At 42.9% G+C, this 60948-nt stretch overlaps 1 protein-coding gene and 1 long non-coding RNA gene across 6 annotated transcripts; both read left to right on the top strand.

Annotated features, from left to right (window-relative positions):
• Positions 1 to 3356: 3356 nt before the first annotated feature.
• Positions 3357 to 33795, top strand: LOC310796728 (uncharacterized protein; the record flags this gene model as incomplete). Its single annotated transcript, XM_083658965.1, has 4 exons — positions 3357 to 3426; positions 9726 to 9918; positions 18723 to 19016; positions 32170 to 33795. The coding sequence occupies 4 exons, from the start codon at positions 3357 to 3359 to the stop codon at positions 32375 to 32377; spliced, it is 765 nt and encodes a 254-aa protein (XP_083515091.1). The 3' UTR covers positions 32378 to 33795.
• A 10854-nt stretch (positions 33796 to 44649) lies between these two features.
• LOC310796650 lies at positions 44650 to 59414 on the top strand. 5 transcript variants are annotated; one of them, XR_014553686.1, is made up of 8 exons: positions 44650 to 44756; positions 46239 to 46403; positions 49086 to 49258; positions 51915 to 52113; positions 52236 to 52436; positions 52858 to 52975; positions 56671 to 56721; positions 59373 to 59414. It is a non-coding gene; the product is annotated as an uncharacterized lncRNA (long non-coding RNA). The 5 variants fall into 5 exon arrangements; XR_014553687.1 differs by having other exon boundaries at positions 59336 to 59414; XR_014553688.1 differs by having other exon boundaries at positions 49074 to 49258.
• Positions 59415 to 60948: the final 1534 nt, after the last annotated feature.

Below are 60948 nucleotides of genomic sequence, written 5' to 3'. Positions count from 1 at the left end.
CAGCCAGCAGATAAAGAGCACATTATTGTTACCGTCAAATCTCTATGGTCCCCCTACCTCACGGGCCCCAGTGCAACCGCACTGTCTGTCTATATCTACGGCCCTGATCTAGACAAAGATGGGTTACAAGCAAATCAATTAGAGGTGGCAACAACAATGAGGCCATTTACACCTGGCGTTAACATGTGGTTTCTGCCATCAGATTGCAATCAGATTGTATTTTATCACTTCAGCCTGATTCCATTTACACCTGGCGTTAACATGCATTTTAATGGTTGTCCTCTCAATCCGCATAAAGTTGGTGTATATAGATTGAGAGGACACATTGCATTTACACTTGTGTTCAATGTGTACACAATGCATCCCTGACCACCTCCGGAGGTGGTTTGGCTGATCAGATTGCAATCCTTCTTCAATGCGTTTTGGGGGTGTTTACACCTGGCATTTCAAGTGATAAAACACAATCTGATTGCAATCTGATCAGAGAAAAAGCATGTTAGGCTTCTATATAATATAATGGCCTCTATATAAGTAAGGCATAAGGCATATATATAAGGCATATATAAGGCCTTATATAAGGCATATATAAGGCATATATATATATAAATATATATTATATATATACCGTATATATATACAGTATATATATATATAGAGAGAGAGAGTATATATATATATATATATAGAGAGAGAGAGGTTCTGGGATGGAGACCAAAGGAAGGCATTCGTATCAGATCCAGCAATAAGTCGGAGAGGGTCGGTCACTGGGGGGGAAGTAGGGAAGAGGAGTGCATGATTAGTAGGATCAGAATGGAACACACTAAGTTAAGATGCATTAGGGCTCATTCATTTTGGAAAATAAAAACTTTGCACAGTTTAATTACTTTACAATATTCAACACAATTCTACATAGAAGAATTATGGGCAGGTAATGTAAAAATAATGTAAAAAATGTTTTAGCTCATGTTGTAGTTCCCACAGAAACCACAAGATGGAAGCACAAAACAAGGAGCCAAAGTCAGGCCTGCTCTCCACCTCTCACTGTTGGCTACTGCATAATTTCAGTACAGATGTCAAATATGAATAATCAAGATCAATATTATACATCTATATTTAATATTAACCTCGTCCTCTAGTAGTGCAATGGAATCTCCTAACTGAAACAGATTACAATTTAGATGAAAAATGACACCCCAGAATTAACCCTCTGACCATCACTGGCAGTATCAACCAGCTTTTTGCGGTAGTCTGCCTCCTATCAAACTATCAAAACAAGCCACTCGTCAAGGCTTGGGCCAAATAACTATGTGTTAACCTACTGAGCCAACCTCTCTGCATACTTGCACACTGAAATCAATATCTAGTAGCCTCGCTACTTGATCGTTTCTTTTTCAATTTAAACAAGAACTGGATTCTCTGATGTTGCAGACTTGATATGTATTCTATAGCTAATTAAAACACTTTACACCACACTTTATGAGCCTAGTTACTGTAGGCTACATTTTTACAGAGGTCTAATACTGTACCCTTTTGCCCTGCCTGTTTTTAACTTGTGCACAGCTTTATTTTTTGTGTATGTGAGTGTGAGTACTATGAGTGCAAAGCAAGCCAGAGTCCAATTCCTTGTATTGTTTGTACATAGGCCTACTTGGCCAATAAAGCTGATTCAGATTCTGACGTGGCTTAATTTTGAAAGTTGTAATAGGAAGTGCTACGTGTTATAAATGTACAATAGCTTTACACTAGTGTAGCGGAAGTGTCACGTGATTTTGGGGGACAGAAGCAGATGGCACACAGCTGTAACACATTTTTCCATGTTTTAACCAAAGGAATGATGGCTATTGTTTACGCAAATTCTTTTAACGTAGATAATTTGCTGAGTCTAAACCGGACAGCTGACGACTAGCCGCCCAACCTGACCCGTTACTTGATTTGCTTTATTCGATCGTTCAGTCGGGTCGTGGTGATGATCCCCGTCAGTGAGAAAACACCAGGTTAGTGGTCGTTGCAGCTGCACACAGAAGACAACATAAAAAAGAAGGTTTGGAATATGAAAATATTAAGAAAACATAAATGATGAAAATTAGACGTAGCCTATATGTTATACACTAACTAGCCTACATTTGGCTACGCCTTGGTTACCCTTGGTTAACGTTACATAGTTTTTTAAACGAGTAATTCATTTTGAAAGATTTATGACAATCCCGTCTCCGTCTTCCCCGTCTACTAGCTCATTAGAAAACCTTGACCACACAAAACACAACTAAGCAGAAAACACAACTGAAACGTTACTGACCCAAACAATTTCTGTCTGACTTGTTTTGAGCCCAAATTTTGGCCTCAATCATACAAGTGAAAATTGAGCATCGTACGAGTTGGGTTCTGAGTTCTGAGGGACAACTTTTTGCGCTTTTACTTTGAAGGCGAAATCTGCCAACCGGAAGGGTGGGTGCCGGTAGCTGCTTGTAGCTCGCCACAGGCAGGAGGACAGAGCGGATTCCATTGGAAAGCTGTAGTGTAGGTAGCTAAAACGGCAGTAAAAAAACGAGGGGAATCGTTCAGCAGCTGTCGAAACGGGAAAGATTTAGACAATATACTGAGGGAATCATTTGAGAAAACTCAGACAAATGCGTCTGGGTGACAGAATGGACAATATTATGATTTGGAGCACTTTGGTTGGACATCGTTTTGCAGTACTGTGAAACGTTCAATTCAGAAGGTGGCGGTAATGCACACAATTATGTTTGCCAACCGCCATTAAACATCAGAAGAAGAAGAAGAAGAAGAGGGGAATCGTTGGCTTGTATGTGTCGGTTAACGATGTCACCTCTGGGATGAATCCACCACGGTATGTCGGTTAAATGCTGGTTAATGTCTGGGTACGTTAATGTAGTCATATGGTAGGAAAACATGCTCCTTTCCTCCTTTCCACTTTTAGCCTCCCTCTCATTCTTCCAGGCAAATTAGCAGGCTAGCCCGTTTGTGTTTTGTCTCAAGATAGCATGTGTGTTTGCTCATTCTAATCCACCAGCTGATGTCATATCTAACCTAGCTAAACCCTCTCCCCTCCAGCTCCCACACCTCTGTGGAGATACATGATTAGCCTGGACGATGAGCAGGAGCAGAGGATAAGAAGAAGAAGCAGCGGCTGGCTGCCTGGCTTCCTGCAGGATTTCCCCAGGCTGTTTGTTTGATTGTGGAAATGGATGGTCTGTGGAGGAGCAGCGGCACTGAGCGCGGAGCTAGCTGGCCGACTGTCCCGGCTAGCAAGGCGACGTTTCCAGGCTTTTGGATGACTGTTGACCCGGGGAGATCAGCACTACTACCTACCTTCCCTCTCTGTTGAAGGAGTCAGGATGGGGGAGCCCAGTCTGGACGACGCCAATGTCAAGGTGGCTGTTCGTGTTCGGCCCATGAACAGGAGAGGTGAGGCTCTCACACTGCTGTCACAACACACTGAGGGGTTTATGGGTCATCAACTGCGTGTCAGATTAGAGATATTATGGATAGATTGTATCTCGGATTAATGAGATTATGGGTAGACTATCTCAGATTAATGAGATTATGGGTAGACTATCTCAGATTAGTGAGATTATGGGTAGACTATCTCAGATTAATGAGATTATGGGTAGACTATCTCAGATTAATGAGATTATGGGTAGACTATCTCGGATTAATGAGATTATGGGTAGACTATCTCAGATTAATGAGATTATGGGTAGACTATCTCAGATTAATGAGATTATGGGTAGACTATCTCGGATTAATGAGATTATGGGTAGACTATCTTCAGGGTAGACTATCTCAGATTAATGAGATTATGGGTAGACTATCTCGGATTAATGAGATTATGGGTAGACTATCTCAGATTAATGAGATTATGGGTAGACTATCTCAGATTAGTGAGATTATGGGTAGACTATCTCAGATTAGTGAGATTATGGATATACTCTCATATAGGTATTACCTATCCATAATCTCACTAATCTATACCTGATCTGAATAGGAATCTCAGATTAGTGAGGTTATAGACTATCTCAGATTATTGATATTATGGATAGACTCAGATTAGTGACATTATGGATAGGCTACTGTATCTCAGATGAGTGATATTATGGATAGATATCTCAGATTAGTGAGGTTATAGACCATCTCAGATGAGTGATATTATGGATAGATATCTCAGATTAGTGAGGTTATAGACTATCTCAGATGAGTGATATTATGGATAGACTAAGGCTGGGCGATATCGACAATCAAATATCACAATCTTTTTTGACCAAAAATACCTCAATATCGACATTGCAACAATTGTAGGGGGACTATAGACCTTATTCGCTAACACCGGACAGCACAGCGCCATATTGTTGACATACCGTCCTGCAGCTGACAACTATAGTAACGGCCTTATTGTCGTTTCTGTTCCATTACAAAATAGCGATAGTGATGACAGCAATAAAAACCCCAGAGTTGTTGTTTGTATGCTGCCGTTAATGCCTGTAATAATAAACAAAAGAAAAAACGAGGTGAACAGACTTTGCTGTGAGGAGCTGTCAGAAAGTTTCACCTGTCTCTCCTAACTATCCACACGTCTCCTGTGCTGCTGACGTATCCTCCGTCTCGCTCCCTTCACGTCTGTGGACGGTAGAGATAGAAACAAACCACGGGGACTTTATTGCTGTCATTACTACAGCCACATGTAACGCAGGTCACCATCCGAACACAATAGGAACGATACAGGTAACGCTAACGGCGGCTAGCTTCCTATAAATGCTGCTCTCACATAGGTTGTCACTTAAGAGCTGCAGCGCTATGTCGAGAACATGGCGGCGGTGGGCGTGGCCGTACGTGAGTGACGTCAATCGTGGTTCCATGGTGGAACATAAGTCAACTTTCAACTGTGCTGTTCTTTCTGTTTGTGTTCTTGAAACTACTTTCTGCATTGTTCAGTGTTTGTATAGCAGGTGAAACTGTTGACCATCATTACAGTTTCATCTGATGTTATATTCCGATTTGGTTAAAAACAGCCTAACTATACGCATTTCTATATAATGCAAAGAATCCAGCCAGGAAAAGTTTATATATCATCATCATATAAAAGGGAGCAAGTGGGCTTTGTCTGTTTGTTTCAATTTTTGTCCCACTGATGATGTCCCATCACCATGATGTCATCGTGGATATCATCTTATCACATCACTGATGATGTCATAGGCATTGTGAAATCATCAGTCACTCGAGCACTTGTGATGTTTTTTTTGTAAAAGGGAGAGGAATTGTTGGCTGCACATGCCAATAGAGCAGGCGAGGCCACGCAGCAGCCGAACTGTTGGCGAGGCCGCGTAGCAGCCGAGCTGTGTATGCGAGCTGCAGGGCGGGCGAGCAGAGAAAGACCTTCACGTCACATGTCACTGTTTGGATCTCACCTCACCTGCAATTACTGCTCATGGCCATATGTGATGTCAGGAGAGCTGCCAGTAGCCTATGTAGGCTACTTGTAGCCTACTTTGTTTGTTCCTTCAGAAGACCAGACCTGATCAAAAGAGAGGTGTGCTTGGCGAGTTCATGTTGATGTGCTGATGATGGTCGAGTCCTGTAATGTGTCTTTGCTAACACAGGAGGTCCCAGTCGGCCAGTTAGATGCTACAGGCCCCCACCAGCCTGAGCAACTGTAGTCCTGTCCCGATCTGCAGGCAGAGTGCTTGGCAGGCACTCTGATTCACAATCTGGATCGCACAGTGACAGCTACGAAAGCTGAGATTTTTTTTTTTTATTGTATTGTAATTGCACATTTTCCCTTAGATTGTTTTTGTCAGTTTGAGACTGAGCCAGTGTTGGTGTAGGCCTATCAATTGACTAGTCATGAAATCCATCAAATTCTTTTTGTGTCCGCTAGATGTAGGCTATTTTTTATATATTTGCGAGTTCACTGTCCTTTTGTCCCTATCTTACATGTAATATATATATGCTTTGTATAGGCTATACTTTTTCTATTCATCTGTGTGATATTTGTAGCTATTTAGTGTTATTTGTATTTCTTGTCAAAATAAATTGACAAATAACCTTGGATACAATATACTCCTATGAGTATGCATGGTTCTAGCTGTGAACTTTAACAATGTCTTTGAAGCTTAAAGCAGCAGTGCTGGACTTGTATGATTAATGATTTCTATGAAACCAAACCATCAGTATCAAAATCATATGCCAAATTATTAGGGTCTACAAAAAAACTGAAAAACAAACAGTATCAAAATAAGTCAGAGTCCTCATCCCCTGCAGTGTGTACAAGAGAGAGAGTCATTGTAATATGCTACAGTAATTATTTTTGTAAATACAGGTGAAGTCATCAGCTTTTGTGGCTTATAATCATGGACTGTATGTATGGTCTGTAGAAGTTTTTATTCCATACATTATAATTCAAGACACTTCTAGCAGTAGCTAAGAAAAATACAGTAGGCCCTATACAAAAATAAAACTATAGCCTACAGAAACTAAAAGAAAGAATGAAAGAAATTAACTCAGAAACACTTTCTCCGTTGTGATTTGTGCATGCGCAAGTGGTGGCAACTATTGAACATGCATAGTCCACTCCAGAGCCGTACTCGAGTCCACTGCGTTTCTTGTTTATTGCTTTTACGACAACAACAACTTGCTTTACGTTCCTCCCTTCTCAGAAGACTTTGCTAGACACTTAAGTCCCCTAATGAAATCCCACAATTGCCGTGGCCTGAGTCTGTTATGTTATATGAAGCTGGCTATCTGAGCAACATAATTATGCTAACAATAGAAGCTACACACCATCAAACCTGTTACAGCATGTTACTGGGTTGTCAGAGGAGAGGAGACTTACAACAGGGAGCGCGTGAGGTAAATGCTGGTTTGAAGTTGTGAACAGTGGAGATTAGTCTCATAACTGTGGGCTTTCGTGACAATTCATTCATGACATGAAACTTGTCTCGCTATGCAGCTGCCTGTCACTGGCTTGTCAAACCTACTGCTGTACAGTAGCTGTTTGTCTATTCACTGTCAATGGAGGCAACAGAACTGCAGCTAGGGGCTACTCAATGGAGGAGGCCTCTGCTAGCTGTTAGCTTGTCTATTCACTGTCAATGGAGGAGGCCTCTGCTAGCTGTTAGCTTGTCTATTCACTGTCAATGGAGGAGGCCTCTGCTAGCTGTTAGCTTGTCTATTCACTGTCAATGGAGGCAATAGAACTGCAGCTCGGGGCTACTCAATGGAGGAGGCCTCTGCTAGCTGTTAGCTTGTCTATTCACTGTCAATGGACGACTGTGCTAGCTGTTAGCTTGACTAGTCGGCTTGAACACTTTATGCACGTTAGCTTTTTATCTTTTTTTGTTTTAATTATTAATGCGAGCGTAATCACAGCTCTCGGAGGTGTTTTGCGTTTGGTCCTGTGCAGTGTTGGGGGTAACTCATTACAAAAGTAACATATTACATGTAATATATTACTTTTAGCAGTAACTCAGTAATATAACTTATATTATATTATCAGCGGGATATATGCCACAACACCACGCAGCTCGAGTGCTATATTGCTTTTATAAAACGGTTTCCAAGTATAATAATATAATAATAATAATACTATAAGTCCGACTGGCATGGTATTCTGATAGAGTCAGTTGAAACACTACTGTAAGGCGGGACCGCAAGAACGTGCAGGTGATTTGATTGGATCGTTCTGGAGACTGAAGTTGACATTGGCCAATCCTGGCGCTTGCTGAGAAGCTGAGAGCTTTCTGGAAAGCCCGACACGCAGCTCGAGCGCAGCGCTGCATTCTCAGCGCTTGCTGAAAAGCTGAGTGCTTTCTGCAAAGCCCGACACCAACTAACGTTACGGGGTTAAATGCGGGGTTAAATGCGGGGTTAACAGCCTTTTTTTTGCAAAGAAGACATTAGCCCGCGTCTATTCTTGTACAAAACATAATTTTCTGCAAAGTATTAGTAAAGTTATAAGCGAAGATCGATGCACAAGGATCTGACAGCTGTCTCCGCCATTTGTTTTTTTTTACATTGTCATTTGAGGTAACCAAAGGCTTTTAGTAAGAGAGTTGCCATGGCAACCAATAACCCATGGCCATGGGTTATTGGCCATGGGTTATTGTGTGGGTTACACACACACACACACACACACACACACACACACACACACACACACACACACACCCCCCTGGTGGCTTTCATCTCCTCCAGCCCCCTATGCAGGATGCCCCATGGAGAGGAGACAACAGACTGTTGTGTGTTTGATCTGTGGGAGTGAAGCAGTGGGGAGGGCCCTGGGAGAGACAAGGTGTTTACAGGGTTTCATCTGATTGGCTGGCTCTGTTACAGAGGTTTACCCATCAAACTCTTTATACAGAGGGGACATGTGGAGGGTTTCTAACTTGCTTTTAAAAGTGTTGATGAGTGTCTATGATCTCTGCAATCAGTCAGTACATTTACATACACTTAAAACATCGAATTATTGCGTTAGTCTAAAACCGGACTTTTGAAATGCATGTTGCATGCTGTAGCCAAGGACTCAACATGGCGCACACACAGACACAGGTAGATGATGCCTCTAGTGCAGTGCTGACCAATTTGGTCAGCTCTGCTTGTTTTTGGATCTGCTTGCCACGTGTGTTCACTCCTGAGATTGCATCCCTGCAAATTGTCATGGCAAATTTTTTACAAAAGATGGACAATAAAGCTGATTTTCAAAGTACCTTGAGGATTTTTCAAGTTGTGAATTAAGTCAAATTTCTCTCTTGATTACAAATGTGGAAAATACAACTGTTTTTAACTGGGTGTTTACTGATTAAATGTTTAAGCTCCCCACAAATTCAGATGCTTTTTTAAATATATATAACCAATTGCAAATTATTACAATTACCAAACAGATCAAAAGTAGATTATTATATTGAAATGTTATTTTAGATTTAGAATGTTAATTTTCTATAAAACACAATACATTTGAATGTAATTCCACAACGTCTATTTTTGGCCCTCGGCCCTCCACCCAGATTGAGTTTTGGCCCTTCATGGGAAAGAATTTGGGCACCCCTGCTCTAGTGTGAGACGCATGCGTCCTCAATGTAAACGATGGCTAGGCTAGTCAGCATAGGAGCTGAGCATCAGAGCTAAGTTACTGTATGTTACAGGCTATGTGATCTCATTTTGATAACTAATGTAATATTTGTTCACTTCCATTCACTGAGCCTCCCCTGAAACTGTTTGGAGCCCCCCTGGGGAGGCCTGCCTCCCACTTATTTAAGACCTTTATGTTTACTCTTGCTTTTAACTGCTACTAAACTACTGCCTCTCTCGGCCTGTAATTTAAAAAAAAGATTCCTGTACATTTCCAACAAATGGACTGTGCATGTAATAATAATACTGAAGAATGCCTTGTAACTTATTTAAAACAGAAATAATGTTTCATGTTTGTTAATTTGAGTATATATTTTAACTAAAACTGTCGGCTGTGTTTTTTATGTGTTTTTTATATGTGCATTGCTTTGCTGCTTGTTTTTTCGATTATTTTTTTGTAAAGCACCTTGAATTGCCTTTGTGTATGAAAGGTGCTATATAAATAAAATTTGACTTGACTTGACTTGACTTTATAAACCTCTTCTCTCCAGAATGTTACCTCTCATCTCCTCTCCTCTCATCTCATCTCCTCTCCTCTCTCATCTCTCCTCTCCTCTTATGTCCTCTCCTCTCTCCTCCCCCAGAGCCTCCCTCTCAGTACAGTCTGTTCACCCTGGTCTCTAACCTGTGGGCTCACCTGTACGTGGCTCTGGAGAAGAACGCCTGGCTGCAGAAACGCATCGAGGAGCTGGAGGAGGAGCACAACTTCCTGCGCTGCCAGCTGGACCACTTCATGGTCAGCATGAGGAGCCAGGAGGGTGAGGCCCACGGACACGCGTCACTCACCCACACTGCACTGACACCAGAGACAGCACTAGAGCCATAATACTAGATATGATTACATTGGAATCAATCCCTGTGGGGGTAATTGGGTTCTTAGAAAAGGATTCAGCAAAAACATACATTAAAAAATAGGGGTGTCTGGGTATTGTAGTGTAGAGGTAAAAGCACTCGCCTAACACCACAGAGACTGGCGTCCAGTTCCCGGCAGCTGTACTTCTGGCTTGGTCAGACGTCCCTACAGACACAATTGGCCGTGTCTGCGGGTGGGAAGCTGGTGGGTTATGAGTCCTGATCGCTGCACTAGTGCCTCCCCTGGTCGATCAGGGCACATGTTCGGGGGGGGAGGGCAACTGTGTGGAATAGTGTCCTGTTAGTGAAACTCCTCGATGTCAGGTGAAAAGAAGCAGCTGGCTTCCTCCAACACATGCACAGTTGCCAGCCGCTTCTTTTCACCTGACAGCGAGGAGGTTCACCGGCAGGACGTAGCACGTGGGAGGATCACACTATTCTCACCAGTTCCATTCTGCCCCAACCAGGCGCCCCAACCGACCAGGGTGCTAGTGCAGCGACCAGGACACAGGCCCTCAATCTTTGCTGCATGTCATCCCCTCTCTCTCTCTGTCTCTCTCTCTCTCCACCTTTCCTGTCTGCCTACTGTCCTATCTATTAAAATGCAAAAAAACAACAAAACAACAACAACAACAATGCCTGCTACAGCCAACAGGCTTGTCAATGCTTTTCCACGCTGGCAATGGCCCTGGTGAGACAGACACACACACACACACACACACACACACACACACACACACACACACACACAACCCGTCATTACGAGATGTATATCTTTGACTCCAAAGTAGAGTTCGGCAATATATCAATATTATTGATATTGTGACATGAGACGATCTTCTTAGATTTTGGATGTCGTAATATCTTGATGTGGCATAAGTGCATTACAGTAAAGTGATGTCATTTTCTGTTCTATTATTTTCCTTTTTTAATACATTTTATTTTGGTTTTTCATTATGTAAAACGTATACAATGACAGTACAAAAGTGTTGTTCACAATACAAGACAAAAAAACGAGTAAATAAGATGATAAAGAGACAAAAATACGTACAAATACATCATCTTCACAGCATTAGATGAGTGAAAATAGAGAGACCATTCACATAGTCATTCAATCCTGTGGGATGTGAGATCTTTTCCAGAGGTATGCAGCTCTTCACCTCTGAGAGCCACATTCACATTGGCAATGGGAGGTCTGACTTCTGTCATACATGTTTTGGCAATGACCAGGAGGATTTCCCTAAGCTTAAAGGAGGACTTACCCCCTAGATATGTATTAGAACAGTGATTTGAAAATACCTATGGAAAAAACCAAGAAATGACATATACTCTTGTCTATACTAGACTCTTTGGCTGTGTTCAAGTCAAGATTTTTTTTCGGAAAACGACGCCATTACAGTTTGCCTACTGCCTCAAAAATAATTTATTTGAGAGGGGCCATATCTTTATAAATATCAACAACTAGCCAACGCTGGTGGCCTGTTTGTGGTTGAAAGTTATATCAATTTGGTAATTCAGTGGCGAACTAGAAATTTAATTATTTTTCTGCATGTATCTCTATGGCAGTGTCTCAAACTACGTTACGAGAGCAAAGTGACGTGGGCTCGTTACAGCAGCACACCACACAATACGACAAACCCCCCGTTCTGGGGTAACACAATGCGAGATTTCTCTACGTCATTCCCTCGTCCAAGTTGCCATATAGTCCCTTTTTCATTTTAGTTTGTGTTTGACGACGTTTGGTTCAGTATTTTAAGAGCAAACTTCAATAGGAATAGGCTTGGAGTTCTGAGGAGCCGAAAGGGTACAGGGGGGGTAGGGGAGTAATTATCTTGAAATCCCATAGTCTTTGGGGACAACCTGACGTCAGGTTGTACCAAATCTCCCATTCATTTGAGGAAAAAAAAAAAAAAAAGCAGTGTTCCACCCTTAGAGGGCGCTTATGCCAGTTATGCTGCTGAAAAATGATACAAATGGCAGAATGGCAACAGTTTGGTGTCAAATGTGGAAATTCTGACCAGAATTCTTCACACATCACCCCCAAAGTCATATATATTGGTTAAAAGCTGAAAAAAAGTGTTTTGGGGGTTAGTTACACTTTAAGTTATGTGAAGTTAGTAATCTGGTAATCACACAAGGGGCTCGTTTTGATGTGGATATTAAGTTAAGTTAGTAATCGGGTAATCACATAAGGGGCTCATTTTGATTTGGATATTAAGTTAAGTTAAGTGAAGTTAGTAATCGGGTAATCACATAAGGGGCTTGTTTTGATGTGGATATTAACACATTAAGTGCCATAGACGACCTAACTCGTCTTACATAATCCAGCGCTTGAGTGCCAAGGACGAGCTAACTCGTCTTACATAAACATTTTTTTTTTTTTGACGGTGGGACATCAATCAACCCCTTTTACATCTTCGAGATAACTATTGGAGCAAGAGAATGTGTATAATCTATTTTACCGACCACTAAGTGGCGACAGAGACAGAGAGAAAGCCACAGCCACGGACCCGTGGACCAAAAGCAGCCGCCTCCCGCGGAAATGGCTTGGCGATTTTACAGTCAGAAACGAAGGAGCCTCATTCTCATACTGTAGGCGGGGACGCTTCGCGCTGCTGCGGTGGGGGGTTCCAGAAATGGACTGGGTGAGCAGCATAAAGCCTAGAGTCGCACGGGGCTTAATCGGGGCTCTCAAACCCAAGAGACAGTGAGACCTATCCACACTCGCTGCCAGGGAGAGGCTGCTCAACTCGCTGGAAACTCCCAGCAGCACAGACGGAGGGAGGAGCCCGGAGACACACACACAGAACGGACAGAGATCCCCTCCCCCCAGAGCCGCGGAGCAACGCGCGAACACACACACACACACACACACACACACACACACACGCACACACACACACACACACACACACACACACACACACACACACACACACACACACACACACAATACAGTATACAGACTCGCCCAAAGGCACCCACAATCACAGGCAGGTGACTATTCTGCTGAATTTCACAAAACTGCGATTATCTCAGCTTGCTGTCTCATACGCTAAAACCATGCTGTACTCAACGGCTAATATCTACATAACTACTAACTCTGCAAACTAACTCTTTTAGACAGAGAAAGCACACATTCTATTAGTTATTTTTAGATGATTGGTGTTCACGAAGTCTTAACAGAAAACAGATCCTCGGCTGTTGTAAAATGAGCCAGAATCCTCAAAAAAAAACCTGGCACAACTTACCTACAGGTTGAAAAAATGGCTGGCACTCAATGTGTTAAGTTTAGTTTAGTTAAGTTAGTAATCGGGTAATCACATAAGGGGCTCGTTTTGATGTGGATATTAAGTTAAGTTAGTAATCTGGTAATCACATAAGGGGCTCGTTTTGATTTGGATATTAAGTTAAGTTAAGTGAAGTTAGTAATCGGGTAATCACATAAGGGGCTTGTTTTGATGTGGATATTAAGTTTAGTTAAGTTAAGTTAGTAATCGGGTAATCACATAAGGGGGCTTGTTTTGATGTGGATATTAAGTTTAGTTAAGTTAAGTGAAGTTGGTAATCAGGTAATCACATAAGGGGCTCGTTTTGATGTGGATATTAAGTTAAAGTCGAACTGAACCTGTTTGTCACGTGCATAATGAGTCCGTTTCAGACTGAAAACATAGTTTGTCTAAGATGACAAGTTGAGAGGCGGGTCATAGTATCATGTCGATGATTTTATTTGACAATTCTGGGGACTGGATTGGGCTTTGGCCAATCCTGGCGTGTTCCGCCTCCAAATCGAGTGGGATTCAGTAGTTGTGGCGCTCCCCTCGGGAAGAGCCGTTTGACGGGAGGAGTGGAGCTCAGCGAGCCGCAGGCAGCCAGCTGCCTTCGTGTTGCCGAGCGGAGAGTGCAGCACGTCGGCCTGGAATCTCCAAAGTGCGACCCCTGACAACCAAGCTCTCGGATGCGCGCGCCATTATCGCTGCTATAACGATACGCTATCCCTGGAATGCGCGTTTTAACGAGCCAGTTACATTTCTTTGCATTCTTAGAGATTATAGTTTTTGTTTTTTATCCATGTTTCTAACAATTGGCCAAGTTAGTAGTTAGTTTATGGGATAGGAATTCTGCCAGATGACAGGCACTAGGCGCCATTTTCGACTTCATTTGGAAGAGAAAATTATCCAGAAATGAAGATTTGATTGACAGCTGCATGTCGTGATATGATTGGTTGAAATGGGGTAGAAATTTGATAGTATTGGGTGACGTCAGCAAACTGTAAATCACTGTTATCAATGAAATCTTGAAAAACGAACTTTTGATGTGAAAAAGTGTGAAAAACTAAAGAAATTAGATTGTTGTGATTTGTTTTGCATACATTATTAAATAGGTGCACTGCATACCCAGGTATTTGAAGTAAAAGAAAAGAAAAGTCATTCTTGGGTTCAGCTCGACTTTAAGTGAAGTTAGTAATCGGGTAATCACATAAGGGGCTTGTTTTGATGTGGATATTAAGTTAAGTTAAGTGAAGTTAGTAATCGGGTAATCACATAAGGGGCTTGTTTTGATGTGGATATTAAGTTAAGTTAAGTGAAGTTAGTAATCGGGTAATCACATAAGGGGCTCGTTTTGATGTGGATATTAAGTTAAGTTAGTAATCGGCTTATCACATAAGGGGCTCGTTTTGATGCGGATATTAAGTTAAGTTACCGTAAATTCCGGACTATAAGCCGCGGCTTTTTTCCCGTTTTTTGGCCTTTTTTGCCCCCTGCGGCTTATATAACGGTGCGTCTTATCTATGGATTTTTTCCAAAAAAAAAAAAAAATCTCTCTTTTTTTAGCACTCTTTCTAACTATAAATCCACTTCTGTTTTAATTTCCTCTCTTGCCCTCTTTTAACAACATAACATAACATAACATAACACAACACAGGTAAGCAGAAAGAAAAAGACGAAGCAATCACGCCATGAATGAGGAAATGACTCACCTGCTGGAGGCTGGAGATACACGGCTTGGGCTAAACTTTTACTCCGTGAAACACTATCGATTAAGTCCGACATCGCTCAGAGGTTTTGAGCAGCTTGAATTTGAAAACGTGCAGAAGTCCATCCACTCACTCACTAAAGAAACTAAGGCAACCGTGAACAGAGTTTATAATGCGGAAAAGCGCATCCGCGCACTGGAGGACAAAAACAACACAGTGAGTCCGAAAATGGATAAAATGCAAAATCGAAACCCTGCACACGCAGGTTGATGACTTAATCAGCAGGAGTAAAAGAAATAACATTCGCCTGATCAATGTAAAAGAGGAGCTGAGATCGGTGACATGGACGCTTTCGTGGCAAAATCCTGTGTTACATCCTGGACCTGAAGGAAGGCGAGAAACCACCAGAGGTGGACAGGGCACACCGGGCGCCTCGGCCACGTCCAGACCCCGGCCTGCCACCGAGGGCCATCTTCATCTGCCTACTCCGCTGGCCCGACCGTCAACTCATCCTCCAGGCTGCGGGGAAGAAGCCCCTCACCTGGGAGGGTACGCGCTTTTTCGTCCGGGCAGGACCTCTCCGCGTTGGTGCAACAGAAACGCGCAACATACAACAGCATCATCGAGTCAATGGATATCGCTTTGGCGTACTGTACCCAGCGAGACTCGTCATAACCAGACCGGACTATCTTTAGCACTCTTTCTAACTATAAATCCACTTCTGTTTTAATTTCCTCTCTTGCCCTCTTTTCACCACACCGCGGACACTGTGTGCCCAGCGGCGGAACAAGAGCTCAAAGTGAAACTGCCGAATATCTTTTGAGTTGGACTGGTCAATAGTACTGTGAGTAACTAAAATAAAAAAATAAAAAACGGAATTCTCTCTTCTTTAGCACTCTTTCTAACTATAAATCCACTTCTGTTTTAATTTCCTCTCTTGCCCTCTTTTCACCACACCGCGGACACTGTGTGCACTGTAAAAAAAACAAAAAATACCACAATGTGTGATTTTGTCTGGGGATTAGTGACCTGACTTTTGTTTTGTTGAAATGTTAATAAATGGGAGCTTCCCCAAACAGCGATCTCTTTCCCGACATTCCTCTCTGTGCACGAACCCTTTCATATGGTAATTAAACATCAAAACACCCGCGGCTTATAGACCGGTGCGGCTTATAGAAGAAAAAAATAGTCACCTTTGAAGGTGCGGCTTATAGACCGGTGCGTCTTATAGTCCGGAATTTACGGTAGTAATCGGCTAATCACATAAGGGGCTCGTTTTGATGTGGATATTAAGTTAAGTTAAGTTAGTAATCGGCTAATCACATAAGGGGCTCGTTTTGATGTGGATATTAAGTTAAGTTAAGTTAGTAAATAGTAATCGGCTAATCACATAAGGGGCTCGTTCTGATGTGGATATTGGTGATCACAGAAGGAAAAATAAATACGCATATCCAGAACGCCGTTGTTTTTCTCCCAGGGGCAGAATCTTTGGTTACAAATATACCAAATATTTTAAATATAATACAGTGGTTCTCAAATATTTTCACGTCAAGGACCCCTAAACTGACCCAAATTAGACCACTGACCCCCATTTGATATGATTTTGTCCCAGGGTCCCCCATCTGATATGATTTTAGCTTTAAGATGATTTACTGTATTGCAGAAAGTGCATGAAACCCATGACCAAAATATTCATGCCTTCTGTGTGTGTGTGTGTGTGTGTGTGTGTGTGTGTGTGTGTGTGTGTGTGTGTGTGTGTGTGTGTGTGTGTGTGTGTGTGTGTGTGTGTGTGTGTGTGTGCGCGCGCGGATCGAATATTCCTCATAGGCTTAATTGATATATAGCAGGCCTCACTGTGCTCGTCGACATGAGTGCACTGAAGCAACAAGACCACCTTGGTTTTGACCACACACCAAAACATATGTGACAATATGTTTCTGCTGGAACAGTTTTGTGGGGATGGTATGTCTGGATGTTTTTGTTGATGATGTCTCTTAGTCAGTCTGCTGTTTTCCTCCATCTAGATTGTACCATAGATACATCAGTTAGGACCTTTACACATCGAGAGTGTTTTTTTTTTTCCGTGCGATTAATTCGCACGTCAATAATATTTTCAGAATCAGTCAATGCAACCGTGCATACCAACGGCGAAGTTTCGCTGAGCGTTTATTTTCTCGGACCAAGGTCGATTTTTCAGAAATTCGCCTCCGACATGTACACGTCTGTTGCTGTGATTGACAGATGGGTCAATATTCGCATCGCAGTTTCGTGCTGTATATTCGCAGCGCTCTCGGTGTGTTAACAACCTTACGTCTGCTGTTTCCCTCCATGTGTAGATTAGATTGTGCCATAGATACATCTGTATATTTCCCATAAGCCACCAGTGACGTGTTGCAGTGCGGCCGAGATAAGGCAGAACTCGTACCTCCAGCTGTGAAGCGTGTAGTGCAGTCTAGCATGGCACGCTGCGTGGGTGGCTATCTCTCTGTCATCTGTGTGTGTGTGTGTGTGTGTGTGTGTGTGTGTGTGTGTGTGTGTGTGTGTGTGTGTGGTGTGCGTGTGTGTGTGTGTGTGTGTGTGCGTGTGGGTGTGTGTGTGCGTGTGTGCGCGCGCACACGCGTGCGATTGGTTCCTGATTGTTAGCGGCCTTGCTAGAGACGGCCAGTAGCTCGTCAAGAAGCGAATGTGTTTTTCATCGAAAAGATGGATTTTGGTTTCGCTCTCATTCTCCCCATTCCTGGACATTATCTTGTTTTCCAGAAAGTCCTGGAGATGTTTTCCATTAGATTGCGTATTGGTTATTGGAACATCCGTGACCATCCCATTCTTATATAACGTCAATTCCCTCTGTTCTTCTTTTGTTCCTCTCTCCTCCACGTCTGGTTTCATCCTCCCCCTATCCTCCTCACACATTTCTATTCTATTCTACTCTGTCATTTTCTATTCTATTCTATTCTATTCTATTCTACTCTGTTATTTTCTATTCTATTCTATTCTACTCTGTTATTTTCTATTCTATTCTATTCTACTCTGTTATTTTCTATTCTATTCTACTCTGTTATTTTCTATTCTATTCTATTCTATTCTATTCTACTCTGTTATTTTCTATTCTATTCTATTCTATTCTATTCTACTCTGTTATTTTCTATTCTATTCTATTCTACTCCACTTCATCTGCAAATAGAGAGGCAAAGTGACCGCCTACTTCCTGCTTCAGCACTGTATCAGAGATTTTCATCCGCCATTTATTTTCCCATACACATTTCCTAAAATGCGTATAAAAATAGTTTTACTGGTTCAAACCAAACGGTACAGATATATTTAGAAACAGGAGAGATCGCATAACCTTTCACTGGGACCAAATCGTTAAAAAAATGCGGGTTTAAAGAACATATTTTTTCGATGTTGTTTTTTTAAGTTTTGGTCCAAGTGAAATGTTCTATGGTCTCTCCCGATTATAGCGTTAGCTGAACCGTTTGGTTCGACCAAGTAAAACTATTTTATAAGCATTTTACGAAATGTCTATGGGAAAATAAATGGCGGATGAAAATCTCTGGTACAGTGCTGAAGCAGGAAGTGATGTTCCACTTTGCCTTTCTATGCCATGACATGCATTTGAGCTAACACTAAAAGACAATTTATCATTTTATATATACTTTTTGCAATTGACCTCAGCCAATGTGGAGTTCTATTCTATTCTATTTAATCTTCAGGTATGACCAAAGCTCTTTTCCTCTTCTCCATCCTCCAGAAGATCGTCGTCCAGACCCGCCTCCCCGCAGGCAGAGGGTCTCCCCTGGGGCGAGGACCGGGGCCACGACGAGTCTCCGCCCCTGGAGCCGTTCCTCCACGAGCTCCCCCACCACGAGGAGGAGCAGGGGCGCCCCCTGGAGGAGGAGCCGCTGCCCCACATGCTGCTGCCGGCGGACAGCCTGGTGCTGCTGGAGAAGGCCGAGAGGAGGATGATGAAGAAGAAGAGGAGGAACAAGCAGAAGAAACAGCGGCACCGGCATTTCAACGACCTGTGGGTCCGCATCGAGGAGAGGTAAGAGGGGGACAGATGATGACCACCAGTGTTGGGCAAGTTAACTGCAAATGTGTAATTAGTTACAGTTACTAGTTATTTGTCTCAAAAAGTAATTTAATTACTTTAGAAATGACTGCATAATAAAAGTAATTATTTACTAGGGAAAGTAACAGTTGCGTTACTTTTAAAAGTCTCCTTCGATTGCCTTATTAATGCACAGATTATTGTAGTGTTGCTGTGGCACAGTGTGGGACAAGACATACTGTCAAAGTTTATCATGGTACCTGCATGAGATACTTGAACATTTGCTTACTGGGGAGGCTTATCCACCTTATTTCTAGCTGCCATGATGCCTGATGGGTGCTTCTTCCTCTTCTGGTGTAATAGACTGTTTTACAGTCTATGGTTTTAACTTGACAAAAAAAACGTCTATGAGGATTTTACAGCAGAGCCATTCTGCTCTACAGCCGTGTCGTTCGGGTGCTGGGATAACGTAATGCATTGTGGGTAGTCGGCTACTGTGGCTAATGCTAGCGGCTAGCGTAATAGTTACTTTACATGGCAGTAAAACGCCACTGAATGACCAAATTGATTTAACTTTTAACCATTTCGAGTAACACTGTTTCCATACGGACCCCCAGCGTTGGTTAGTTGTTTATAACGTGACTATATTTATAACTTTTATAACGTACTCCAGCTTCCGGTTTATAATTTCGGGTCTGCAGCCAAAGAGTATAACAAAGGAAATGGCAAGCTGCAACAATAAGTCACGTTAAACCGGACCTTGTACCCACAATTATTTTTTTACAGTGGGGCATTCAAAGATAAGGTGGATAGACTATACGGCTCAACAAGTACCAAGTACCAACTCTTTTGATGAGGATTTTCCGAAACGTCTGTGGGAAAACGAATGGGGAATGAAATGTCTAGGTCCCATGCCTGAACCAGGAAGATGGCGTGACTTTGTTACAGACTCAAACTGACACTGCCTGGTGTTGTGCTGCAGGCTAAGACAGCCAGCATATCACATCTCACCCTACTCGTCATGCCGTCCGCACACACAGCAACACACAGGCTGTAGGACCCAGCTGGCTGCAGCCTGCAACACACAGGCTTTAGGGCCCAGCTGGCTGCAGCCTGCAACACACAGGCTTTAGGGCCCAGCTGGCTGCAGCCTGCAACACACAGGCTTTAGGGCCCAGCTGGCTGCAGCCTGCAACACACAGGCTTTAGGGCCCAGCTGGCTGCAGCCTGCAACACACAGGCTGTAGGACCCAGCTGGCTGCAGCCTGCAACACACAGGCTTTAGGGCCCAGCTGGCTGCAGCCTGCAACACACAGGCTTTAGGGCCCAGCTGGCTGCAGCCTGCAACACACAGGCTTTAGGGCCCAGCTGGCTGCAGCCTGCACAAACAGCACCACACAGGCTGTAGGACCCAGCTGGCTGCAGCCTGCAACACACAGGCTTTAGGGCCCAGCTGGCTGCAGCCTGCAACACACAGGCTTTAGGGCCCAGCTGGCTGCAGCCTGCAACACACAGGCTTTAGGGCCCAGCTGGCTGCAGCCTGCAACACACACAGGCTGTAGGACCCAGCTGGCTGCAGCCTGCAACACACACAGGCTGTAGGACCCAGCTGGCTGCAGCCTGCAACACACAGGCTTTAGGGCCCAGCTGGCTGCAGCCTGCAACACACAGGCTTTAGGGCCCAGCTGGCTGCAGCCTGCAACACACAGGCTGTAGGGCCCAGCTGGCTGCAGCCTGCAACACACACAGCAACACACAGGCTGTAGGACCCAGCTGGCTGCAGCCTGCAACACACAGGCTTTAGGGCCCAGCTGGCTGCAGCCTGCAACACACACAGCAACACACAGGCTGTAGGACCCAGCTGGCTGCAGCCTGCAACACACACAGGCTTTAGGGCCCAGCTGGCTGCAGCCTGCAACACACACAGCAACACACAGGCTGTAGGACCCAGCTGGCTGCAGCCTGCAACACACACAGGCTTTAGGGCCCAGCTGGCTGCAGCCTGCAACACACACAGGCTGTAGGACCCAGCTGGCTGCAGCCTGCACACAGCAGCACACACAGGCTGTAGGACCCAGCTGGCTGCAGCCTGCACACAGCAACACAGAGGCTGTAGGACCCAGCTGGCTGCAGCCTGCACACAGCAACACACATGCTGTAGGACCCAGCTGGCTGCAGCCTGCACACAGCAACACACAGGCTGTAGGACCCAGCTGGCTGCAGCCTGCAACACACAGGCTGTAGGACCCAGCTGGCTGCAGCCTGCACACAGCAACACACATGCTGTAGGGCCCAAACGGGCTGTAGGACCCAGCTGGCTGCAGCCAGCTGCTATGAGTGTCTTGGATGTGAGAACAGCAGCTGGGAAATCCTGTGAGCATCCGGTTTGGGTTTGGGCCTCCCAGTAGCTCCGGGCAGGGACTAACCGGCTGGCAAAGCAAGCTCACCTTTCAGGCACCTGCTCTCAAGGTGATGTGGTCTGCTGTGCTGAAACCTGCTGTGCTGAAACTGCTCTCTTTTAGTGGGGCAGTTAAGCATAACAATTGTGCATTCTGTGAGAAAAGCGTATCATTTGGTACACCTACAGCCAAAGGCATTCCAAAAAAGTATTAGATATGAGGCGGGGGGTGGGGGTTGTGGATGTTTTTTGCGGCCACAGACTGGCAGCCTATGGAAAGTAGGGATGCACGATATATCGGCAATCATATCGGTATCGGCCAGTATCGGCCGATTTTTTAACATATCGGTCATATCGGTATCGGTCAGATGTTGCAATGTTAATATCGGTTATCATTATCAGCCAAATTCTTCACATTGATATGAAATAATGCAGTAAATCTATGATTTATGGGCTTTTCCAAAGGCTTTGCAAATAAAGAAATGCATAACTTTTCTCAAATTCAGTGTTAACATGTGTTTTTCAGTATGTACAAAATGTGATGATCATAAAAATGTGGTTTTATACAGATCATATCGACATCGGTAAATATCGGTTATCGGCCATAACAGCAATGTTAATATCGGTTATCGGCATCGGCCAAAATTTTCATATCGGTGCATCCCTAATGGAAAGTGTAACTGACACAGACTGGCAGCCTATGGAAAGTGTAACTGACACAGACTGGCAGCCTATGGAAAGTGTAACTGACACAGACTGGCAGCCTATAGAAAGTGTAACTGACACAGACTGGCAGCCTATGGAAAGTGTAACTGACACAGACTGGCAGCCTATGGAAAGTGTAACTGACACAGACTGGCAGCCTATGGAAAGTGTAACTGACACAGACTGGCAGCCTATGGAAAGTGTAACTGACACAGACTGGCAGCCTATGGAAAGTGTAACTGACACAGACTGGCAGCCTATGGAAAGTGTAACTGACACAGACTGGCAGTCTATGGAAAGTGTAACTGACACAGACTGGCAGCCTATGGAAAGTGTAACTGACACAGACTGGCAGTCTATGGAAAGTGTAACTGACACAGACTGGCAGCCTATGGAAAGTGTAACTGACACAGACTGGCAGCCTATGGAAAGTGTAACTGACACAGACTGGCAGCCTATGGAAAGTGTAACTGACACAGACTGGCAGCCTATGGAAAGTGTAACTGACACAGACTGGCAGCCTATGGAAAGTGTAACTGACACAGACTGGCAGCCTATGGAAAGTGTAACTGACACAGACTGGCAGCCTATGGAAAGTGTAACTGACACAGACTGGCAGCCTATGGAAAGTGTAACTGACACAGACTGGCAGCCTATGGAAAGTGTAACTGACACAGACTGGCAGCCTATGGAAAGTGTAACTGACACAGACTGGCAGCCTATGGAAAGTGTAACTGACACAGACTGGCAGCCTATGGAAAGTGTAACTGACACAGACTGGCAGCCTATAGAAAGTGTAACTGACACAGACTGGCAGCCTATGGAAAGTGTAACTGACACAGACTGGCAGCCTATGGAAAGTGTAACTGACACAGACTGGCAGCCTATGGAAAGTGTAACTGACACAGACTGGCAGCCTATGGAAAGTGTAACTGACACAGACTGGCAGCCTATGGAAAGTGTAACTGCAATAAATGTGTGTAGACTAGTCTGATCTGGATGATCTTCTTGTCAATACATGATGAAGCCTCCTGCGTGTTTCGTGTTGGAATAAAACACGGGAGGAAGAACATTATACCTTTTTTACATCAGAAGTCCCACTAGTACACGTGTTTTTGTTACCCAGGAAAGCAGCAGGGGGCAACAGCAGCAGCCTTTTAAACTTTTATATCACACTCTCAACCCACGTTTCTCCACGGCTGCAGGCTGTCTCTTCCCCCTCCCTTTTCCCTTCTCTCACGGCTGCCCTAGGTGCAGTAGTGTCAGGTCAGCTAAAACAAAATGGAAACTTCCGGATAAAAATGTCAAACTAATGTCATTTAAACAAGTAAATAGCCTGACTGATGCACGTTGGAAGAGAAAAAGGTGTTTCAACAAACGAAGCAGAAGGGAGGTACGGTGGTGCAGTGGTAAGCACTATCGCCTCACAGCTCGAAGGTCGTGGGTTCGATTCCCACCTGGACCGATGTGAACACTGAAGGAATGCGTGCCCGTCCGCATGTCCTCGAGTGCCCACCGCCCGGGTGGGGTCGGCAAAAATGGCCTTTCTGTGTGGAGTTTGCATGTTCTCCCCGTGCCTCCCGGGGGTCTCCTTCATATAGGAACCCCCTTCACAAAAACATGCAACATCCTGGTTGCTTATATGGTTCCTCCTCTGATCGTTAAGGGCGCCTGTTCAGAGGGAAGGGAACTGGTTGGAATAGCGTGAACCTCCCACGTGCTATGTCCTACCGGTGAAGCTCCCTCGGGCAGGTGAAAAGAAGCGGCTGACTTGACTGCCCATGTCTCGGAGGATGCATGGAGCCAGTCTCGGCTCTCCCCAGATCGGCAGAGGATGGAGTAGCAACCAGGATTGAGTAATCAAATGAGCACTAAACGGGGGATAAAATGGGATAAAAAATCGGGGGAAAAAAAACATAAAAACAAAAAACAAACGAAGCAGCAAACATTGTATCAAAATACTCATTTTGATGTTAAGATGACATAATAGTGAAGCTGTAAAGCATTACTCAAAATGTGAGGGATTTAACGAGGGATTTATATTTATTTTTCAGGCTTCGCAGTAAAAGTGACTAGGTCAGCAGTATTGTTGCTCTCACCTAAACACATTTCTTCAATCTCTCTCTATTTTAATATTCTGAGTAGGATGGTTTTATGGCTCCAGTCCTCTAGATCAGTGGTTCTCAAATGGGGGTCCGTGTTACTTTGCCAGGGGGTCCGCGAAAAGTTTTCAGTTATTTAATTTTTTTTTTTTTTTTTTTTTTTTTTAATGCTACATGTTACTTATTCCTTCTCAAACTACTTCCTACATGGTGCTAGTCTATCAAAATATCTTGTCTGTCATTGATTGTGTTGCATAGTGGCTTTCTGTACTGTTGACAAATTGTGATATTGTAAGTCGCCTTGGACAAAACAAAAGCGTCTGCTAAATGACGTAATGTAAATGTAATGTAAAAAAAAAATATATATATTTTTTTTTTGCAAAATCTTCATAGTTCAATGAAAAAAGTTTATGCTTTAAATCTAAAATGGTTCATGGATTACATTCTAATAACAAACCTATCAAATTAAAAGTCAAGCACGTTACCGTGGAAACAATTAAGCTTAGCCCAAAATCACAAATCAGAATGAGGGGGTCCCCGGTATATTTTCTATCTTGTAAGGGGTCCTTGGCTGAAAAACATTTGAGAACCTCTGGTCTAGAGAGAGAGTGGCGTCAGTGGAGGACCAAAATGCGAGACTCATTAGCCAATGAACAGCCAGGAATGGGTCTCGCGCTACTTTTGCATGTTAAAATAAAGCTGATAATGTACAATTTGATTCAAGGGATGAAAAACCCTTTCAGAGTACAACACAAACTGTCTATTTTGCTGCAACTCGACAGTGCTGCTTAATCCAGGAGACCAGGACCTTACTTCCTGGAACTCTTGAGAGTAAAAAACTGGTCCATTGGAGTGAATGGAGATGTCGCAAGTCTTCTATATATACGGCTCTGGGATCCACTAGATTATCACACACACACACACACACACACACACACACACACACACACAATCAGGGTTAAAAAGGGTTCAATGTTTGAGAAATCCAAGCATACAGCCTGTTTCCACAGGAACAGATGGGGCTTGTAAGCATGTTTGTATACATTATGTCTGCAAATGTGTTTTATTTTCTTTTCCCCCCATGTGTGTGTGTGTGTGTGTGTGTGTGTGTGTGTGTGTGTGTGTGTGTGTGTGTGTGTGTGTGTGTACATATGCTCCAAAGCGTGCCTGGTGCACGTCTTCGTTTGTATATTTTAATGTCTGACAAGCTATGACTTTAATATTACAGTAATATTCAACATGTTGAAGGAGTTCACTGTAGGGGGAGGTCTCCTCCCAGGCCTACTTCTTTCCACAGCAAAGTGACAGAGAGGAGAGAGAGAGCGTGGGAGAAAACACAGATCCAAAGAGAGAGTGAGGGTGTGTGTGTGTGTGTGTGTGTCAGTGTGTGTGATTCTGCAGGTATGAGAGCATGAGAGAGAAGGTGTGTGTGTGTGTGTGTGTGTGTGTGTGTGTGAGTGATTCTGCAGGTATGAGAGCATGAGAGAGAAGGTGTGTGTGTGTGTGTGTGTGTGTGTGTGTGTGTGTGTGTGTGTGTGTGTGTGTGTAATTCTGCAGGTATGAGAGAGAGAGAAGGTGTGTGTGTGTGCGTGTGCGTGTGCGTGTGTGTGTGTGTGTGTGTGATTCTGCAGGTATGAGAGAGAGAGAGAAAGAGTTAAGGGGGGTGTGCGTGTGTGTATGAGAGAGAGAGAGAGAGAGAGAGAGAGAGACTACACTGCTGTAATTCTCTGCTGTCTTTGATGCATGGCCACACACACACACACGACGCACCTGATTTCCTTCTGCCTTCCCAGGCCCTCACTGGCAGCTTTGTGTAGTACAGCTCTACCCAAATAAACCTGCTGGCAGCTTTGTGTAGTACAGCTCTACCCAAATAAACCTGCTGGCAGCTTTGTGTAGTACAGCTCTACCCAAATAAACCTGCTGGCAGCTTTGTGTAGTACAGCTCTACCCAAATAAACCTGCTGGCAGCTTTGTGTAGTACAGCTCTACCCAAATAAACCTGCTGGCAGCTTTGTGTAGTACAGCTCTACCCAAATAAACCTGCTGGCAGCTTTGTGTAGTACAGCTCTACCCAAATAAACCTGCTGGCAGCTTTGTGTAGTACAGCTCTACCCAAATAAACCTGTTGGCAGCTTTGTGTAGTACAGCTCTACCCAAATAAACCTGCTGGCAGCTTTGTGTAGTACAGCTCTACCCAAATAAACCTGCTGGCAGCTTTGTGTAGTACAGCTCTACCCAAATAAACCTGCTGGCAGCTTTGTGTAGTACAGCTCTACCCAAATAAACCTGTTGGCAGCTTTGTGTAGTACAGCTCTACCCAAATAAACCTGCTGGCAGCTTTGTGTAGTACAGCTCTACCCAAATAAACCTGTTGGCAGCTTTGTGTAGTACAGCTCTACCCAAATAAACCTGCTGGCAGCTTTGTGTAGTACAGCTCTACCCAAATAAACCTGCTGGCAGCTTTGTGTAGTACAGCTCTACCCAAATAAACCTGCTGGCAGCTTTGTGTAGTACAGCTCTACCCAAATAAACCTGCTGGCAGCTTTGTGTAGTACAGCTCTACCCAAATAAACCTGCTGGCAGCTTTGTGTAGTACAGCTCTACCCAAATAAACCTGCTGGCAGCTTTGTGTAGTACAGCTCTACCCAAATAAACCTGTTGGCAGCTTTGTGTAGTACAGCTCTACCCAAATAAACCTGCTGGCAGCTTTGTGTAGTACAGCTCTACCCAAATAAACCTGCTGGCAGCTTTGTGTAGTACAGCTCTACCCAAATAAACCTGCTGGCAGCTTTGTGTAGTACAGCTCTACCCAAATAAACCTGTTGGCAGCTTTGTGTAGTACAGCTCTACCCAAATAAACCTGTTGGCAGCTTTGTGTAGTACAGCTCTACCCAAATAAACCTGCTGGCAGCTTTGTGTAGTACAGCTCTACCCAAATAAACCTGTTGGCAGCTTTGTGTAGTACAGCTCTACCCAAATAAACCTGCTGGCAGCTTTGTGTAGTACAGCTCTACCCAAATAAACCTGTTGGCAGCTTTGTGTAGTACAGCTCTACCCAAATAAACCTGCTGGCAGCTTTGTGTAGTACAGCTCTACCCAAATAAACCTGCTGGCAGCTTTGTGTAGTACAGCTCTACCCAAATAAACCTGCTGGCAGCTTTGTGTAGTACAGCTCTACCCAAATAAACCTGCTGGCAGCTTTGTGTAGTACAGCTCTACCCAAATAAACCTGTTGGCAGCTTTGTGTAGTACAGCTCTACCCAAATAAACCTGCTGGCAGCTTTGTGTAGTACAGCTCTACCCAAATAAACCTGCTGGCAGCTTTGTGTAGTACAGCTCTACCCAAATAAACCTGCTGGCAGCTTTGTGTAGTACAGCTCTACCCAAATAAACCTGCTGGCAGCTTTGTGTAGTACAGCTCTACCCAAATAAACCTGCTGGCAGCTTTGTGTAGTACAGCTCTACCCAAATAAACCTGCTGGCAGCTTTGTGTAGTACAGCTCTACCCAAATAAACCTGTTGGCAGCTTTGTGTAGTACAGCTCTACCCAAATAAACCTGCTGGCAGCTTTGTGTAGTACAGCTCTACCCAAATAAACCTGCTGGCAGCTTTGTGTAGTACAGCTCTACCCAAATAAACCTGCTGGCAGCTTTGTGTAGTACAGCTCTACCCAAATAAACCTGTTGGCAGCTTTGTGTAGTACAGCTCTACCCAAATAAACCTGTTGGCAGCTTTGTGTAGTACAGCTCTACCCAAATAAACCTGTTGGCAGCTTTGTGTAGTACAGCTCTACCCAAATAAACCTGCTGGCAGCTTTGTGTAGTACAGCTCTACCCAAATAAACCTGCTGGCAGCTTTGTGTAGTACAGCTCTACCCAAATAAACCTGCTGGCAGCTTTGTGTAGTACAGCTCTACCCAAATAAACCTGCTGGCAGCTTTGTGTAGTACAGCTCTACCCAAATAAACCTGCTTCAAAAAAGACTTTTCTGAAACGGTCTTATTATTGACAGAAATAAAGCTAAAAGGATGCCTCAAATATCTGTTCTTCACGTTTCCTGAAATAATGGTCAGCTTTAACATCCATCTATGAACTAAAGCCAAGAGCTGCAGGCATTGTAGCTCGCCAGCGCCAATCAAAGTAAAGTAAATATGAAGTGCGAGCTTAATGCCAGTGATGAAAACACTTCACTTTGAGGTTGATGTGGAAATCGTGATGTGAAATGTTTGGACACTGAATGAAAGGTGCAGATGTGTTTGTCTTTTTCATCACAGTTATGAGATCATCATCTGATCCATTCAGTTGAGTTTCTCTCCACAAAGCACTTGTTCTACAGGGAAACACTTTGGCACTTTTGTATACTGAAGAACAGCTTCTGAACTATTACTGTTCCTAATTTAATGGGAAGCTATTCCCAAGTTTCCTGATGAGACCGTGGGCACTTCCATGACACCCTCCCTCCCTGTTTCCAGCTGCCGGTTGCCTGTTTCCACCCAGCACCGTTCATAGCAAATGCGACTGAAAATAATCATAATAATTGTTGTGACTTTGTACCTACCTATGTCTTGTAATGGAGCCCCCCAGCACAATAATTTCACACGTGCATAATTGTACAACGGAGATATCTTGAATGTTGAAAGAGAGAGACCGCTAAAGCTACGTTCAGGGTACGGTGGTGCAGTGGTAAGCGCTGTCGCCTCACAGCTCGAAGGTCCTGGGTTCGATTCCCACCTGGGACGCTGTGAGCGCTGAAGGAATGCGTGCCCGTCCGCATGTCCTCGAGTGCCCACTGCCCTGGTGGGGTCGTCAAAAGGGCCTTTCTGTGTGGAGTTTGCATGTTCTCCCCGTGCCTCCCGGGGGTTTCCTTCATATAGGAACCCCCTTCACCAAAACATGCAATATCCTGGTTGCTGATGTGGTGCCTCCTCTGATCGTTCGGGGCGCCTGTTCAGAGGGAGGGGAACTCGTTGGAATAGCGTGAACCTCCCACGTGCTATGTCCTACCGGTGAAGCTTCCCCTGTCAGGTGAAAAGAAGCGGCTGGCTAACTGCCCATGTCTCGGAGGAAGCATGGAGCCAGTTTTCGGCTCTCCCCAGATCGGCAGAGGGTGGAGCAGCAACCAGGATAAATATAAATTAGCACTAATGGGGGATAAAAAAATCTGGGAAAAAAAATATATACCGTATATAAAATAAAAAAAAGCTACGTTCAATGACCAAATAATAAGAGTTCCGGTTTGGACGTTTAGCCTTCAAAACAAAAGCTGCCGCTATGCAACCACATACTATTTTTTAGCAATTTCGGCTAAAATAAGCCCATACAGTACGAGTGAATTGACATTCACCTCGTTTTTGTAAAATATCGCCGCTATGCAACCACACAACGTTACTATTTTTAGCCATTTTGGATCATAAGCCAAATGTTCCCACTCTTTGACAGCGGCGCGCACTTACTTGCTAGTGAATTTTTTTTAAACAGGAAGTCGACAACCGGCAACCGCTGAGAATCATGGGAAACGTAAGTCCAGGAATAAGGTGAATAGTGTCAAACTTGTGGTAAGTTCATTGGGATCTATAGTGTTCCTGTTGCATACTTGAATAGATGGTTCTTGTATCCAGCAGTGAGTCGGAGACAGCAAAGGTTTTCTTTTCACAAAAGGAAAGAATATATATTTTATGTGGCTTTTAAAACATGGCTGGCTACACCTCGCCTTGACCAACGCTTTGCTCTCCAAACCCTTTAGACCCTGTCTGTGTCCATAGCACATTTCATACACAACACAGATCAAAAGAAAAGACCATGGAGAGAGAGAGAGAGTGTTACAGGCTAAAATATAAGATCCAAACGGTCACAGTGCAAAATTATTTGCATATTTTTACTTTGTGAATGAATTCATAATATATGCATATTTTCTCAATAATTATATCTTCTTGTCTAAACGCACTTTTCCCAATACAGGCTACTGTATTGCCAGCCAGGTTCTCTGCTCTGGGGGCTGGGCGAAGTGAGTCAGACATTATATTCTGTTTGTAGCATCAGATTTGTCGGGTAAAATACATGACAGAGCGGACTGCTAAGCCCAGGTGGGCTCGTCAAGTTTGCATGTTCTCCCTGTGCTCCCCTGGGGTTTCCTCCAGATAGGGGTGTGGCTTCCTTCACTGCTCACAACAATATAACTCGCCTGTCTCGCCAGATACACAGTATAGCCTAGTAGTGGATTGCTGGCTTCTAGTCGTGCTGAATATCACATTTAGTGGCTTTAAATCATCACTTTTTAATATCCCACAGTTACTCATTTGAACAATAAATGCTGTCTGTGACAAGTCTCTCTAATATTCAGCCCATTTCTTTTCTCTTTTTCTTCTCCATCTGTCTGTGGACAGATCAATGTCAGTGTTCATAACTGTATGTATTTTTTAAATCTTGGTCAGAGTGGGGAGAAGGAAGGGGATGAGGGGCGAAAGGGAGACTTGGTGATGGAGATTGGATGTGGGACAATATTTAATATTCTCCCTTTGTATTATTTTCCTTTTCTTTACATAGATTTTTTTTTTTTTACATTGACCGAGTCTGTCAAGGGGAAAGAAATCCCAATCAAGAAATAAAATGAAACCAGAAAAAGAGAAATGCCAACATGCTATCAATTGTCTTCCAAACTGGAGTTAGCGTTGTAATCCTGGGTGAAGTGGCTCTGCCCGCTGTTGGCAGCCGGACCAGACTTCAGGAACGTGTGTGTTTGTTTTGCCTGGCCGGGTCCCAGTCAGAACCGCACGAGCGCCGCAGGGCCCGACATCAAACGGAGCAACAGAAATCATTTAATTGCCTTTAATAGTCTTATTGAGAAAAGAGAGACAGAGACCGAAATAGAGAGTATGAAAGTGAACCCGGAGGGAGGGGAGGGGAGGGGAGGGGAGCGAGCAGACAGATGGAGAGTTTGGCTTAGCTGACCAATGAGTTGCACTCCCGTCACCCACGTATCAGTGAAATCTCTTTTAATTGGCCGATGCGATGTTAGCAGTGGTTTCCTTTGTCTTGGAAGTCTCCTCTGTAGCCCGCGGGCATCGTTGTTATTTCCATTGTTTTCCTTCTGTAGTCCCTGCCATCTTTTCTCTGGTCATTGTGGACAATATAGGAACGTACTGTAAGGGAGACTAGGGAGACTTCTGCAGACTATGACTATGATTTTCCTTTCATATGAACAATGCAGTGGCCTAGCAGGGCAGAGATAGAACACATGCAACACGTTAAAAATAGGAAATCAGTCTGGAAATAAGACGGTATCTTCCCCTCGTCCCGGGCCGGGCGGTCTGCCTTCACTCAAGCGTCTGGGTCAGATTTGTGACTATTGCTATGGTCACTCCCTTCATAAGCAAACGGTTTGCACTCAAAATGCGTTGCGACCAATCACAGAGCTCAAACCTCAAGCAGCAGCGTGTGTTATAACGGAAAACAGTCCCCCCCAGGAAATCGTGATTTGTGCGATCGCAGTAATTAATGCAAATTCAACCGCTCTCCGCAATATTTGCAGGAGCTAGCAGTTTGTCAAGATTCCCACGATTTCTCTGCAAAAACGCAACTTGCCATTTTTGCCAGTTCCCGCACATTTTACAGAAAGAAAGAAATCGCAAATTGCATTCCTTTTTTAAAAGGTTGCCATTAGTTAGTAGTTAGGGGGGGAGCATCGACATAAATAAGAGGGGGGGGAGTGGTTAAAAGAATCACAACTTTTTTCAATTTTACAGAAAAAAAATTGTGTTGCAATTTGTTGAGTAAAGCCGCTGCAAAATCAAGCATTTTTGATCGCAACAATCACACACACACACACACACACACACACACACACACACACACACACACACACACTCCTGGAGAGACTGTGAAATGACTGGAAATCGATGTCTGAATAACCTCCCCTCTCTCCTTTCTCCTCCCCCCCTCAGCACTATGGTCCAGTCTCCGCCTCCCCCGCTGGTACGCATCATCAACGGTTACATCACAGTGCAGCCGCCCGACCGAGTCCACAGCCACTACAACTACCACCACACACCTTCGTCATCGACCTCCTCCTCCTCCTCGTCATCTTCCTCACTGACGTTTCTCTGCACGTTGTTGACACTCCTCCGAAAGACGTGGACCGTGCTGCTCTAGGTTCTCGCCCGATGGTAGAGGACTTGTTCTACAAATTAACGAGGTGTCATAATTGGGTCTGATCACGGGATCACGAGATCTAGAAGAGATCTTAGCGGAGAGTAATGGGCACCCGGAGTTGTTGAAAGACTCTTGCGTGCTCTGCTGCAGCTGGAGCTGGTTTTATGGAATCCTAGGTCACATTGTCCATTCACAATACAACATGCATTAACATAAAAATGTCTCGTGAGGTTAAGAACATGGAATTTGAGTCTAACCAGAAGTGCCACTCTACAGTCGAAACTCCACGGATTGCTGGTGTCATCGGGGTTAAATGGCGTCAATAGAACATGAGGTCCCAATGAACATGGAGTTTTATAATAACGTGCGGCTTTGTTGGAACGCCGAGCACGAGGTTTCATGCGGTTTCGATCAGACGCTCGCGCGAAACCCGGAGCGAGCGTACAGCGTGAGAAACACGGCAAAGGCAAGCGGAGGAGTTTTTATTGGACATTATGGACCGTTACACGCTCTGATGTTGTGACCGACGGTCCATCATTCAACATCCAATGTCTCTGAGAAGGTGCCATCTCGCTGAACCGACTGTAGAGTAAATAGACATTAGTTTAGTTCAAACATTAAGGAACCGTCAAGGAATGTTAAAATACCGTCAATACTCACAACTGCATCGTTACTGTATGTCATTTGTGTGTGCGTGTTGGTGTGCGTGTGTGTGCGTGCGTGCGTGTGTGTAGGTGTGTGTGTATGTGTGCGTGTGTAGGTGTGTGTGTATGCGTTTATGACAGACTCTATCAGCTCTTAATCCCCTGCCCTCGCAAACAGAGGTTTTCTCTTCCAACCTTAATTTATTCTTCCCTTTTCAGAAGAATTTGTTTAGCGTTGCGTAATACTGTGGGGGGAAATTGTACATACTGTTTCTACATATTATAGATGTATTTTAGAAATCTAAAAAAAGAAAATTATCAAAAGATTTGTTGTTGTTGTTGTTGTTGTTGTTGTTGTTGTTGTTGTTGTTTATATATATATATATAAATAGATATGCAGTATATTTTTTTGAAAAAGAAATCAGGAACTAACCACCATAGCCCGTGTCACGTGTCTCTCTGAGGTGAAATGTTTGGAAGGGAGAGATGATTGTATTGTTTATGTATCAGTGTTATCAGTGGTTTTGCTGTATGTGTTTCCTGAAAGATTTTTTTTTTTTTTTTTCACATAGAGATTATTTGTTTAATTTATTTAACTATAGTTGTAGGTCACATAAATCACTCCCAGTGTTTATTTTGCAGTCACTGTGATGTCCAAATATGTATCTATGGTTTCAAATGTGTTTTCAAGTACATTTCCAAATGACAGTAATGATTAAGTCAGTTTCAAATACATACTGCTATTCCACACACAGCGTAATTCTTTCAGGTCTTCTGTCATTCGCATTTCACTTATGTGGCATGAGGTGATTGTAATATTTTTTTGCTATAAAGTTGAAAACAATAAAATATTTATCTAGATTAAAATCTGATTTTGATGTACTTTGTGACACATAAAAATCAACAGGAATTCACTTTCTACTCAGGTCTGGGAAATTAATTTGATCATTGTCAGGTCTTGACACATTTTGGACTTAGACACTGGAAAAGTATGAAGCATTATTTATAGGTGCTTAGTCAAATATGAATTCATATTTAGTACTTATTAGTAGAAATTAGTACCCACTGTTGTTTCACATCCAAATTAGCAAAGTGATTTAGCCATTGATAAACGCTTGATAGTTTCACCAAATGTGATCCGCAGGCTGAAGTTCCATTACAGCCTCAGGGGGGCGTACTATGTGTGGATGGCACATGGTTGAAGGAGGAGCAGAAGAAGAAGAAGCTGAGTCACCTGAAACACCTGAAAAGGTAACCACATAAAGGTGCTAGGTGAGTACTTTTACCTCTACACGACCCAGACACCCGATCCCGTACCTACCTACTGTACCAGACCTCACACACACACACACACACACACGTACACATAGACAAACACACAAACACACCATGTCCTGCCTTGACCCAGGGTTGATGGTGTGTTTATGTGAGGTTAACGTGCTGTGATAAGGCAGCTTTTAGAAGCTGTTTGATGTGTGTATGTGGGCTGCCACAAACAAGGCTGCTGCTCCGCCAGGGAATGTTGATCCTGCAGGAAACAAACAGGAAACCAGAGCTAATTGATTCTTCAGATGTACAGGAAATGAGAGCTAATTGATTTGTTATATCAACAGGAAAGGAAAGCCAGTTGACTTGTTAGTTTGCTGCTTTGATTTAGGAGTGCTCGGTGAGTTGGAAGATGTTGTGGATTTTGGTGTAGGCTCAAGTATTTTAAAAAGACAAACTGTAAGAATCATATTACGGTAAGAACATAAAAATAAGACTGCATAGTTGTCTATGTAAATGTAAAGATGCCATCAAAGAGCAGTTGGAAAACGTAATGAGAATGAGTTATTAATTAGTTATTAATTATAATTGATTAAATGTTGGCTGTGTCTAAATTTTTTATTTTTTTATTAATATGGTACATAGTGTATCTCCTTGCAAAAAATTTTTGAGTGCTTACATCACAACGAGGAAAGTTTGCCCCAGGAAAAAACAAACACACAAACAAACAAACAAACAAACAAACAAAAATAACACTTCAAAAAACAACTATTGGTAATGGACCTTGCATTGAACATCACAGAATAATGATAGACTGTAACCTATATTATGATATCAGTGTAAGAGTACCTGAGGGTGCAGTTTCCTTTTACGCAATTGATTAGTTATAATTGTCTGAATGTCCCTCTAACGAGACAAATACTTTCTCTATTGATCTAATGTGCAATATAGAAAGGTTCAGATTATTACATGTCTGTAACTATCATGTGAGTGAAAGACAGAGAAAGATACCAAAAAGAGCTAGAAAGAGCCTGAAGTCCTACATTTACCCAAAGCAAACCGCATAAGCCCATAGATCAGACTGTAGAATATGTGACTCTAAAAATAGATCTTATCCGCTCCGTGTAAAACAACACTTTTATAATAACATACCCTTTAAGTCACTCAGTCATTCTATACTAGAATAAACAAATAAAGGGGCAGGTCACTCATTTAATGGCCTCCTACAGAGCACTCGTGCTGACAGATTCTGCAGCTCATTTACCAGTGAAATCATTGAGTAAACAATGGTGTGAATTCCATCAGTCCAAATTGAAACTGAAAAGACATGTGACTCTTTTCTTAAGCTGCTCATTTGTGTGTGTGTGCATGCGTGCATGTGTGTGTGTGTGTGTGTGTGTGTGTGTGTGTGTGTGTGTGTGTGCGCGTGCGCGTGTGTAGTTTTGTGTCATTTCTACTGAGATAGATATACAGTAGTGCTCCTACTTGAGTAAAATATTTCAGTATCCTTGGACAACTCCGTAAATTTGAGTGGTATTTTCAATGAATTTCAAAAGTATTTCTCGCTTGATAAAATATAGTTTTCACATCTCTTGAAACCTCTTAACACACGCTCAATAAAACACATAACAGTGTCATTCAAAGCTAGCAAAGACGATAGCTTGGGCCATTTTGCTGTTCCAAACCCACGAGTTCAGCATGACAGACATGACCTGAATTAGCTGGAGGATAGTATTTCAACCAAAGTGATTTTAATCAACTTGTTCTGTGATTGATGCGCATGCGCGCACACACACACACACACACACACACACACACACACACACACACACACACACACACACACACACACAAGAGCAGCAGCAATTATGAGAATTTGTTCATCTATTGGTATTCATTTAGTTTGGTGAATCTCAGGGCATGAATTCAAATCTGTTGCACCCGTTGATACAGAACCGATTTTAAAATCAGTCAATCATCATCATCATCATCCTCCATGTGATTTTCACTCCACATGTACTGTAACGCTCTATATGTATGTCCAGCCAAAGTGGCCGTTTATGCCCTCATTCATCACAATCTGAAAAGTCAGCTCTCGACAGATATCCTCTTTAAAATATTGAATGGACGGCTTCTTAAAACACTATCAAATAAGAAAATATGTCGTATGAAAACACACCACGGTGGACCGGAGCTGAAAACACACCACGGTGGACCGGAGCTGAAAACACACCACGGTGGACCGGAGCTGGGGTTGCCAGAATGGACAAAGTAAACCTGCAGGAATTGAAAGCAGATGTCCGCGCAGACGTCTGTTTCCTGTGGAACACACAACTAGAGGTAGAAACTATTGATATGGCATCAAAGATTAGACGTATGTTTTTCAAAGCCCTGTCTTGACCCAAAGGTAGTTTGCATGAGGTTAAAATGGATCCCCTTAATTATTCTGGATAAATTGGTATCAGAAGTTATTTATTACAATATAGCTTATACTGCCAACGCCCTTTCACCCTAAGAGCCTTTAAAGCAGAATACCACATGATTGGCTATATTGAGATACTGGCCAATCATCAAGTAAAATAGTTAAGATGGTCAAATTTAATATAACCCTCTTTTTGAATTAGGCTATTTGTGAAATCATTAAGTCTTTGCGAAAGTTTTAAAATCACTCGTTTATGTATTTTTTAAAAAGACAGATTGTATTCAAAATAGAGCATATTGTTGCAAGTGGTGATTGCCCTTTTTAAACAGGTAACGCTTTAATTTTGTTTACTTCAAAGCAAATGATGAAGTTATTAAGCACTTTGCAAACATCCAGTGTTTCCCACAGAATTCAAATCGACTTGTACTTGAATTTCTTGTTGCACGGTGTGTCCTGCTGCCAAGTCCCATCCTCATTTTCTGCTTTGCTTATCGTACATTATACTTTGGCATGGGGCAAATACAACTGTTATCTTAGTGGCAGCATCGTGGCACTTTTATTTTGAAAAAATAAAATGCACAATACATGCAACGGTAGAAGTAAAAAAACTAAAGGAAGTGAACCTCTGTCATTTATTCATAGGCGTACTATTAATCTATTGACTATAATACTACTTGAAACATAAAATACAATTTTATACACACACACACACACACACACACACGCATGCGTGTGTGTGTGTGTGTGTGTGTGTGTGTGTCTTAGTTTGTACATCTGATTTCTGAGACATATGAAAATACAAATTGTATTTTTGGCATTACATATGGCAGAAGTAATAAGTATAATCTGCACTAACCATAAAATTACTTTGCTTTCATTCATCCATTCATGCATTTATTTATTAAATTAATTCCTTCCAGCTTCCCATGCATCATCTATCTGTTACCAACCATATCATCATCATCATCATCATCAACCCATCTATCAATTTATTTGTCTGTCTGTCCTTCCATGCATCCATCTACACGTTTCACTCCACAAGGTCAAATCACTTTTCCATTGTTCAAACAAGCCCAGAATGTGATTGTTTATGTGATGTAGCTCTGGCTAATCCCTCACAGCCTTACACAAATAAGCTAACGTGTGTCTGCTGTTTTCACGCCGGCTATTATCAGCGCATCAAGCTAGCAGCCACTGGAGTGTTCACTCAGACCCACGGTGATTAGTGCCGAGTGTTGAGCGACTTCTCTGCATATTTACATAGCAAATCTCCTTGGGGTTATAATATGTTATCGGCGCTGGTTAGTGCTTTGACCCATATGGGGGAAATCATAAGAGAAAACAATAGAATGATTCAGTTGACTAAAAACACTGTTCTCTTGGGTTGTCTCAACCTATCACTGTAATGAAGTCAAAGGAAAATAGACGTATTGATGTTGTGTCACTCTCACTCTCTCTTGCTCTATGTCTCTCTCCCCTCTGTACAGTACCTTCCCTCTCTCTTTCTCTCTATGTCTCTCTCCCCTCTGTACAGCACCTTCCCTTACTCAGTCTTTCATCCAGACCCATGTTACTATCAACACTGTGATGGAGCGGCGGTTGAAAGACGATTTCCTTAATGGCCAGTATAAATACATACTGTACTATAATCACTTACAAAATGACTGTAACTGCAAATGCATGGGAAATCCATTTGGAAAAGGGGGTTTATATATATACACATCTGTCATCTTTGTACATTTGAAGAAGAAGAAGAAAGAAGAAGAAGAAAGAAGAAGAAGAAGAAGAAGAAGAAGAAGAAGAAGAAGAAGAAGAAGAAGAAGAAGAAGAAGAAGAAGAAGAAGAAGAAGACATGTTTATGTATGTTTATGTGTGTGGTTGGGACAGGGTTGTTCTGAGAGGTTGATAATACATTATTGTGTGTGTGTGTGTGTGTGTGTGAGAGAGAGAGTGAACGTGCACGTGCGTGCGTGTGTGTGTGCACATACATGTTTGTGTGTGCACATGCGTGTGTCCACATGTGTGTGTGTGTGTGTGTGTGTGTGTGTGTGTGTGTGTGTGTGTGTGTGTGTGTGTGTGTGTGTGTGTGTGTGTGTGTGTGTGTGTGTAACAGTGGTCTGAGTGCTTCTCTGTCTGTGATTGTCAGCTTATAAACAAATGAAACATTTGTGTGCTGGCGCCACGCCATGGGGTGTCACTCAGTTACGGCTGGGGTCAATGGATGCCTTTCACAGGAGCCATTTTTTGGGGGTTTAGGGTTATTGATAGAAGGAAGCCCACACTGGGTGCTTGAACTTGGAGTCATGACACGCACACGCCTATGCGGCGCATACACACACACAAGGTGCACGCACACACACACACACACACACACACACACACACACACACACACACACACACACACACACACACACGCACACACACACCAATTAGACCAAATACAGGTTCTGCATGGTTTTGGTTGATATCCATTTTCACCCTCTATACGTCGGCTCCCTCTCTCAACCCCCAAAACGACCCCCCTCTGAGATCCTCATTCTCTTCAACGTTAAGAATGTGTGCTCAGGGTCGGGCACAGTCGTGGGGTCGCTGGGATTTAAAGACGAAGGGGAAAGGTCATGATGATTTAAGGGGGCTGAATATTCTGGATTAGCAGGGGTTTCTTGTGGTCCCATGGTCTTCACATGTTCATCTTGTCAGGCGCCCTGGAATTCTGATCAGCACCTCAGATTGGGCATCAAGTTGGCTCAACCTTATTCCAGACTGATGCCAGGTGTGAAAACTCCATGAAGAAGGGTCATTACAAAACAGGATTTCACTGAACGAGTATATCCAAAACTGCCATATGAAAATAATATGTCTATCCCAATACTTGCACAATAGAAATAAATGGAATAGCCTAAAGAATCTTCATTAATGTACAATCACTTATCTGCTGCACTCTTGTAGACTATGTGGTAAAAGAATGTGCAAACCATTTCACCAAGCAGGGCCAATGAGAATTAAAAATATATATTAGGGCTGTCAATGTTAGCGTTAACGCAAATTCCTTTTAATGGCAATTTTTTTTGGGACACGCAATAAACGTGCAGCGCGTAGCTATATATATTTATATATATTATATACTAGAAATTCCTAGGCTCGGCCTCACCTGCTGCATGACCTTGCATACACAGCTCACCTGCCGCGTGTCACAATGCTTATGACATCATCAGTGATGTCACTCACTGATGACAGCATCTAATGTGGGACAAAGATTTTAACAAACAAACATTGGATTTTTGCAGTTTAAGATAAACTATTAAGATTATGGAAGCAAATCTGCAGTCAGTCAATATTATAATGAATTAGCAAAGGAAACAGCAGGTCAAACAAATCAAAACATGTCAACAAAAAGTCTCATTTCATTGTGTGGTCTGTATTTTAGTACTGTGAGTCTGCAATAAACCTGCATGCAATGCTGCTCCCTGTCTGTGAGTCGAGGGACTGCGGCATCTTTTCATCCAGACTTGACTGATGGTCATTTATCTGTCAGCCTTCTTCTCAGCACATCAAACTTTCCATCTTAAGCCATGGAGCGGGTGACAGCTTCAGGATTCACCCCGTCAGGCAGGTCTCCACTCTGATCTCCTGATCTTCTGTTGAAATGTCTTCATCACCTCCTTCTCTTGGAGGTCTCACATGCTTCTTCTCTTGGAGGTCTCACATGCTCCTTCTCTTGGAGGTCTCGCATGCTTCTGGGCAACACAGTTCACTTGCTGGACCATAGCCAGAGAGACTGAGCACCATCCATCAGAAGTCCAGGAATGAGAAGGGAGAAGATTTCATACACTGTATTTTAAACTACACCAAAATGACCAAAAAGTAGTTTAACTACTTGACTCACTACGCAAATATGAATGTTGTTGAACCACCAGCAAGCTACTACAAAATGTAGTTCAACTACATGTAGTTCGCTACTCCCCAACACTGATTATGTATATACCTATATACAGTATATATATATATATATATATATATATATATATTCACCAATAATAAAAAAGCTTCAGGTGCACGGCACAAAAGTAACAGTCAAATCAACAAGGAACGCCAGCACGCTATGAATGTCCTTTCAAGGTTTTATTCCGTCATCGAGACCATACACAACGGACATTTAAACCAACAGGCCTTCTTCAGCGTTGTGATACATAAGGCGGAAATGACAATTATATACAGGTAGCATCCGGAAACACAATCAATTAAGCCAAAAAATTCAGCAAATAGTTTCTTTCCAAATACACCACAAAACAGTAGTATAGGAAACAAATACATATAAGATATGTGAAACATATAGCAGATGCTTTGGAAGCTCTTAATGCTGCAGTAGTAAGCTCCAAGCAGAAAAAGGGGGAAGCACGGGCAATGGTCCCGCTATGATCAGTCAGGAAGTTTAGCTAGAGAATCACATCATTAAAATAGAGCAAGTACATAGAAATACCAACATAGAAATATAGAAAATAGGAAATAGAATTACACACTTTCCTTAAAGAAAACAGTCCAATAAAAGCTCTTTAAGGAGCCCAATAAGGAGCTTTTATTGGGCTTTTAAAAATGTATTGGGCTAAAAAAAAATATATATTTAAAGTGTTGGGTAAACTGTACAGAAGCAACATGGTCTGAAATGTAATGTATTCTAATAAAACCTTTTGATGTTTAAAACAATCTATGAATTGTTGATTAAGCAATATACCACTAACCACAATGCATAACCTGACCCATTTTTTTTTTACAAGTTGTACTTTACAGCTCTCCTTTAGGCCACACAAGACACGCATGTAGCCATTTGACAACATTTATTTAAATGCATTTGTTGAGTCACCAAAGAACTCACATTTGAAGACAATGAGCCTCTTGTGCATTCTCGGTCTCTGTCCATACTGCTGGCGTTTTCTTTTCAGTGCTTGGGTCTGTTCAAACTAGTGTAACATGGTAGAGCCTCTTCCTTTTGTCAGGTGAACCGACAGGAAATGATTGTTGGCACAAAGCCAGGGCTGAGAGGGTTCTCCTTTGTTGTGCCTGGTGAGAGAGAATGGAGGGTTTCATTAGCACGTGATAATAGTGAGATACAATGGTGACATAACCTATGACATCACAGCTGCAGTTATGACATCACTTATGACATCATTGATGACCTCATAGTTGCAGTGACAACATTGATGACCTCACAGCGGAGTGACAGATTATGGAGGTCAAGTCCATGAGGTCGATGTCATAAGTGCAGTTGTGATGTCATCAGTGATGTCATACATGCCAAGATATAAATACCGTAAGCGATGTTCTGTTCTGTGTTGTTCAATTGCTAAGTACTTGATCGCTGCATTACTACCTCAGCTAGGTAATGCCCCAATAAAATATCTCTGTGATTCTGATCAATCAGGTAGGTACTTTTATTAATCCCAAAGGGGAAAATCCCTGTGTGTTCCAATTCAAATAACCCAGCACATAATAAGTGGAAGATGCAACTTCCTTACAGTTATGTAGGCTATGATTATTGTGAACAGGTAATGTAGCCACTTTGAAAGCCTTGAAAATGCATCACTTTGGGTGAGCTGTTGGATGTTGACTGGGCACAGATGGTGAGGATTTCAATCAATATTGAACACACATACGATTGCTATCATTCTATGTAAAAATTATATAACGGTAATATATTTCCTTTAAAGTAATAGTGAGTTAACAAATGAATGCCATGGGTCTGGTTATTGAAACGGATCCCCATTAGCTGACGCTAGTTTGATAGTTTTGTTTGTAAAGTCTCGTAGGCTGTCAGACGGGTTAACGTAAAACAACCAGCTCACATTTTAACATGATTTGAACCATTCCTTCAAATGAAATACACAAGCTTCCAAATTAAGATTTTACTTTTAGCCAGTTCAGTTATATATGTTTAGCATCTTTGATTTAGCAGGCTAACGCTAAGCTAACGCTAGTTCCAGTATTTCCCTTTGAAACTCACCTGTGAGTCTGTGACCATGTGCACTGCAGAGACGAGTACTTTCGCTTGGTGTTGCTGCGAGCCATTTGTGACGTCACGTCTGTTTTCTTCCACCGGCCACCGCACAGCACAGCGCATGCGCAGGCGGCACTGGATAGCGGCCTGCAGGTGCTCTTGCTCGCTGCTACTAGTAGTAGCGCTGCTGCTAACTGCTACTGCTAGCTCATAAAGTTGAGCTTTTTTTTAAGCTTTGCTGCTGTCTATTTCTCCCTCTCCTTTCTGCTTTCTCTTCAGAAAATTCACTCATGTGCTGCGTACGTTTAGTGATTTTCCTCATGCACGTTGTCACATGACCACAACATTACCCACAATTCCACGGGCGCACTTTTAGCACATCAAATCGCCGATTAATCCTCATATAAACTGCATTTTAAAATAAAAGATGGATATATGAGTCCGTAAAACACGTTAGTTTTATGTCATTGTATTGTTATATATTTGGTGAATGAATGAAAGATGTCACGTAAGTGACACAATGATACAGATGCTGTTTGGTCTGAGAGGTATAAATAGGGCTCGTTCACGAGTGTAGTTCAGGCAGAGGGGGGTTGAACCGTGTAGAGCGTTTGGCTTGGGCGTTTGACCTGGATACGGAGATGACAACAGCCAGAGCCGTGCGGAGCTCGAGAAGAATGAGGCATCGCCAACAAGAATGAGGCATCGCTAACCAGTCGAACAAGCTCGACAACGCACCTTCCTCTGCTTTTATGCTTCTAAAGTTTTGTTCAATGTACAATGATCACATTTTATTCTGGCGACCAGACTGATGATCACGGACATACAGTAGGAGCGCTTAGCTTTATTTGCCTTCAGTCAGTGATACTCAACCCGAGGCTGGAGTTTCATTTCTTTTTTAATTGTGATTTCTGATTCTGACCACATGGATTTTGACTACAAAAGTGGATCCAGAGGCGAAGCTACAATTGCTACATGCAACTTGTATTTGAAGGCTCATATTTGCCAGCCTTGCGATGACAATGAGTCAATCTGACTTTCAGCAGAAACACTTGAGTCATAATTGTGGTGCACACGGCAGTTTGGCTGAGTCAGCATTGGCACTTCCAAGTCCTGGTTGTGGTTACTATTCCTGTGGCTACAAAACCGAAATAACTCAGATTATTAAATGGCCTAGATATATGTCTACAAAATAGGTTACTTTTTGTATATGCGTGTGTGTGTGTTTATACCTCAGCTGTGGATTGGAGGAAACTTCATTATTGGCACAGCAGAGATGAATGTCTAATCTGACCAGCTGTCAACTACCCAACAGGAAATGTAATCGCTTTCATTGTCGGTAAGTCAAAAATATAAGCGATGTGTTGTAGGCTATAGTTTTTGAGATATTATAACAGCATAATTCCTATCCATACACATACAGCAAGATGCCCAAGGTGTTCACGGGTGTAACCACTGGAGGGCAGTAACGTTAAACCTGTGGGACGAATTTACCGCAAACACACAAGAAGAAGAATGGGAAATATACAACACCAGCAAGAAATCATCAGACGACAAGGTCTGTGTCAACAACTTTGTACGGTACTTTAACTTTGGAGTGAAGTTATTCATTTCCACTGTATTACTGTAGCAAAAAACATAACCTTTCATTCAGTGGGCATCAACTAACGTTAGCTAACGTAACAGCTTGCTCGTGCTTGTATGCTAAGTAACGTTAACTAGTCGGCTAACGCTGCTAGCTAACGTTATATTAAGTTAATAATGTTAATAAACCAGCTGTATTTGTTCAGCACATTTCTTATGGAAGTTACACAATGCTGCCTGTGAATAAAACAAACATTAACAAGGAGTTTAGGTCAGTTAGCATATCGGCAAGACTTGCACTGCTAACGTTAGCTAGCGTTAAAAAAGTTATTTTTTGTTTCCTAATGACTCGTGTGTGTGTGTGTGTGTGTGTGTGTGTGTGTGTGTGTGTGTGTGTGTGTGTGTGTGTGTGTGTGAGAGAGAGATGTAGACTCCTCTGGGCCAGCTGGAGGACATCCAGATACCTCCAGTAAGACACACCCAGGCACAAATATGTACATACACAGGTTACATGATGTAAATAGGCTACGTACATACATACACAGGTTACATGATGTAACTATGTACATATACAGGTTACATGATGTAAATATGTACATACACAGGTTACATGATGCAACTATGTACATACACAGGTTACATGATGTAACTATGTACATACACAGGTTATATTATACCTGGTTTACATTAGAGCTCCATGACCAGCATCACATGGTTTTGACTTCAATGGTGCATGCTCCACAGAGCACACTGACTTTTGAATGGATACACCAGAAAACAATCAATTCAACTTGACTTGAATGAGGGAGAATCCATGAGTCAGCCATCGAGAATTGAACCTGGGTGATTTTTTTATAGCTTGGATGCAGCCAATGGACACAACACAATCTTTCAATGCTGGTAAAGGAATCATTCCTTCAATGCCTGATGGCTGTAGTGGAGCAGGGCTGCTAGACTACCACATGAAAACTACACGACCTAGACTACTAAAGTACAGAAACTAGAAGCTTGTGAATAGGGCCTGGACATATAAAAGCGATATAAAAGCCATTAGCTGATAAACCATTATAGGTGTAACCGAAGTGAATCAGCGCTGATTCCTCGTGAGTCCCGAGTGGTAGCGAGTAGGTTGGTTAAACTCACTCCCACAGTATAAAGGCACGTTAATCAGCTCGAGAGAGAGAGAGAGAGAGAGAGAGAGAGAGAGAGAGAGAGAGAGAGAGAGAGAGAGAGAGAGAGAGAGAGAGAGAGAGAGAGAGAGAGAGAGAGAGAGAGAGAGAGAGAGAGGTGTTAAAGGGATACTTTAGATTTTTTTTGTATGTGGCGTTGTATGAGGTAGCCTACTGGCCGACAGTCAGTGTTGCCACAGAGGCATCAGACAGCATCTTCGAGGACACATATGGGCCTGGATAGGGCTGAACAATTAATTGAAATTTTATCGAAATCACAATATGGCCAACTGCAATTTTCAAATCACAGGAGGCGCAATATTTGTCAAAGGAGAAATGTGTATTAAAATACCATTTTAAATGAAATATTGTCGTGCTGCAGAGATGTCCTGGCCTACAAACATCATATTCTAGAGACATAAGAAAACATCTTTGTTTGATACCCGTAAAAATCACGCCATAATAATTTTAATGTTTATCAATCAAAATAAAAATAAAAAAATGATGATGTAAAAATCATCATTCCCTCTGATATTGCTAACCATATCGCAATTGCAATATCAATAATCACAATTAGATATTTCTTCAAAATCGTTCAGCCATATTCAAAATCTGAATGGTGTGGTGGCACGATCACAATCAATTTAACCTCAAATGTAAGTGATAGGAATGATCTAACAGTTACAGAATTGTTCAGCATTGGCTAGTTATTGTATGCAAACATTTCTTATAACAACTGAGTTAGTATCTGCTGAAGTGAGTGTTGGTGATCTTGTTTGCAGCTGGCTGCTTGTGTGTAGAGACTGGGAGCTGGTGCAGGGGCAGAGCACCACCAACATCTGGCCACCATGACATCTGGCCCGCGCTGAGAGGTTTTGTCTCCACCGCCTTCCACCATGAGCTGCTCCAGCTGACAGACTCACAGGCTCACTGCCACCCTCAAACAGGTGATTGAACAGAGGCAGGGGTATGGTGCTTTGCCCTTTAGATTATAGAGGGGTGGGAACCCAAACCAAAATGGCGGGTCCTGGGTCCCATAAACACAAAGTTTGTATTGGACGTCTGGGTAGTGTAGAGTTAAAAGCACTCACCTACCACCACGGAGACCCGGGTTCAATTCCCAGCAGCGGTACTTCTGGCTTGGTCAGACGAACCAGTGTTCAGCCGGATAATCTTCACACATGAGGACCACTTTCATGAGTTTTGAAGTGTAAATGCGAGCCCTAGAAGTAAAAAGCTCATGCTAAACTAATCCAGAACTACACACAGTGTCGCATAGGCTTCCCTGTCACGTCACCACTCAACCTGGAGTGTTGTTGATGTGTGCGCTGCTGTGCACTGATTACCCCGGGCTGAACCAGGTGAGGGAAAGAGAATTTCCGTGTTCGTCCTTTGAAGTGATGACGTTATTGACGTATAATATCGCCGTCGACTCAACAGTGTAGTCTCATTTAGCCGTTTGCTAGCTAGCCGCCCTTTTAACGGGCACGTAAAAGCTTAAAAACTCATAAAAGTGGTCCTCATGTGTGAAGATTATCCTACTGAACACTGGTTCGCGTTTGATTAAGCTTGCATTGCCCAGAGACCTTATTAGAAGCATCGCGCCAAAAACCCATTCAAAAATCCCATAGGCGAAAACAGTGAAGAACCAGGAAGTGTTAGCATCGATGATTTCCGGACTCATTTCTGGGCCTCTCTATTTGTTGTAATGTGTAATACTTCTCCATTATACTGCCACTAGAGGTCTCCCCTGCAGTGCTGCTGTCACAGCTGAATTATATCTTTATCTTCCAGTGGTAACAGGGACGATCAGTTGCCCCGCACATGTGTACTAGCCTTCCTCAATTGCCTCAATTCCTCCAATCCGCTGCACGAAAGACTGATGGAGGATCTGGTTACCCGTGCTGAGAAAGGTGGGCCATAAGATGAGAAGAAGCTCTGCCACATTATGAGCAAGACTCTGATACTCTTGTACTTATGTGCAAGAGTCTTGTCTTGTACCGGCATGGTTCTGCGCAACCTCGACTTGGCGCCCTGTCGCCGAATGGCGGCGACAGCGAGACTGTGCATACTCGAACGTTAACTCGGCGCGTTGGCTGCGGTACACGTCCAAAACGTTATCGTGTCGTTTACCAAGAACTTGCAATCATGTCGGTGGGAGGACATTTTATTGTCCCTCCATTTCAAAAGTCATTCCGGTGAGCCTGCAGAAGGCTTTGCTAGATGAGGGACAAGCACTGTTGAATGAGGAAATGGCATTTCCTCATTCCTCACAACAAGGAGTTGACGCCGCAGAGTCACATTTTCAAGGAGCTGCACGCCCCCTCCGCCGAGCTGCGCTCCCCGGCAGGATAAATCTGGGTGGGGAAAGTGAAAAGGCAGCGCTTGCCCCTCCCTCATTACCACCACTGAGGTGCCCTTGAGCAAGGCTCCCCCAACTGCTCCAGTGGAGCTGCTCAGTGGCCAACAGATCAGACTGTGGTTGTACTGGTCAGCTTCAGGTATGAATGTGTGTGTGAATGTGAACAGGGCACTCCTGAAAAAGAGAGCATTGCTCTCAGTGAGACTCCCCCTGTATAAAGAACGACAAAAAAGAAAGAAAAAGAAAGGTGCTTTGGTTTGGCGTCTGGGAAGTGCAGTGGTAGATTCCCTGCCTATCAACATGAGGGTCGCAGGTTGGAGCCTCCGTGTTACCTCCGGCTTGCTCTGACGTCCATACAGGCACAATTGGCCGTGTCTGCGCTGCAGTGCTGTAGTGTTAAATTTGTCGTCATTTTTTTTTATTGAGTCTTAAGTCGTGTCTCCTGTGACAAATGTATAAAAAGAAATAGAGTCCGCACACTGCTTGACTTGCTCCCAGTCGATTTATTTTTGACGTTTCGGTCAACAAGGACCTTCTTCAGACAAATGTCCCTGTTAGTTTTTATCATATTTAGTCAACCTCATCCTGTTTTTATTTAGTCAAGTTTTAGTGGCCACTTGTATATTTGGCAAATAAGTGATTGTGATCATTGATCCATTCCCTTCTTTCTTTCCAAACGCTGAACATTGTGTTCATCAAGATCATCTTCACAAATGAGGACCACTTTTATGATTTTTTAAGCCTTTTCTGAAAATCGTGATAAAAAAAAATCACATTTACGCTTCAAAAATCATGAAAGTGGTCCTGATTTGTGAAGATGATCTTGCTGAACACAAAGTTTGCCGTTTCATAAACTGTTGTTAACCACAGACAGACCTTATTTCAGGCATTTAACCAACATTCACACACAAAAATCCCATCGACTTTGGGTCTTAGGCAGGTCTTAGGACTCATTCCTGCGCTACTCTGTATTAGCATTTGTGATGCTCTAACCAGTAATGGTTGGTATTTTTACTTGATAAAATGACTTTAATGATTAATCAATTAGTCAAATCAATTAATTGACTTCATTGTGTCAGCACTAAGTCACTGACATGCCAGGTTGGGGTAAGACTAAAATCAAAGACATGCTCCAGTAATGATTACATGTTAAAGTAACCTCTATGTGGCTTTAACCTGAAAAGGAGCAGTTTAACCAGTGAGTGCCGTGGATGGTTGCTCCTTCTAATCAATCTGATGGAACTCAAATGTCCAGGTCTTCCTCCAGGTTCTGTGAGAAGTTTGCTGGTCCCGGCCAGGCAGAGGACTCCCCTTCGGCCCACATAGTGAACTCTGCCAGCTGCTTCCTGGACGTCAACACCAATGGTGACCTGGTGACCCGGGCCTACCATGTCGGGTGGGCAACATTTTTTCCCTGAGGGCCATACTGACTTACATCAAGTAAGCGAAGGGCCACACATTGGAGATTATACCTGCCAACACTCCTGATTTTCGCGGGAGTCTCCCTATTTTTAACCCTCTCTCCCGTTGTGATTGATAATTTCTTGTTAATCTCCCGATATAATAGTGATACAAAGCCAATGGCTGTAGCAGATGAGATTTATTAACATAATTCTGCCTTTTATTGATTTTTTGGGGGTCGTTTTGTTTTTCTTTGAGTCCGGCCCTGGGGCTGCATTTTGCTCATGTGTGCTCTAGACTCTAGGACCCAGGGCCACAAGAAATGACTGTAGAACAGTCATTTCTTACACATGAGATTACTTTTAGCCTTTTAGTCATAAAGATTATTGAAAGATATTCCATATTCCAGACTGAAATGTTATAACAGAAGTGGAGTATTGGCCAGAATGACATGAACATTTGGACACTTATTCAGCGGGTATCTTGCATGTTGTGTTCAGGTGCACTGTAAAAAAATATATATACCATATATATATATATATATATATATATATATATATATATATATATATTTTTTTTTCAATTCCACCGCGGGCCACACAAATAAGATGAATTGATCTCTCCTTCCTCGATCCATTTTGCTTTAGATCTAAACAAGTAGGGGTGCTCCGATCCGGCTAAGCCACGATCCGATCCGATTCCAATTCCTGGGGTCACGATCCGATTCCAGAATCGATTCTCGATTCCAACGATTCTCGATTCCAGAATCTAGAATCGATTCTCAATTATGTAGTTTTATATTGCAATAACACACAAAGGTAAATCTAAGACAAAAAATGGCAAATGTATTAATGCTGAACTTCAAATTCAACTAATGAAGTATTACAGTCAGGGCCTAAATACATTTTGCAAACAAGGGGGGAATTTCCCCCTTATGTTCTTCAGATAAGATGGATTTATAGGCTGGGGGGATCTGTAGACTTTGAGAAGGATTTATAGATTTTGGGGGGAATACATTAACCAGAGTTCTTAAGTGCAAGAGGTGGTGGCACCGTGGCAGTACAGTACACAAATGACATGAACATTTGGACACTTATTCAGCCGGTATCTTGCATGTTGCGTTCAGGTGCACTGTACTTTTTTTTTTTTTTTAACAATACAAAGAAGAATCGATTCTTGGGAGTTTGGAATCGATCCAGGAATCGTGGCATTAAGAATCGGGATCCTTTCAAGAATCAAATTTTTTGGAGCACCCCTATAAACAAGCCCCCTATTGCCTTCCTTGTGTAGATATCATCCAATTAGGTTTTCAGTGTGAGTTTCCTTTTGTCAGCATCAGTAATTGTGGGTTTATTGCAACAGACTTATCTCTCTTGAACTGAAACAATCCACCCAGTAAGAAGAGGCCAATTTGACAAGTCTTGTCTATATGTGATATGAAAACGCTTCTTGTTCTAAATTTCAGAAATTCTCATTTGCAGGTATAAGAAGAAATATTGGAATCTTCAGAAACATCACTGATAATAAATGTACCTCCTGACAGTAGAGCTCAGAGTGTAACAGGCTGCCATTACATTTCAGTACAGTGGGACGGCTTTAGCTCAGGAGGTAGAGCGGGTCGGCCAATGACGCAAGGGTTGGCGGTTCGATCCCCGCTCCCTCCCAGCTGCTGTCGTTGTGTCCTTGGGCAAGACACTTAACCCTCCTTGCCTCGTATGATTGGTATGAATGGTATGATTGGTATGAATGTAGACATGAATGATGGTGGTTCGGAGGGGCCGTTGTACGAATGGTGTGAACGAATAATGATTCTGTGAAGCGCTTTGAGCCTTGGAAAGGCGCTATATAAATCCAATCATTATTATTATTATTATTATTTCCAATATGCACTATGTGTGCTATGTGCTCAGATCAGTTAACAACTGCTACCTACCCAATTACCACGGGCAATTGATGTAGGCAGATATAAAAGTAGGCTACTATTCCTGGAGAGCTGTGTTTGTGCGCTTTCTGTTATCTTTGTGTTGTGGAAGATGAATTTCCTCATTGGGGCCAGGTGTGATGAGTGCAGAGGATTCAAACATAGAAATATAAATCATATACATCTATTGAGTGTAGTAGGATGATCGGGAAATTGCAGTATGGGATTGGATCCAGTGATTCAGTGATGCTAATGTACCAATGAGTGTTGAATGAAACCCTTGATCTGTTTGACCAGTTAATTGATGCTGATTGTCTGCTCTGTGTTGGGGGAGGGGCTAGAGTATTTAGCTAGCTCTCAACCTTGTGTGGGTGCTCACTCAGATGTTCACCCTAGATGGGAGACCGGACTGCTGGCCTGTTTAACTAGGACCCCAAGTTATTCATGGGATTAGCCTAGGTGTAGGATTTCAGTTTAGTTCTATTTTGTCTAGTTCTTTTTGAATCATTAACCTTATTTCAGTTAAAAACTCATCTTTTCAGACTACATGTTCACCCCCTGTATCAACCTCTCTAGTTCCCATGCACTTTGGTTCACATGCACTTTTATTTCTTTTCTCTTTTATCTTGCTGCCTCCTATTCTTCTATCCTCACTTTTCTATTGCCTGTACATCTGTTTTTAATTCTTTGCTGTTTATACATTTGTTCCTTGTTTTTTTATTTTTTTATTGCTGTAGCTACTGTTTTATAACCTGGTTGTATGTCGCTTTGCAGAAAGGTGTCTGCCAAATATCAATACATTAAAGTAAAGTTCAGCTTTGACGCGCTGCCTTTGGAGGTCCGAGGGAAAGACGGCAGGGTGAGGTCGGCACCAGCTGACCACCAGCTCCCTGCCGTCCCCGGCCTCCCAAGCAAGTTGGAGCAGTCGCTGCTTTGCGTGGCAGATAATCTCCTCAACTGCTATTCCCCTGACGTGAGTGATGGTTGGATTTTGAAGTGTGTGTGTGTGTGTGTGTGTGTGTGTGTGTGTGTCTTATGTGTCTGTGTAGTTATCATGATGACTAACTGAGATTGAATCTGCTCCACCCTGTGTAGTCCCAGTCCACCCCTCCAGAGTGCCTGGTGTGCTGTTTCAGTCTGCTGACCAGTGTACTAGCAGGTTTCATCTCCACTGGGCTTCTGACTGAGGAGGAGGCCTGCTGCTCTCAGCTCTTCACTAAAGCCAAATGTATAGGTGTTCCCCTCCCCTGCATAGACTCTGTAGTCTGTACTGTAGCAGGGCTGCACTGCTCACAGGTATTTGGAGGGTGGGGCTTCCCTTTCACATGATCGTTCTCTGCTCACAGGAATATTGTATAGGCACTATGGTTCTGACACGTGCATTCTTTACTATTGGTTGGTTGTTATTTTGGTGATGTAGGATTTTGAAAGGTGTTCTACCATTGCACACTTTGTAAGTCTCTCTGGATAACAGAATCAGCTAAATGCAGAAAAGGTGGATGTATAGATGTATCATCCCCTCCTTTAGCAGCTACCCCTCCTAGCCATTTGTGTAGATAATATGTTAATGGAAATCTTGCCTGGTAAACTAGTTCAAAAGCATATAAAAATATAAACCAGTGTTCATTTTGAAATTTGCCCCTGTGCCCTAAATTACTGTTGAAATTGACTCTAAACTTTCAATTGAAAGTTGGCGTGTTCTTGTTGTGCCTGTTAGTCCCTGGCCCAGTGAGTTTGTCTCCACTGTGAAAGTGAAGATGACAGAGGATGGAACCATGAGCGCGCTGAGGTCCGTCATGAAGCTCTGCACGCTGTCAGCCAGCAGAGATGCCAAGGTGAACTAGCCTACACTGTCATCATCCAGTTTGTCATCAGTATCATGTCAAAACAACAACACTATTATTATGTGTTATATGGATCTAGTCAGAATGGACTGTCTAGATCAGTCACACTGAACTACTGGTTCAACTATCCCGCAACCTCAATGGCCACTAGAGGGCCTGGGCCATTAAACTGTGATGTGGGTTGATTTGTCAGAAATTGGCGATCAGTCTCGTCACATTGTTTTCGTTGGTGATTGATAGAGGAGCTTGTAGCTCATTTCACTTGTATTATTATGTAATGCAAAATCAAGATACAACATTGCTGTGGATTCTGTGGTTGTGAGATTTTCAGTATCCTAAATGTGCAGGGTATGTGCTTTCCAAAGAGCCTTTGTAGGTTTAGCTTAAATCCCTTATAGAGCTTAACAGGGACGTGACATCAATCAATCAATCAATCAAATTTGTATTACTTTTTTTATTCTAATTTCTTATACACTTTCTTATACACTTTCTGATTCTCTGACCATTTTTTTCCTGTCATTCATTTTTCCATAGTAAATTTATGAGCATTCCATTGCTTTATCTGTGGTCTGAATCTTCAACACTTGAATTTGATTTTTTTTTTACTAAATGGTTGATACACAAATTTAAATCAGATCATCATATACAGTATATAGGAATAGGAAAGCAGGTAATATGAAATATTGTGTGACACACTGAAACACCTACAGTACAGGCTGGATACTCTGTTTTAGAAATACTGATTAATGGCATTCTGCTAATGGTTTGTCCTCTCAAAATTATCCTCCTGTAGCATAACAAGGGATTTCTTCTCCTTCCAGATAATCAGATTATCAGTGGAAATTATAAGCAAGGATCATTACACTTTTTTAGTTTAATCATCAATTACTCAATTATTCCTCAGCAGAATTCATTTGAATATTCCATTGTAATTAATTGGTGACTGTAAAACCTAATTTTAAAAATTAGAAAATTGAAATAAACCAGTTCATGGCAACATCTCTACCTCTGTTTAAAATTAACCCTGGGGCAGGACACATCTTGCATTTTCAAGAGAGCCAAACACAGGCTATACCTTTGTGAAAATGTGGTGTGCTATTTTGCATGATGGGACATGTAGGCCAACCCGTGGGGGGGGGGGGGGGCTACTGTTTGATATTTCAGCAAATCAAAGCCAATACTGACAACTGACAAGTTATTGTGTTGTTTTGTGTGGGACATGTAGGCCGGCCAACCCAAAAATAAAAAAGGGACACTATAATTGCCAAAAATAGTATGAATCCTTCATTGGGGCTGCTTACAATTAAATTGTTTAGACTGTCAACACAATGCAGGTTACCCTTGGGGTCCCTGGGACCCCACTTTGAGAACCACTGTGTTACAAGTACCAGGCAGGTGCGATTTATTACATGGGGCAATACAATGAGTGCCAGACAGTTTATAAAATAAAGCAAAGGTAATTGTGAGTCAATTTAGTATAATTCTCTGTGATCAAGAACTTATCTGACATGATCTGAACTGCCTGACATAGTAAACCTTGCACGCCTGGTTCTCCCAGCAGGTTCAAGCAAAAACATCTGCCCTAAAATGAGATTTCCCAGGCAACTGTGATGGTACCATTGATAGTATGTATAATGACACTCAAATTATTTTGTGATGTGATATGTAAGGAATTAGACAAGGGTTGTAAAGGGAAATTTGCTGGGGTCTCTAGAAATAAGGTAACTCCAAAAGGGAGAAAACCATTCTGGAACAAGGAACTGGATTTATTATGGTCAACTGTGCGAGCTGCTTTATTGCAATGTCTGGTTGGCTTGCTGGAGGTAAGCTCTCACAGAGGATCTCAATATCAGGGAGTGCATTTGCTATTTGTTGCAATCTATTTCTGCACAGAGGTGAGATCTTGGATTTATTTTTGATATATCTCATTCGGAATAAATTGCATAAACACTATGTGACAATTTTTCAAATCTCTAGGGACCTTGTTCATACCATGTTTGACAGAGCAGGAATTTACATTTATCATCCATCAGTGGCTTGTGCAGTCTAAAGATAGCCAGCAGCCACTTTCGCTATTTGATCAAAATGGCTGCTTTATCTAGTGATCTTTTAATCAGAACACCTACCGTACATGTTTGCTCAATCACTAATGTGGCTTCGCAGTCATATAAACAAAATATAACATTTGAAAACCAGCACCCTCTTCTGTACTTTCTTGTATATTTCCTTTTACTTTCTTCCATTTTATTTACAACAGTTCATTCATTTTGCTCAACACCTCATGCTGGTAGCCATGTCAGTGGAGAGGTAGGTTAACTTATCACTACTAATGGATCAGATCCAGTTGGATCCATAGATAGATTGCTGGAGATGATGGATATTGTAACGAATCGGGTATTTGTTACAAGGAACCGGAGACTTGAAGTTGGTACAGGCTTTTATTCTTGGCTTCACAACAGCTCCTAGCCGCTAGCTTCGCTGCTAGCTCTTCATGCAACCACCCGGTCAGCTCGCTCACATAGCCTGACTGACTTCCGCCACGCGGCCGCTGGTCCCATATACCCCCTTCCCCCTAGGAACACACCCACACACATTAGTTCCTAGCTAACACGGAAGCACCACATTACAGGTCAAACCCAGATTCGCTACATATCCCCCACTCAACTTTAATTGTCGCTCTCACGCGACACCCACAACCCACACATATCCCCCTGTACCAAAACACACCCAACACAACATTTTTCCATCACCATCCAAATAGTCTCTTATTATTTCACCACTTCTTAATTTCCGTTCCACCACCACCATTTGCATTTCTTTTCATTCCTTCCTCTTTTCCCATTCCTTTAAATTCAACCCCCATTTCAGTTCACATTCCCATTCCAATAGCCCTTTTCTTTTTTACACACATTGTGGAGAGGAAGACATTAGCATTCTTCTTTATGCTGATGACATTATTATGACGGCAGAAACACAAGTTGATTTACAAAAGAAGTTAACGTGCAGATAATTGTTGCAGGAAATGGAGAAAATGGAAATGATGCATGTTAAAAACACAAACAAGCATACAAGTGTTTTTCTATTTCAATGTTGGGATAAGGAGCTGAAATATACAAAGAATTATAAATATCTTGTACTTGTCCTGACATACGGCTCTGCTGTCCCAAACAAAAACCCTTTGCAGGAGGGTCAAACTCATTTTAGTACACATGGGATCCAATGTGGTCTCAAGTGGACCAGACAAAGAAAATCACTGCATAATAACCTCTAAATAACAACACCTCTGAGTCTTTGAGTGTAAAGATTAGGCCTACAGCAGGTACATTTTAAGAGCACGTTTTCACATAGTTATCTCAGCTACCATAAGCCTATCATATCCTATCTAATGTCTCTAACTTATGCTTTGCGATTAACGGCAACTGTGCACTTCTTCTCTATATTCAAAGGTATGGAAAATAGTTCACCATTTATTTAGTCATGAATAACATGAAGAGGCCACTTGGTATTGTAACTTGCTCCTGAAACCTGCTGCCTCTTAACCTTCACAAGTGCCTCAATATTAGGTGTCAAATCTCAGGCTTGAAAAATTGACATCTCAGAGTAAATGTGACACTTTGCAAAGTCATCCTGTGGGCCGGATTGGACCCTTTGTGTTTTGTTTACCAACATCCTGCTCCCTCTTATAGGACAGAGAGAAGCTTGTTCCTGCTGCGGACAGTGGAGGCGCTCTTCAGCAGGTTAGATGCAGCGGTGTTTCTTCACAGTATTTGAGTGTCTGAACACTTTCTTACAGCGGACACAGTAGTAGGGTTTAACTCCAGTGTGGATGTGTTTATGTGTTGTTAGGTTATCTAACCGACTGAACCTGCTCCCACATTGGTCACAGCTGTAGGGTTTAACTCCAGTGTGGATGAGTTTATGTGTTGTTAGGTTATCTAACTGACTGAACCTGCTCCCACATTGGTCACAGCTGTAGGGTTTAGCTCCAGTGTGGATGTGTTTATGTGTTGTTAGGCTACCTAACTGACTGAACCTGCTCCCACATTGGTCACAGCTGTAGGGTTTAACTCCAGTGTGGATGTGTTTATGTGTTGTTAGGTTATCTAACCGACTGAACCTGCTCCCACATTGGTCACAGCTGTAGGGTTTAACTCCAGTGTGGATGAGTTTATGTGTTGTTAGGTTATCTAACTGACTGAACCTGCTCCCACATTGGTCACAGCTGTAGGGTTTAGCTCCAGTGTGGATGCGTTTATGTGTTGTTAGGTTATCTAACTGACTGAACCTGCTCCCACATTGGTCACAGCTGTAGGGTTTAGCTCCAGTGTGGATGTGTTTATGTGTTGTTAGGTTATCTAACTGACTGAACCTGCTCCCACATTGGTCACAGCTGTAGGGTTTAGCTCCAGTGTGGATGCGTTTATGTGTTGTTAGGTTATCTAACCGACTGAACCTGCTCCCACATTGGTCACAGCTGTAGGGTTTAGCTCCAGTGTGGATGAGTTTATGTGTTGTTAGGTTATCTAACCGACTGAACCTGCTCCCACATTGGTCACAGCTGTAGGGTTTAACTCCAGTGTGGATGAGTTTATGTGTTGTTAGGTTATCTAACTGACTGAACCTGCTCCCACATTGGTCACAACTGTAGGGTTTAGCTCCAGTGTGGATGTGTTTATGTGTTGTTAGGTTATCTAACTCAGTGGTTCTCAAATGGGGGTCCGGGGACCCCCAGGGGTCCTTGAGGCGGTTCCAGGGGGTCCCCAGCCAAAAGGGGGGTAATTTATTTTCCGCTATAATTCCATTCATAAGTAACACAATAACTATTTTGGTCATGGGTTTTATACACGTTCTATAATAAAACATCTAAAAGCATCGATCTTATCATATGGGGGTCCATGGGACAAAATCATATCAAATGGGGGTCCGTGGTCTAATTTTTGTCAGTTTAGGGGTCCTTCATGTGAAAATATTTGAGAACCACTGATCTAACTGACTGAACCTGCTCCCACATTGGTCACAGCTGTAGGGTTTAACTCCAGTGTGGATGCGTTTATGTGATGTTAGGTTATCTAACTGACTGAACCTGCTCCCACATTGGTCACAGCTGTACGGTTTAACTCCAGTGTGGATGAGTTTATGTGTTGTTAGGTTATCTAACTGACTGAACCTGCTCCCACATTGGTCACAGCTGTACGGTTTAACTCCAGTGTGGATGAGTTTATGTGTTGTTAGGTTATCTAACTGACTGAACCTGCTCCCACATTGGTCACAGCTGTAGGGTTTAACTCCAGTGTGGATGAGTTTATGTGTTGTTAGGCTACCTAACTGACTGAACCTGCTCCCACATTGGTCACAGCTGTAGGGTTTAACTCCAGTGTGGATGCGTTTATGTGATGTTAGGTTACCTAACTGACTGAACCTGCTCCCACATTGGTCACAGCTGTAGGGTTTAACTCCAGTGTGGATGCGTTTATGTGTTGTTAGGCTACCTAACTGACTGAACCTGCTCCCACATTGGTCACAGCTGTAGGGTTTAACTCCAGTGTGGATGAGTTTATGTGTTGTTAGGCTACCTAACTGACTGAACCTGCTCCCACATTGGTCACAGCTGTAGGGTTTAACTCCAGTGTGGATGCGTTTATGTGATGTTAGGTTACCTAACTGACTGAACCTGCTCCCACATTGGTCACAGCTGTAGGGTTTAACTCCAGTGTGGATGCGTTTATGTGTTGTTAGGTGACCTGACTGACTGAACCTGCTCCCACATTGGTCACAGCTGTAGGGTTTAACTCCAGTGTGGATGCATTTATGTGATTTTAGGTGATCTAACTGACTGAACCTGCTCCCACATTGGTCACAGCTGTAGGGTTTAACTCCAGTGTGGATGCGTTTATGTGTTGTTAGGTGACCTGACTGACTGAACCTGCTCCCACATTGGTCACAGCTGTAGGGTTTAACTCCAGTGTGGATGCGTTTATGTGATGTTAGGCTACCTAACCGACTGAACCTGCTCCCACATTGGTCACAGCTGTAGGGTTTAACTCCAGTGTGGATGAGTTTATGTCTTGTTAGGCTACCTAACCGACTGAAACAGCTCCCACACTCCTGACAGGAGTAAGGCTTCTCCCCTGAGTGAACTCTCTGATGTTGCTTTAACAGGTGAAGTCTTGTGAATGTTTTGTCACACTGATCACAGCGGTGACGTCTGGGTCCACTGGTGTCTTTCTGTTTCCATAAAAAGATATAAAGAAAGAATCAGGACAGTGTGTGTGTGTGTGTGTGTGTGTGTGTGTGTGTGTGTGTGCATATCAGTGATACAACAGTGATATTTTTATCTGACCTCTTCTGAAGAATTCATCTTGACAGTGTTCCTCTCCTCCTCTGCCAGATGTCTCTTCTTCTCTGCCAATCAGCTCTGACATCATCAAACAGAGACAGAAGGTAAGACGGGGAACACCCACAAAAACAATCCTACTAATAAGAATAATGTAGCTGAAGCAGTGATTGTAGGATCCAAATAGTTCTCTGAAGACTAAAACCTACTGAAGAAATATTAACATTTCATTCATGTAAATTGAAATACAGTAAAAGTGCTGCTGTCCAACTGACATCTCATATAATTCACTTTCTTAAAATCAGCAAACTCGTGCGCTGCGAACACTCGGTTTCTAGGGTGGAGACTCTGGAGACGATGCGCCATGGGCGCAGCATGTTATGGCATTCATGAATTTATTTATTTATTTGTGACAGATGTTAAAAAATACACAATGAATAGATAAAACTAGGGCTGTCAAAGTTGACGAGATAATAACGCGTTAACGCAAATTCCGTTTAAGGCCACTATTTTTTTAAACGCGCGATTAACGCATGCACTTTCTGTGATGTTTGAGCCTTGGTCCGACCCGTAGTTTGGGAAATCAGGAAGCAGTAACGTTGATAGCAAGCAGAAAGAAATCTCTGTGAGCAGAAAAGGAGGAAGAAAATGGGTATAATGGCAAGTTCAGCTTAAAATTTAGAAAGTGTCCCACATTTTGTCACCAGCTCAGTGGCCTTGTGGTTTGAGTGTCCGCCCTGAGACTGGGAGGTTGTGAGTTCGATCCCCGGCCGAGTTATACAGAAGACTATAAAAATGGGACCCATTTGCCTCCCTGCTTGGCACTCAGCATCAAAGGGTTGGAATTGGGGGGTTAGATCACCATATGATTCCTGAGCGCGGCACTGCTGCCGCTCACCGCTCCCCCAGGGGATGGGTCAAATGCGGAGAACAAATTCCGCACACTCAGGTGTTTGACAATCGTTGGGACTTTACCTTTACCTTATTTTGGGTGAGGGAGAGAAAGACAGAGCGCCTCAGCGCGATCAGACCGTTGCAGAGACACACACACACACACAGACGGAGAGCGGGGGGGGGGGGACTAGAGGGAGAGGCAGAGAAAGCGAGCGAGACGCGAGACAGACAGACAGACAGTGAGAAAGACGGGAGGGCGATCAGACCAGAGTCAGAGAGAGACCAACGGAGAGCAGGAGAGAGAAAGCGAGAGGAGAGGGGGAGAGAGACCGAGAGAGAAAGCGAGAGGGGGAGAGAGAGTTGGCACGCAGCTGCTCCTGGATAGCACGGTTAACTTACACAGTGCAGCCTTAGAGATGTGTATTCCCAGTAACTAGTAGCAATAATAACAATATACCAATGCCAAATACTTACCCATACTAATGATAATAGCTACTACCCATATTAATACAACAGTGCATCTTTGCACAAAGCTCCCATGTTTAAGGTACCTCGGTTTAAGGTAGATTTAGAACAGATAAAAAATTATGTGATTAATCGCGATTAACTATGGACAATCATGCGATTAATCGCGATTAAATATTTTAATCGATTGACAGCCCTAGATAAAACCCATACACCAATATTAAAATCGCATTGGAATTAATACACAATAAACCAGTAATGTGGACCAGTG

Source organism: Poromitra crassiceps (genome assembly GCF_964638095.1).
Source record: "Poromitra crassiceps genome assembly, chromosome: 23".
NCBI lineage: Eukaryota > Metazoa > Chordata > Actinopteri > Beryciformes > Melamphaidae > Poromitra > Poromitra crassiceps.
Note: the sequence above shows the minus strand (reverse complement) of the source record. Positions and strands in the feature narration are given on the sequence as shown.